Source organism: Phyllobates terribilis, unplaced genomic scaffold (assembly GCF_046119375.1).
Source record: "Phyllobates terribilis strain yellow unplaced genomic scaffold, ASM4611937v1 Scaffold_69__1_contigs__length_7402412, whole genome shotgun sequence".
NCBI classification, from domain to species: Eukaryota; Metazoa; Chordata; class Amphibia; order Anura; family Dendrobatidae; genus Phyllobates; species Phyllobates terribilis.
Window position 1 is genome coordinate 4,357,153 of NW_027362829.1, and position 72,089 is coordinate 4,429,241.

Consider the following 72,089-nt stretch of genomic DNA (forward strand, 5'->3'; position numbering starts at 1 on the left):
ACTAATAGATCATAGACTGAACATGAGTCAACAGTGTGATGCAGCAGCAAAAAAGGCAAATACAATTCTGGGATGTATTAACAGAAGCATACAGTCTAGATCACGTGAAGTCATTATCGGTCTTTACTCCTCTTTGGTCAGACCTCATCTGGAATACTGTGTACAGTTTTGGGCACCACATTTTAAAAAAGACATAGACAAACTGGAGCAAGTTCAGAGAAGAGCGACCAGAATGGTGACTGGTCTGCAAACCATGTCCTATGAGGAACGGTTGCAGGATTTGGGAATGTTTAGCTTGCAAAAAAGACTGAGAGGAGACTTAATAGCTGTCTACAAATATGTCAAGGGCTGTCACATTGTAGAAGGATCATCTTTATTCTCATTTGCACAAGGAAAGACTAGAAGCAATGGGATGAAACTAAATGGGAGGAGACACAGATTAGATATTAGAAAAAACTTTTTGACAGTTAGGGTGATCAATGAGTGGAACAGGCTGCCACGAGAGGTGGTGAGTTCCCCTTCAATGGACGTCTTCAAACAGAGGCTGGACAGACATCTGTCTGAGATGATCTAGTGAATCCTGCTTTGAGCAGGGGGTTGGACCAGATGACCCAGGAGGTCCCTTCCAACTCTACCATTCTATGATTCTATGATTCTATGAAAAGGAAAGTGAGTGGATTTCCAGACTGGATTCACTAGGCCCTAAGGGACTGAATGAGCAAATTTCCTATGCCTGTTTTGTATGAATACAGACCCATTCCAGATTACATTTTAGGATTTTATACTCTACCCATTGCTACTCAGTTCCCTGTGAACGAGGTTCACATATTGTTTTACTTCATCAAGATATCTGAGCTTCTATATCAGAATTATTTCTTATATCCCAATTATACTATTTAGTAACTAACGAGTGTGGTGTTCCTTGTGTATCTCTAATTATGCAATAGGGGTCAAATATGACAATTTAGGAGTATACTGTGGGCCACCATCCCATATATTTTGTGATAAAGTAGATCCACATGCCGATTGCATGATGGGAGGATGTGCAATACTTGTTTTTAGTCTCCCATGATGCTGATCTCAGAGAGAGGATTTTTCTGTTCTTGGAATGCAATCCAATACCATATGCACTCGGTGTGGAACGCAGACATCTGGGCATGCACATTTGTGGACAATGATCCTAGATGGAATGATAACTGCGGGCATGAGCAGTCACAGGTACGAGTTTCACGGCGGCAATCAGTTTTTCTGGTGTTTCAGCATAAAGCACGTCACTTCCGGACATGCACACTAGGGGATGGACATTATCGAACCTATAGCTCATGAGAAGTAGCATAGGCGCAGTATATTATTGTAGACAGACTCTATTCTGTATATCCTGTGACAATTCACCTCTAGGAATGGGAATGAGCCTTGGAGGGGTTTTGGATGAAGTGGGATATTTAAACATGGACACCTGGCTATTAGGCACACTATGCTGAACATCATGAATTATCATCCCTCTATCAAGCCTCCTAATGAACCTGTTGGGAAAATACGTTGAGGCGGATTATTGAAACATTCTCTGAGTACCATACCCTTTCCTTTGTACATATTGTAGGGGTTTTACTCACTGGGGCACAAAGGGAGGAGAACAGGAAGCATGTTCCTTTAAAATTTCATGTGGGTTTATTACTTCATAAACCCAGAAGCCAAACAGAAAAGCAAATAGCCTTTAGATCAGGCAAACAAAGTAAATGTCCTTAGCGGGTCTCTGCTCAGCCAGGCCTGTGTGGCACACAAGCTGGGGTAGAGTCCAGTGTCCTGGCTTGGTCTGAAGACAAACATACACAGGAGGCCTTCTACCTCCAAACACACAGACCATGTGCCAAACAACAGCCTTCATTTTATAGGCTGTTAACCACACCCAGAGGTGAGGTATGTGGGTAGCTGGACCCGCCCATTCTCTCCTAGCTACCCGTAACCCGGCTCCCAGGTGCACCAAACGATCCTCTTAGTGCTTATGTGCCCTAGAGAAACACTCCGGGTTACTTCACAGAGACCAGCCATCTCTGTGACACATACCTCCCATCGACTACGCGACCATTAGCCACTTTACATACCTCTCCCCCCTCTGCCTAAAGCCGTGGGCTTGACACCTTTTACTACCAGACAGGGGATTCTCGAGAGAGCATGGGCATTATCATGTAGCTTCTCTGCTCTATGGTCTACAGGGAAGTAGGAGTCCTGTAGGGCTAAAAACCCGAGGGTAACTCTGTCATTTTTTCACTTTTTTCCCTCATCCATCTGAGTGGAGCATAGTCGGATAATAATCTAAATTTTCGACCTAACAGTACGGTAAGGTGTCCACTGCACACTTTATAGCCGAGCGTTCCTTCTCTATGACCGAATAATTTTTCTCGCAGGAGGACAGCTTTCTACTCAGGTAGAGGACTGAGTGCTCTTCCCCGTGTATCTCCTGGGAAAGGACTGCTGCTAACCCGACATCTGAGGCATCTGTCTGGAGTATAAACTCTTTCTTGAAGTCCGGGGCAACCAGGACCGGTTGCCTACACAGTTTTTGAAAGGACGTCTCCGCCTCTGCAGTCCACTTGGCCTTGGCTGATTTTGTCCCTTTAAGGAGGTCAGTCAGGGGTGCGGCCATCATGGCGAAGTTTGGGATGAATTTCCTGTAGTATCCCACGATTCCCAGGAAGGCTCTGACTTACTTTTTCGACACCGATCTCAGCCAATTTTGGATTGCTTCTACTTTAGTATTTTGGGGTTTTATCTCGACTCTACCCACTACATATCCAAAGTACTTGGCTTCTTATTTCCCCATGCCACATTTCTTCAAGTTTATTGAAAACCTCACCTTCCTCAGAGCATCAAACACAGCCTGAATCTTTTCCAGATGACTCTCCCAGTCTGGACTGAAGATAATAATATTGTCCAGGTATGTTACGACATATTTCTTATGGGATGCAAGGATGCAATCCATAGCTGTCTGGAATTTTTCAGGGGCCTCCTGCAGTCCAAACGGCATCCGGGCATACTGGAAGCATCCGTCTAGCGTAGAAAACGCAGTCTTCTCTTTGGCTACCTGTGCCATGGGGATCTGGCAATATCCCTTCGTCAGATCCAAGGTGGTTATGTGCCCTGCTTCCCCAAGCCTCTTGATCAGCTCGACAACGTGTGGCATGGGATATGCATCAAATTTGGAGACCTCATTCAACTTCCAATAGTAGAATCTCCAATCACCATTGGGATTTGGGACCAAGACGATCAGGCTCGACCAACTGCTCTTGGATTCTTCAATGACACTGAGCTTCAGCATACAAGCTACCTCTTTGGATATCAACTCTTGTCTTGCCTCAGGTATCAGATAGGGCTTCAAGTTCACCCGCACATGTAGCTCCGTCAGAACCTTGTGTTCTATGACCCTTGTGCAGCCCGACAATTCCAAGAACAGATCCCTGTTCTTCTGCATCAACTCCCGACACTGCTGTTTCTTGGCCTTCGTTAGCATTTCCGCTATTGCGACTCCTCCAACGTCACCTTCTAGCTTGCCCAGCAAGCATGGAGCTTCCACAGCCTCTCTGTCTTGCCACGGCTTGATAAGGTTGATGTGGTATATCTGGTACGGCATACGTCGTCCCGGTTGATGAACCTTGTAGTTCACTTCACCCACTTTTTCCACCATCTTATACGGCCCTTGCCACTTGGCCAAGAACTTACTTTCCACCGCAGGAATTAGCATGAGGACTCCAGTCTCCCGGATTGAATTGCCTCACTCTGGCTGACCGGTTGTAGACTCTGGCATGAGCTTCTTGTGCCTGGAGGAGATGTTCTTTTACGATGGGCATCACCTTCACAATCCTCTCCTGCATCAGAGCAACGTGCTCGATGATGCTCCTGTGGGGCGTGAATTCGGCTTCCCAGATTTCCTTTGTGACATCCAGAAGACCCTGCGAATGTCAGCCATACAGAAGTTCAAATGGCGAGAATCCTGTAGAGGCCTGTGAAACCTTTCGGTTGGAGAACAACAGATACGGTAGGAGACAGTCCCTGTCTCTACTGTCCCTTTCTATGTCCTTCCTCAGTATACTCTTCAGAGTCTTGTTAAACCTTTCGACTAGGCTGTCTGAGGATGGTATACTGAAGTCCTCAGTTGGGAGATTTGGAGGGTTTTGCATAACTCCCTCATCACCTTACTCATATAGGGAGTTCCCTGGTCGGCGAGTATCTCCCTTTGGTAAGCCTGTTGGGGAAAAACGTGGACCAACTCACGGGATATATTCTTTGTGGAGGAGTTTCTCAGTGGAATCACTTCAGGATAGTGTTTGGCGTAGTCCAGGATAACCAATATAAATTGATGCCCACGAGCAGATTCAACCAGGGGACTGACCAAGTCCATAGCAATTCTCTCGAACGGCACTTCAATAATGGGCAATGGCACGAGGGGACTTCAAAAGTGAGAGGTGGGGTCGGTTAACTGGCACGTAGTGCAAGACCTGCAATACTTAAATATTTCCCGGTGACATCTGGGCCAATAGAACCTTTGTAAAAGATAATGCCTTACCAACACCAGATGCAGCAAGCCTCCATGATAAAGGCGGGGCCAGCACATGTGCAAAATACTGATGCAGACAGCCACTCACTAACCTACCAATTCATGGAGGGAGGTGGCTGTCTAGTATTATACATGCCCACCGATGGAGTGTGCATAGGGCGCCAGTCACACAGATATGTGCGGTGCACAGTTTCTGGCTTGTAGCTTGTTGATGACACCCATACTATTAGATCAGGCGGGCTGGCCAGCACTATATACGTGTACCCCCACAAGACAGATGCCCCAATTCACCCAGCCAACACTAAAGAGACCTGGCCGCATCCTGCAAAAAAAATGTGCAAAAAAGATGAAAAATAGTGTAGAAGATAAATACACCACATGAGGTATTGGTCGATATTTTGGCCAAAATACACAAGCTCGCAACCCAAACGTCAAGGGTCCTCATACTTGCGAGTCCTAACACTAAACATTAAAAATGGTGAACATTGGACATAATTTCAAAAAACATCACAGTAAGGCTGTATGCCCACTATCCATTTTTTAAGCAATTCCGCTGCAGAAACGCTTAAAAAACGCTTGGTAGAAGGTCTGCCATGTTCCCCAATAATAATCCCATGTGCTGTGCATATGCTGTGGAAATTTCCGCTGCGGATTATCATTGCGGAAAAATCCGCATCACTACCAATTATTTTGCGTTAGCGCGGCGTTTTCACCGCCATTGACTTGCATTGGAATGCATGTAATCCGCATCATTGCATCTGTAGATGCGGAATCCATGCGTTTCAGTGTGCGGATGGTACCCGGGTTTGGAGAAGAGGAGACTCGTCTCCGGACCCGGGTACCATAGAACCTGTAAAAAAAGAATAAAATAAAAAATATACATTATACTTACCTTCTGATGGCCCCCGGTGTCCTTAGCGATGCGTCTCGGCTTGCTGGCAGCTCGCGATGGTCTGAAAAGGACCTGCCATGACGTCAATTAGTCATGTGACAGGTCACGAGACCGCTGACGTTGGCAAGTCCTTTAGTCTACCGCAAGCTGCCAGCAAGCCAGGACGCATCGGATAAAGACACCGGGGGCCATCAGAAGGTAAGTATATATTTATTTTTTACCATACTTTCGGTCACAGTATATAAATCCATGCCGGTTGCATGGATTTATATAGTGTGACCAAGTTGTCAAGCACTTTCCAAGTGATGCTAAAATCGCTTGGAAACGCTTGACAACCCGCATGCGGAAATGCATGTGAAGAACGCTTCACTTCCGTACAATCCGCATGCGTTTTTTGTGCCAGGGAGATGCAGAAATGCTCAGGAAAAAATCCAGAGCATTTCTGCATCGTGGGCACATAGCCTAAAAGATAATGCCTTACCAACACCAGGTCAGATTACCAATGCACTGCAGGATGCAGCAAGCCTCAATGATAAAGGCGGGGCCTGCACATGTGCGAAATACTGATGCAGACAGCCACTCACTAAACTACCATTTCATGGAGTGAGTGGCTGTGTAGTTTTATACATACACACCGATGGAGTCTGCATAGGGCGCCAGTCATACAGATATGTGTAATGCACATTGTCTGGCTTGCAGCCTATTGATGACACCCATACTATTAGATCAGACGGGCTGCCAAGCACTATATACATGCAAGACCACAAGACATATGCCCAATTCACCCAGCCAACACTAAAGAGGCCTGGTGGGGTATTTATCTTGTACACTATTTTTCATATTTTTTGCACATTTTTTTGCACTGTGCATCACACATATCTGTGTGACTGGCGCCCGCCCTATGCAGACTCCATCGGTGTGCATGTATAATACTACACAGCCACCCCCTCCATGAATTTGGTAGGTTAGTGAGTGGCTGTCTGCTTCAGTATTTTGCACATGTGCTGGCACCGCCTTTATCATGGAGGCTTGCTGCATCCTGCAGTGCATTGGCAATCTGACCTGGTGTTGGTAAGGCATTGTCTTTTATTGTGATGTTTTTTGAAATTATGTCCAATGTTCACCAATAGAACCTTTGCACGATCCGTTCCTGCGTTTTTTCCACTCCCAGATGTCCCCCCAAGACATGTGAATGGGCCATGTCCAACACCTTCCGTCTTAAGGGGCCCGGCACTATTAACTGCTCCACACTCTCCTCCCTCACATTCTTGACCCGATACAACAACTCCTTACTCATCATAAAATGGGGAAACCTTGTGTGAGCCCCCGACTTCTGTGCAACCCCATTTATAATAGTGACATTATTAAAGGCTTCCTTCAGAGTTAGGTCCCTATGTTGGGCAGACCCAAAATTCTCGCTGGTCACCCCTAACTCTGGAATGGCAGACTCAGGGGGCACTACCTCCTCATCCCCCACAAGGACACAAAAAGGAAACCTGTCTGACTCTGGGTGTGGTGATACCTCATTAGGGTTAATTTTTTTCTTATCTGAACCAGCGAACCCAGAACCCTTCCCCCATAGATCCCAAAACAAGCAAAAGTCCCAGCCTATAATAATAGGGTGCAACAAGTCCTGAACGATGCCGACCTCGTGGGACTCTGTACCGTGGGCGATTTCAATGTCCACTCTGGCCCATAGTGTAGTCTTTAGCATCGCCATGAATGCACTGAATGCCGACTTTTTTCCCCGGGATAATTTGGAGAGGAAGGGTGGCCCTCATAAGGGTCACCAGGCTCCCGAAGTCTAGCAGTGCCGGTACTTCCCATCTATTCACCTTCACGTGACATGCTTGTGGCCCCTCTCTGGGTGGACAGTTCACACTGCAGGCCGGATAAGCATAATATGAACAATGTTGTCCTATGCTGCAGTCCATCGACTCAAGGGTCAGGGGACAACGGGCGGCTATATGGCCTGGGCCATGGCACCTCCAGCAAACAACATCACCTGTATGAACCTTGGGCACCACCTCCCTCGTCCATTTGGACCTTGGAAGTCCTACCACCTTTTGGGCCTCCACCCCCTGTTGGGAACTCAAACATGTAGTGGGCTGCCTTCCCAAGGAACCTTCAACCCCCTGGTATCTCTCGATCAGTCCAACCAGTTCATCAGCATACCTGGGATCACCCTGGGCAACCCAAGGCTGTATGGGCCTCGGCAGGGAGTGCACAAACCGGTCCATCACCACCCACTCTACCATCTGCGCAGGCATTGAGGACTCTGGCTGCAGCCACTTCTGGACCAGGTGCAGCAGGTCAAACATTTGGGACGGAGGTGGTTTGTTCTGGTGATACAAACCCGCTGTGCCCTGATAGTCATTGTCAACCTCAAGCGTGCGAGAATCTCACTTTTTAGCTTGCCATACTCTTTGGCATCCTGCAAAGCTAAATCATAGTACGCCTACTAGGCGTACTTCTGGGGCTCTCCAAGTCAAGTATGGCGACAGTGCCTCTGCCCACTGCTCTTGTGGAAATTTCTCCCTCTCGGCCACCCTTTGAAACAGCATCAGGAAGGTCTCCACGTCATCCCCCGGGGTCATTTTCTGCAAAGCCCGTCATACCGCCTTCCGGACATGGGAGTCATCAGCCGGACCTGGGGTTGGAGTGCTCGTCCTGTCCTGGATAGCGGTTGCCAAAAGCTGCATCTGCTGATGTTGTTCCTGCTAGTGCTGCTGGATCTGCTGTAACTGCAGCCTGTTGGTCTCCTGTTGATGCTGCTGCAACCGGACCAGGTGTTTCAGCAGGTCCTCCATTTTGTCTGGCGATGCTTGCTGGCTTGCGACAGACTTCACCCAGGGCATGCAGTCCATCCTGTAGCACTCACACGTCTCTGCTGGGAACGCTGCCCGCAAGTCTAACACTAATTGTGGAGGTTTTACTCACTTGGGTATGACAGGAGGAAAACAGGAGGCATGTTCCTTTAAAAGTTCATGTGGGTTTATTGCTTCATAAACCCAGAAGCCAAACAGAAAAGAAAATAGCCTTTATATCAGGCAAACAAAGTAAATGTCCTTAGCAGGTCTCTGCTCAGCCAGGCTTGTGTGGCACACAAGCTGGGGTAGCGTCCAGTGTCCTGTCTTGGTCTGAAGACATACATACACAGGAGGCCTTCTCCCTCCAAACACACAGACCATGTGCCAAACAACAGGCTCCATTTAATAGGCTGTTAACCACACAAAGAGGTGAGGTATGTGGGTAGCTGGACCCACCCTTTCTCTCTTAGCTACCCGTAACCCGGCTCCCAGGTGCACCAACCGATCCTCTTATTGCTTATGTGCCCTAGAGAAACACTCCGGGTTACATCACAGAGACCAGCCATCTCTGTGACACATGCCTCCCATTGACTATGCAACCATTAACCACCTTAGAATACCATGATACATATCTGGTTTTATGATCACCCCACGGCTGATGAAAGGGAATCTGTCACCCTCTGGGACTTATCTGACCTCTAATATTGGCATACAGGTGATAGAAATGTGAATCTATACATACCTGTATGCCTCATATTAGAGGTCTGTTTGCTGTGAAATGGCTTTTTATTCAGTGAAGATTCTGATGCTTGCTGGCCGTGGGGTAGTCGGTGGAGTGGATTCCCTTTAATAAATACTCACTTAGCTCCATTCTTCGTGCAGATACTAATAAATACAGGACCTATGAGATTTTTATCATTATGATAGTTGGATAGTTAGGAGTGTATCATCCATAGCAGCAGCCCACAGGGCCACTATGGTGCCCGTGAAAAAACACAGAATTTGAGCTTGGTTTAAGTTGGTATCCATGCAGCACATAGACGCATGTTTACTATGGCCATAGATCAGAAAAAAAACTATAAGAAGAAAAATTATCATAAACCCTGCTGTAAATAAATAAATAAAAAGCAAAAGTGCATTTAAATAAAATAGGGTTCTTAGTAACACTGTTTTTGATCAAAAATAGCATGAAAGCTATCCCACCATGGCAAGATGAACCCATTCGGGATAGTCCTACTCTGTTTAATATTAAAAACCTTACCATGTATCAAAGCCTCAAACTTCTGTGTGTGAATCAGACATGAGAACTAACGTGATAGAAGATTACAGTCCGGGGAAGACGGGAAACATTCATATAGACGACCGGTGGAGATGTAGTCAGTGAAGAACTCTGGCCAAATATGTTTGTAGAGCCTTAGTAGAAGATGAAGATGTCTTCGTTCTCCTCATGAAGTAGTTATTTCTCATGTCACGTGTAATGAATATCCCCTGCAGTATTGCTAATGCCGATTCCAGTGTCCGTAAATGAGACGAGAATTAGCTTTATGGAAGATGAGTCTTTGAGAAACGTGTTCAGCTACAGACTCCGAGGAAGAAACTGCTTGTTGTCTGTGGCCTAAAATATATAGGTTTTATTACTAGATGTAAAGCAGAAAACTAAATACTGTAAAATAATATATCTCATATGTTTCCCCTTATTATCTCCAGTAATTGTATTATTACACAATATCAGATCCTCTCAGTGAAGATCTTCTATTTAAGAGAATTTTCCTTATGGACCCATCAAAGACGGATATGGATAGAGACAAGATGGCAGAGAGGATATTACACCTCACCCTAGAGATCCTCTTCCGGCTTACTGGAGAGGTGAGAGATTCTGATGACGTCACATTACACCATTCTTATCTATGGGAATAAAAGATGAACAGAACTGGAGAGGTGAGGACTTTGGAAATGTCTGGAGGGAGATTTATTAATGTGTCTCTCCATAACCAGGATTACACAGTAGTGAAGAAGACCTCTAGTGAGCGCTGTCAGGACCATGTGTCTGAGGGATGGGAAAGACTCCTGAGCTCAATCACAGGGCCTCCATCTCACCCCCTGATACATGAGGACATCAATGACCAGAAGATCCTAGAACTCACCTACAAAATGATTGAGCTGCTGACTGGAGAGGTGACACTGCTGGGAATGCTGGGACATTATACAGTAACGCTATGAAGGGATCGGGGGGATGACTGTATCATTGTATGTGTCAGGTTCCTATAAGGTGTCAGGATGTTGCTGTCTATTTCTCCATGGAGGAGTGGGAGTATTTAGAAGGACACAAAGATCTGTACAAGGACGTCATGATGGAGGTTCCCCAGCCCCTCACATCACCAGGTAATAGACAGGACTAAATACACACTGCCTATAATTATCTGTATGTAAAGAATGAATTCAGTCCCTATATGTGTTTCTTCCAGATCTATCCAGTAAGAGGACCACACCAGAGAGATGTCCCCATCCTCTTCTTCCACAGGACTGTAAACAAGAAGATCCCAATGTTCCTCAGGATCATCAGGTAGATGGAGAGAAGGTGTCATGAGATCTCCCCTATGATGTGTAGACGGCTGTGAAGGTCTTGTGCTCAGTCTTGTTTTATCCACCAGTATTATATGTTTTATACTAGTGTAATGAGAACGGTGGAGATGGCAGGATTAGAGCTGATCATAGATGGGACTTCTCCATCTGTCTGTGACTTTTACAATATTTGTTTCAGGGTGAAGATCTGACCCATATTAATACTATAGAGGCATATGTAAGGGGTGATGAGCGGTGTAAAGAGGAGATTCCTACATATGACTACCCAGGTGAGTAGTGACCACTAAATGCAGAGAAGTCAGAGATTCTTCTCAGTCACCGGCTGTGGCTGCTTTATCGCTGGTGTAGTCCGGCCGTATCACAATCGTGTGATCACCATTTTGCCTCTAGACCACAACATTCTCTTCCACCCAAAACTGTTCAAATGATTTTGGGCATTGAAACCCTTTTCCATAGAAGTTACAACCTGGATTTTCCACATATTCCCTGTGATTAGGAGACGTTACCTGCCCAGATCTGTAAACCACAAAGCCAGAAAATCACTTGAAGAAAAATATTATGATGGTCCTGTAAGAGAAAGCGGAGGGTAATGATGCTGTTGGCTTCCTAGAACCCTGATATCTTATTGGATGAATCTACCTTCTCTCCCTTCTCTGCTGCTGAATGTGCTCATATGGTCCCTACAAGACCAGGTCCAGTCTTTCTGGCCAAACTTCACCTTTATGATCTACAGCATTAAATGTTGAGGGCCAAGTGTGAATTTCTGTACAATAACAGCAGAGTTTCCCTTTATCCTGAGTTTTAAATTTCTTTTAAAACCAACTAAATTCAAACCAGATTGTGATAAACTAAACAAAAAAACAAACATTACACCTGTGCCACGATATATATCTCTCAGCTAAATTTAAGACACCTCATCTCTGCACTATTATAAAAAGTTGTCTTTGAATGTGTAATATTTTTTCTTGAAACTCATCTGACAGAAAATATTGTCCCTTATGATAGTTCAGATTGCCAAGAGTAGTGTTGAGTGAATTTGTTCGGCGAATGTTCGAAAGTTTCAAATTCGGCATGAATATGGCACATTCAGATTCAAGATCGCAAAGGTGAGCAAATTTTCTTAAAATCAAAAAAGTTAGATGAATTTGCGCTGGACCGCGAATACAGGGCTACCACGGCGCTTTGTTAGCATAGTGCAAGTGTATGATGGGCGATGACATGTGCCAGGTGAGTGTGGGGGCTGTGGAGAGCTTAGAACAGGTCAGATCAGCAGCGCACTGTTTTTTGTTTTTTCCTGTGGGCGGTAACTTTAACTGAGGAAAGCGCGGCCAGCCAATCATAGCGCAGGAAGCATCTACACTGTCCAGACATAAGGGCTTCTGCAATTGGCTGCAGAAATCACATGTCCTCTCAATATAAAAAGCGGCCATGTTCCCTCAGCGCCATTATATCCATGTCACTGCTGGAGACAGACGCAGCTCCGTGTTCTCCTGTGTAATGAGAGGTATTAGCTAGATAGATGGGCGCTTGTATCGTAGTCAGATAGTGTAGATAATTCCTGGCCTGTGTACCTCTGCAACCGCTGGTGCAGCACATTTTTGGTGTTCTTGTGCAAGTACTGAGATTCTGACAGAAACAAAGGGCCCATGCCATACAATAGTGCTGTGCACCGCTGGTATAGAGCTCCATAGCTCAGTATACCTTGAATCTTTTTTTGCAATTGCTAATGTGATCAAGCAAGCGCAGTGCACCTTTTCATTTAGTGGGGTTGAAATTGTGCTCTGCAGAGTCTGCGATTCTTCTTATTGCAGAGCACAAAATCTGTTTTTTTCTGTTGCTATTGTGATATTGAAAGCTGTGTGCACTAAAGTTTTTTTTTAGTGTCTGAAACCAACTCAAGTTCAACTCCACTAAAATAGTATCTGAGTAAAAAAATAAATTTTTCCTCTTGCTGCGCCCAGTCAAAAAAATATTTTTTCCGTGCCAAAAGTCATACAGTGCTATAAGTCAGCTACTACGTCAGTGGCTTTCAAAGTCAGCTGGACGCAGAGCTTATGCAGTGTAACCCAAAAATATTTTTTGCTCTGAGTAAAGTGATACAGCTGGCTAGATCTGAGTTTTAAATATTTTGGAGCATATATTCTATGTCATACTGGCCTCATCCACATTCAAAAAAATAATTCTTCTGTTCCTAAAGTAATACAGTAGGGGACATCTCAGTTTGAAATTGTTTGGAGAATATCTTGTAGGTTTTATCGGCCTTATGCACACTAACAAATTTCTTTTGTCTGTTAGTAACCTTATACGGCAGGCCATATCTTACCTTGTCATTTAGTGTCGCTGAAATTCAGGTGGGTGCTGTGTTATTGCACAGGAAAAAACGTATTTTTCTTTAGTTAATTGCGTGCTTCTACCATTGAATCTGATCAACATGAGTGGGAAAAAGAGAGGGCGTGGTGGAAGGGAGAATAGGCTTGGTATTAAAGGTGTACGTGGGGTATGTGGTAATGTTAGTGAAAGCACCACGTCACAACTGCCCAACTGACTGTAGCAAACGACAGATGGGCGAGTCTGTAGAACTCTTCACCCATTCTACACCATGGACATAAGAAGTGTACTCCAAACAGTCACAGAGTAAAGAGGAGGAAAGCATCTGCAGCGATGCCCAAAATTTTTTTAGCTTGAATTCGGGGCAGGATGAAGTAGGGTCCGAGCAGATTCCTGACCCTCGTCACCAGACGTTAACCGCAGGGGAGGGAGGTGATCCCGATGAGACTTGGATACCTGAGGCTCATGCGGACTGTACTGTGCTGTCAGGGCAACAAGACGAGAGGGGTCACTCTGAGGGCGAGGAATGGGATAACACATTGGATGATGACGAGGTTGAAGATCCTACTTGGTGTGAACCCATAGTCACGCAGCCGAGTAGCTCATCTGAGGAGGTGGAGTAGGATGACGAGGAGGTTATATTTCGCCCTACGGCGCAGACATGGAGTGATGCAAGCACGAGGAGCACTGCATCCTTAGCCACAACCGTGGCTGTGGCCAGCAGCTGTCATGGGTCTGCAGCTCGCAGTGGCAGCAAGGGTTGCCTAGTATGGGCCTTTTTGGTCACTGCAAAAGGATGAGCCAACTCACGTTTTTTGCAAACTTTGCGATAAAAAACTCAGTAAATTTGACTACTACATGCATGAACGTTCACATGCTCAAACAACATTCTTTACCCTGCGAATCTTACTGCGTTGAAATGCGGAACAGCGCACCTCAACAACCATCATCTGCCCCAGCAAACGCATCCGCTGCTTCTTGCTCCTTCTCTGTTACCGTGCCAAGTATTGTCACGCAGGTCTCCCATCGCAGAAACTCTGGTTCTTTACCCGCTTCAGTCAGGCTGAGTGACAGCCCTTCAGCTGTAATGGAAGCGGACACACCTGCTGTGTTCGTTTCAACGAACACACCGCATGTTTCTAAATCCACCGTAACATCTGCACCTCACTCACACTCCACCAGTTTTTCTGGTTCACCATACTCCGCTCTCTCAGCACCTTAGCCAGCCCTCGGTCCCGCAGTTGTGGTCACGTAAAAGATTGTTTCATTCTACGCATGACAAAGCTAAGAGGTTGAACACCACCATCTCCAATCTGTTGACCACGTAAATGCTGCCTTTCCGCCTGGTAGATACAGACTGTTTCCGAAAAATGATGGCCGTCGCAGTCCCCCAGTACCAGTTGCCCAGTCGCCATTACTTCTCTAAGAAAGCTGTGCCTGCGCTATACCAGCATGTCGCAGACAACATCACCCGTTCCTTGTCTAAATCTATGTGTGCCAGGGTGCATTTCACCTCAGACACCTGGATGAGTAAGCAAGGCCAAGGGCTTTACATCTCGCTGACTAGGCACTGGGTGACTCTGGTGGCTGTGGGGGCAGGCGGGGAAGGAGCTGCTCCACAAATCTTGGAATCCCCAAGGCTTGCAGGAGAAACCTCTGTATTTCCCACTTCCTCCACTGCTTTTGCATCCTCCACCTCCTCTAGGGCCTCCACCTGCGCACTCAACCTCTGCCTTAACAAGACACCGCGTTCCAAGGTGCGGAGCGAATACACACCACCTCCGTACTGCGCAGTCAGGGCTCTCCATAATCAGGCAGCCTTCAAATTAATATGCTTTGGAGATCTCAATCATACAGGTGAAGAGTTGTGGGCAGCTCTCCAGGCTCAGTTTGAGCAATGGCTGTCTCCGCTGAACCTAGAACCAGGGAAGGCCGTGTGCGATAACGGTGCGAACCTGTTATTGGCCCTAGGCCTAGGCAAGATCGGCTCACGTCCTCAACCTGGTGGTACAGCGATTTCTCCGCCACTATCCTGGCCTGGATGAGCTGCTTCACAAAGTACGGAAGCTGTGTGCTCACTTCCGACGTTCGCACCCCTCATGTCATCGACTTGCATCGATACAGAGGTCTTTGTCCGTGCCAGTTAACAGGTTGATCTTCGATGGCCGACGCGGTGGAATTCCACTCTGCACATGTTGCAGCAACTGTGCCAGCAGCAACGAGCTCTGGCGCAGTATGTCATGACGTATAGCTTGGGGCAACACAGTACGGACTTGGAGCATATCACGTTTGTGAAGTGGGAACAGATTAGGGACCTCTGCACATTCTGCACGGTTTTGAAATGGCTACTAAACTGGTTAGCACTGACGATGCCATCATCAACATCACTATTCCGGACATATACATGATGGAGCAAACTTTGAATAACCTGCAGCAGGAGGTGCTGGCCCCATAACAAGAGGAGGATGCGGAAGGGATACCAATGTCTCAAATTTCCAGACTGTCGTCACACAGGCTTATGCCAAGTGACGCTGGATTACATCGATCGAGGGGGTTTGGTGATACCAGGCAAACTGTTAGTGAAGGTGCAAGAGCCGAAGAACTAATGGAGGAGGAAGAGGTGATGGGCGAGCAACTGTCAGAGGATGAAGAGGATAATCATCCCCTCTTGTTTGAACGTGGTTGGCTGGAGGGGACTTAGGAAACAAGCATCAGTGTTACGCAGCCCACAATACAGCCTGGCTTTGGACCTCCTGGAAGAGCCCGACATATAAGTGCCTTCTTGATGCACTATCTGCAACATGATCCCTGTATAGCTAGGATTCGAAATAATGCTGACTACTGGGTTGCCACTCTGTTATAACGTGGATCTGAGTCAATTTTGCCAGATGCTTCCCGCCCTGAAAAGGGACCCGCTTATGTTGGAGTATCGAAACAAGCTTTTAAGCAACCTTTAATAGAGGTTTTCCCCAAGATAACAGTGAGGCACACAGTGTGCGTCGCAGCTGTAGTCTTTCAACCTCCGGCACGTCAGCTCGTCAACGCCAAAACATTAGCAACAGCAGCAGAGTAAGTGGCAGAAGCAATTTCTGGGAGTCCTTTCACACATTTTTTGCACAAGCTCGTGATGACATTGATGCCACTTCGGTGATGTTAGGCCCTCATTTAGGGCAATGTGAACACTCCTGGTTATGTCTCCATCTCCTGGGTTGGCTGTACTGGAAGAGGTGTGGGTTTTATTTACACTATTTCTACTGTAGTGAAATTGATTAGACGTTGCTAGTGTCTGCCACAAATTTTTTTTGAAATATGGAGAATCATGATTGGGTCTCCATCTATTGGGTTGGCTGTAGAGGAACTAGTTTTGGCCTCCTTTGCAATACTTATACTCTAGTGAAATTGATGCCACTTCGGTGGTGTTAGGCCCTCATTTAGGGCAATGTGAACACTCCTGGTTAAGTCTCCATCTCTTGGGTTGTTTGTACTGGATGAGATGTGGGCCGCTAATTTTTGGAAATATGGGGAATCCTGAATGGTTCTCCATTCATTGGGTTGACTGTAGTGGAAGAGGTTTTGGTCTCCATGCATTTCTATAGTTATGGAGTGAATGTAGTGAAATTGAGCATTTGGTGCAGATATTGTTCTCCCCAAACGGGTACGCAAACATAATAAACTCAAAATTGATTTTCAAAAAGCAACCATCAGCCGCCCCATCAAACACCTCTGCTGCTTCTTCCTCCTCCTCTGTTACCGTGCCAAGTTGTCACGCAGGTGTCCGACAGAACAAGCTGTATACCCACTGCAGTTAGGCTGAGTGACAGCCTGTCAGCTGTAAGTGAAGCGGACATGCCTGCTGTGTTTGTTTCTCTGAGCACACCACACGTTTCTTAATCCACCGTAACATATCCACATGCACCTCACTCACGGTCTATCGGTTTGTCCGTTTCACCATACTCTGCCCTTTCTCAGTACTGCAGCCAGCCCTCAATCCCGCTGTTGTAGTCACGTAAAAGACTGTTTCATCCCACACACGACAAAGCTAAGAGGTTGAACTCCACATTCTCCAATCTGTTGGCCACGGAAAGGGTGATCTTAGGCCCTATTTTTTTTAAATGTAAACACTTCCGATTGAATCTGCATCTCTTGCGTTGGCTGTAGTGGGACAGGTATGGGTCTGCGTTAAACTACTTGTAGTCTGATGACATTGGTGCCACTTCGGTGGTGTTAGGCCCTCATTTAAGGCAATGTGAACACTCCTGCTTAGGTCCCCATCTTCTGGGTTGGCTGTACTGGAAGAGGTGTGGGTCTTATTTACACTATTTCTACTGTAGTGAAATTGATGCCACTTTGCTGACGTCTGCCACTAATTTTTTTAAATGTGGGGAATCCTAATTGGGTCTCCATCTATTGGGTTGGCTGTAGTGGAACCTTCCTGTTCTGCAGTCTAAGTTGTGTAAGGTTGTGTACCAGTCCTTGCTGCACTCCTGATACAGACTCTGCCTGCTGCACTCCTGATACAGACTCTGCCTGCTGCACTCCTGATACAGACTCTGCCTGCTGCTCTCCTGATACAGACTCTGCCTGCTGCACTCCCGCTACAGACTCTGCCTGCTGCACTCCCGATACAGACTCTGCCTGCAGCACTCCCGATACAGACTCTGCCTGCAGCACTCCCGATACAGACTCTGCCTGCTGCACTCCCGATACAGACTCTGCCTGCTGCACTCCCGATACAGACTCTGCCTGCTGCACTCCCGATACAGACTCTGCCTGCTGCACTCCCGATACAGACTCTGCCTGCTGCACTCCCGATACAGACTCTGCCTGCTGCACTCCCGATACAGACTCTGCCTGCTGCACTCCCGATACAGACTCTGCCTGCTGCACTCCCGATACAGACTCTGCCTGCTGCACTCCCGATACAGACTCTGCCTGCAGCACTCCCGATACAGACTCTGCCTGCAGCACTCCCGATACAGACTCTGCCTGCAGCACTCCCGATACAGACTCTGCCTGCAGCACTCCCGATACAGACTCTGCCTGCTGCACTCCCGATACAGACTCTGCCTGCTGCTGCACTCCCGATACAGACTCTGCCTGCTGCACTCCCGATACAGACTCTGCCTGCTGCACTCCCGCTACAGACTCTGCCTGCTGCACTCCCGCTACAGACTCTGCCTGCTGCTCTCCCGCTACAGACTCTGCCTGCTGCACTCCCGCTACAGACTCTGCCTGCTGCACTCCCGCTACAGACTCTGCCTGCTGCACTCCCGCTACAGACTCTGCCTGCTGCACTTTGATGCGGACTCTGCCTGCACCGCCATCTAGTCTGTTCTACTGGGTCCAGCTGCTGAGCGTCCGTTGGTCTGTCCTGGAGTGGCACCTGGCGTTCACCGGGAGCCAAGTCTAACCTCACCATCAGAGGCTCTAGTGAACAGTCCGGTGCTCGCTTAGTCACGCCCCTCCAGGCTCTCCGGGGTCCCTGGCACAGTGGATCCACAAACCATGTCCGTGACTGTGCGCCCTCGCAGGCATGGTCCTCTCTCCTGTTGTACCAGTCAGTGACCCCTTTTGACATGTAAAGCGCAACTGAATAAATTTCGCTGCCACAGTAATAATAATTACAGTACTTGTACTCTGGGTCAATTGATGGCACTTCCCTAATTTGATGTGTTTTGGCAGCTTTTGGTCCCGTTTCTAGGCGTTCCCTATGCATTTTTTTGGTCCCCCCATTGACTCCTATGGGATTCGGAAATGTTTGACGAATATTCGACTAATAAATTCTGCGAATATCAATTTGTTCTGCTAACTTTTCAGAACCGAACATTGAAATGTTCGCTCATGCCAAGCCAAGAGCCACCGAGCACCATACTCCAATTACCACAGAGAGGTTTCACCACTAGTTACTCACTACTTACTGATGGAGACTGTTGAGATTGATCATTTCAGTAGATGTTATTGTCTATACTCATAGTTTTGACTATAGTAGTTAGTGCCCAAAATACTCTGATTTAACCTCTTCCTGCAGCCAGTTTTGTGTTCCTATCTGGGCCCATTTTTCAAATCTGACGCGTGTCACTTTATATGGTGATAACTTTGAGATTCTTCACAAAGGATAATAGGAAACAAATGGACCTTACAAATTATATTCCAACTTCTCTTGAATCCGACAATACCCGATATACGGTTGTACACTACTGTGTGGGCACATGGCAGGTTAAGAAGGGAAGGAGCGACATTTAGCTATTTGAATGCAGATTTTGCTGGGATAGTTTGCAGACACAATGTATTGGGGACACTGTCACCTGGCAGCTCAACATATGGCTACCACAAACAGGCTTGGCACTATCTACTCCATTTTCCAGATCCCAGGGTTTGCCTTGCTCATCACCCTTTAACCCCTCTACATGGATCTGGACTTACACAGAGATCCCTAGGCTTGGGCCACAGTGTTACCTAATGTTCTGTGGTGTGAGATGGCAAGAAGAATAGTCAGATAGCCGGGTCAGAACATGGAGGTCAGAGAAAATACAAAATCACACAAAAGTAGTCAGAAAACGGGCCGAGGTCACAACAGGAAACAAATACACAAGCAGGGAGCTGAGCACAGAGGACTGAACCAGAGGAGAACAAGGCTGTATCTGGCAGCTTCCGGCAATATGCTTTCAGCTTTAGGAGGGTGCGGTGCTTTCCAAATGGCTGAAGTAGGGAGCAGATTACTCCAGCTGGACAGCACACACCCATACTGCCAGACTGGATAGTACTACAGGTACCAGGCACCCTAATCTTAGTGGCTGGACAGAGCCTGCGCCGTCCAGAGCTTCTGGTTCTGACGTCTCCTCCATCACCAGCGCCACCTGCAGGATGAATAAGGCGGCACCTGGTGACAGAAGCAGACGTCGCAGGAGCAGATCCCAGAGGAGATGGGACCCACCATTTGCAGAAGCCCTAATGTGACCAAATTGCAGAAAACCAGAGCAGTAGAAATCCCCATAAAGTGACTCCATTTTGGAAATTATAACCCTCAGTGAATTAATCTATAGGAGTAGTGACTATTTTGACTCCACAGGCACTTTCCGGAAATTAGCACGCGGTGGATGATGGAAAATTACAAATATATAATTTCATTACCCAACCCATAGTGCCCAGATTGTGCTCCAGGAGACACACACCATAAATTAAGTGGGTTGTTCTCACTATAGTAATGCCAAATACATGGAGGCTATGTGGTTTGGGCGCACTGCAAGGCTCAGAAGTGAGGGGGGGATCTGACTTTGGGAGAGCGGATATTGCTGGATTGGTTTATGGAAACCATGTTGCTTTTCAAAAGCCTTTGAGAATCTAATAATGTGGAAACCTCTGTTTTTCCACTGACAGATGATGGACCTGAGTGGGGACTTGTTTTTTTGTGAGATGAGTAGAAGTTTTTATTGATATTATTTTTGCCTATATAACATTGTTTGGTGGCTTTTTATTCCATATTTGGGAGACAGAATTAACAAACAATTGAACACCACGCTCTACTGCTCCATCCTATGAGGTTTTCTATTAGACTGTGAACTGTTATTGTCTTGGTGAATAATGACGGCTAACATAAGGCAAAATGTAAAAAAAATCACAGAAAAAGATACAGCCTTACTAACACCAAATCATATAACAAATGCACTAGCAGGATGCCGCAGACCCCCATGATAAAGGTGGGGGCAGCGCAGGTGCAAAATACTGATGGAGCAACCACTCACAATCATACCAATTCATGGAGGGGGTGGTTGCCTAGTATTAAAGATGCACACAGATGAAGCTTGCATAGGACACCAGTCACACAGGTAGGTGTGATGCACAGTGTCTGGCTTAGAATAGTGATGATGCCCATACTATTACATCAGGAAGGCTGCCCAGCACTATATAAGTGCACCCCACATGGACAGACACCCCAGTACACCCAACCAACACTAAAATGCTAATGCATTTGTTATCTGATTTGGTGTTGGTAAGGCAGATTTTTTTTCTGTGATATGTTTTCTTGGTAAATAATGATACTTTTATATAAAGTACATTTTTGCAGAGAGTTTAAGTAGAAATATTCAACAATATAAATTTTAAGGATATGTTATTCATAAATAATAATTGGTTTTATTCTTGGCAGATGACTGTACCAGGAGATCAGAGGGACAGCTGACATCTTCAATTTTTAAATCAGATGATCTTGAGATCAAACAAGATACAATTGAAGTGAATGCCATTACTCCAGATATACCATCATCCCTTCACAGCAAAGATCTGTCATCTGATCCTTTGAAACAGGTCCTGTCTTCTGATTCATTGCTGATTACCAAGGAAAATCAAAGTCACAAAATAAGCATTAAAAAACAAATTGCTCCTAAAGCAAAGAAGCCATTTTCACTTTCAGAATATGGAAATAGTTTTTCCCTCGAAAAGTCTTTTCTTAAACATCAAAGCATTCACACAGCAGAGAATAGATTTTTTTGTTTCAAGTGTGGGAAATTGTTTAACCAGAAATCAGATCTTTTTAATCACCAGCGAAGTCACACAGGAGAGAAGCCATTTTCTTGTTCAGAAAGTGGAAATTGTTTTACAGAGAAATCAAGTTTAATCAAATATCAGAGAACTCACACAGGGGAGAAGCCTTATTCATGTTCAGAATGTGGGAAGTGTTTTAACGATAAATCAAATTTTGTTAAGCACCAAAGAACTCACACAGGGGAGAAGCCTTTTTCCTGTTCAGAATGTGGAAAATGTTTTAGCCGGAAATCATATTTGGTTGAGCATAACAGTACTCACACAGGGGAGAAGCCTTTTTCCTGTTCAGAATGTGGAAAATGTTTTAGCCGGAAATCATATTTGGTTGAGCATAACAGTACTCACACAGGGGAGAAGCCTTTTTTCTGTTCAGAATGTGGAAAATGTTTTAGCCGGAAATCAAATTTGGTTGAGCATAACAGTACTCACACAGGGGAGAAGCCTTTTTCCTGTTCAGAATGTGGAAAATGTTTTAGCCGGAAATCAGATTTGGTTAATCACCAGAGAACTCACACAGGGGAGAAGCCTTTTTCCTGTTCAGAATGTGGGAAATGTTTTAGATTGAAATCAAGTTTTATCAAACATCAGAGATCTCACACAGGGGAGAAGCCTTTTTCATGTTCAGAATGTGGGAAATGTTTTACAGCGAAATCATGTTGTATCAGACATCAGAGAACTCACACAGGGGAGAAGCCTTTTTCCTGTTCAGAGTGTGGAAAATGTTTTAGCCGGAAATCAGATTTGGTTAAGCACCAGAGAATTCACACAGGGGAGATGCCTTTTTCCTGTTCAGAATGTGGAAAATGTTTAAGCCGGAAAATAGATTTGGTTGAGCACCAGAGAACTCACACAGGGGAGAAGCCTTTTTTCTGTTCAGAATGTGGAAAATGTTTTGGCTGGAAATCAGGTTTTCTTAAGCACCAGAGAACTCACACAGGGGAGAAACCTTTTTCCTGTTCAGAATGTGGGAAATGTTTTATCGAGAAATCAGTTTTGGTTGAGCACCAGAGAACTCACACAGGGTAAAAGCCTTTTTGCTGTTCAGAATGTGGGAAATGTTTTAGCCGGAAATCAGATTTGGTTATACACCAGAGAAATCACACAGGGGAGAAGCCTTTTTCCTGTTCAGAATGTGGGAAATGTTTTGTGAAGAAATCATCACTTCTTAGTCACCAAAGTACTCACACAGACGAGAATCCATTTTCATGTTCTTAATGTGGGAAATGTTTTACACGGAAATAAACTCTTAACAAACTTCAGAGAAGTCACACAGGGGAGAAGCCTTTTTCATTTTTAACCGAAAATTGTATCTTCATAAAGGGGTTGTCCACTACTAGGACAACTCCTTCTCATTCCTCATGTTTGGCCTTGTTAAAATAAAAACACTCATACGCACTTCCTGTTCTGGTGCCGTTCCATTGGTGTCACAACTCGTGTTTCCGTAAGGATGTTACATCACACAAGATTGTTACATCACACAATCCTGCTGCCAATCAACGCCACCTTCAGACGTATTGTACATCAACAGGAAGGACATGGCCTGGACATAGCACCAAGAGAACACACACACTGAAAGCACTCTCTTCATACCGTGCTACTGGGTGAATTATAAGCAATTTACAGCCTCAAACATGACTTTCGATATGGGAAAGAAATAAGAAATCAGAGGTTAATCTGAGGTCCTCCACCTCCGTCAGCATGTCTGGTATGCAGCGTTTCTTATGGAAGGTCTTATCTTCCTGCTCTGGAGCCATTACTGCCTCACTTCAACGTGGTAAAAGAAGCAGTCTTAACCCTCATGATGCCAGACAGCTCCAGCCTGTAAGTCCTGCACTAACTTCTTTCTTAATGTAGGCCTCACAAGAAAACAGCTCCACAAATCTCCCTGTACTCTCACCAAAGTCCACATACTGAGCAGTGCTTGCTTCACAGGGACATTTACCTCCCAGCCACAGGTTATTCTGATATGGGGAACAACATAACTTATTTGTATATCAGATTGCGTCTATCCCTACTAAAGAAGATATGGAGCAATATATTCAGAGGCTGGAGACCACATACAATACTGAAATACGTCCCCTCACTTCTATCCTGTCACAGCTTACTGACAAGGTACAGAGATTAGAGGATGACGACGTTCAAGTTAGAGGCCATCATAATGCTCAGAAACTAACACTGGATCTTCACAGCCAGTAAATAAACCATCTGTTTAATATGAGATGATGATCAAGAAAATGGCAATGATATCTGGATAAGGGGTATACCTAAAAGCATCAATGCACAAGTGATTATGCCAACACTGCGATCATTATTCACTAATATCCTTGGTGATCCTATTGATAAGGAGGTGGAGATTTAAAAGGCGCACCGTACAATAGGCAATCATGGCCCAGATCCTGAGTGTCCGAGGGACATTATCTGTCGCATATTTTTTTCAATGTAAAAGAGGCCATTGTGAGGAAAGCAGAGGAGTTGGGTCCTGGTGATTTCAATGGAAAACGCATATAGTTGCTCACATATCTATCCTGAATGACACTTGCTAAAAGAAGGGTATTGCAACCACTACTTAATGCCATCCGGGAAAATGGCCTGATGTACTCCTGGGGGTACCCATTCCAGCTGTATATTTTCAAAGATCCAAGCAACATGAGACCTATTTGTGATGCCCTGGACATTCCATATATCTGACTGGCCACCTGCTCCACCATTGCCACAGAGAGTTCCAGCACGTCACAGAAGGCGTTCAATGGATCAGGAACTTGATGGTGATGCAGCCAGATGGGAAAGGAACCTGCCAATCATATGAGCTCCTGAAATGAATCTTGCCTTCCCTGATGAGAGACAGTTTGCAGATGCTTACTTATTTCTTTAAGCATATAATTAGATATATCTAAATAGAGCGTTAGGTGCCACTCTTCCACTATATAGAATGTCTAAGTTCATATAAGATCTTAGACCACCATATAAGTTGAGTTCACATGATACTACTGTAATATCAGGCTGTATTACATTACTTGCTTTATATTCCATGGTTCCCCCTAATAGGAATCCTAGAACTGAAAGTTTGACTTGCGCCTGTAAAGACAACCCCCAGTTAGGGACTTGCATTGGGATCTGCTTGTTTCGCAATTTCCTACTGTTTTGATATATTCATAATCTATACTTCTTAGACACTGAGAGGTAGACGTTACTATCTACCGTCTATACTTCCTCTTTTCTTTTAATCTTTCTCTCTTCCATTCCTCCTTTTTTTCATATAATTTGGCACAACTCAAAACTTGTTCATTGAATGTCAGAGGACTTAATGTTCCTGAGAAAGGAGCTCAAGTGTTTTATCGTAGGCATAAACAGCACGTACATTTTCTCTTTCTTCAGGAGTCACACTTTAGAGGCGATCATATACTGTACCTCAGATTACTAATAGATAGCATTTTTCTGGGATGCCAAGATGATTAATGTTTTGAAGTCTAGGGTGCTGAGTATAGGCCGCCACAGATCACTGCTGCATACTATTGTAGAAACACTGTCTGACGCGAAGAGGAGGTATGTGTTTCTTAAGATCTCCGTCTACTCCAAAATTTTGACTTTGGAAAACTTCTATCTCCCTAATTGTGACCAAATTAAGACATGCCGTCATTACTTAAACAAACTAAAATATTTTGCGGAGGACCTTATCATCATTGGAGGTGACTTTAATTTTGTCTTGGATCCTTCTTTAGATGCGTCCCTGGGCTGGTGTCACCAATCTAAAAAACAAACAAAAGCTTTGCTAAACGTGCTCCGGTCTCAACCAGTCGATATATGGAGAATACTACATCCAGACGTAAAGGATACCTATTATTCTCCTTTACACAATATGCATAGCCATATAGTCCTTTTCTTAATTAGCCGTCACTTGCCTACATGGCAACCTACCTGTCAGGTAGGAACTGCTGTATGGTCAGATCATGCTCCTGTATATTGTAATCTGACTATACCAGACTCCACCAAGGCTTCAGATGTTGGAACCTAAATGATAATCTGCTGAAAGACTCACTCTGTGTCTCAGACCTTCTTGAAACTATAGACTCTTTCAAATATATGAGCATGATGAAACTGCCTTACCATTTAAATGGGAAGCACTCACATGCGTCCTCAGAGGGATAATAATAAAACATGGATAAATGCTAAAAAAAGGAGAGAACAGCTAAAGTCTCCCATTTGCTTGAGCAGATTGATCTACTTGACAAACAACATAAATGATCTGCTTCCTTCCAGGTATATATAGACCTGCTTAACGCTAGAAGGGAGCTAAGTAGTTTCATGGATGGGGTACTTGCAAATATTGTGTAATTTCAGGGCACCTACTTATGGAAGGAACCAAGTGGAAGCTTCCATTCTCGGTACTAGATATGGGGCCTCCTCAAGAAAATTACTTAAAATGTCGTACACTAAAGTTAATATATAAGGCGTGGGATAGGGGTAAAAATATTCTGGGAATTGGAAAGTACACAAATTATACTCCTTTATGGCACAACTATAACTTACCAGAGCTACAGAAACTAAAAAATGTTAGTGAGTGGAAGGATAGTGGGTATATGTTTGGTGTCATAACTCTTGAGGGATGGATTATTCAAGATGTTTGAACAAATAAAGGCAGATTTTAACCTTCCGCATAGGGTGTTTTATCAATATCTGCAAATACATCTTGCATATAGTACACAACTAAAATAAACGCCATACTGATTGACATCACCCAATAGATACCATTACTACATCGTTGGATACAAAAGGTCTAATATCCCTTATTTATAGGCAGTTTCTGGCCCTACATTTGGATAAATATTGATTTGATAGTTAAGACAAAATGGGAGGGGGATGAGGGTCCCTTATCTGAGGAGCAATGGGGGAGATACTGGATTTGACACTGAAACTTTCATTGTCAGAGTCACAAAGATTGTCCCGAATTCTTCTCATTCATAGGGTATATAGATCCCCAAGTATTTTATTTAAAATTGAAATACAAATGGATGACACATGTCCTAGATGTGGTCAAAAGGACGCCCACCTGATGCATATGACGTGGGAATGTGTAAATATTGGCGACTAATGGAACGTGGTGATCGCTCTTGTACTATCTGTATTTGGGATACAACTTCAGTTGGAACCTAAAATCTGTATCCTAGGACTCCTGGGAGAGGACGTAGATCCAGACTCCCATATGGCAGTAGATAGCTCAGGAATATTATTCCAAGCCAGAAAGTTGTTGGCACTACATTGGATAGACAATTCTCCCCCAACGACAACAGAACTAAAACCCAGGATAAATAACACTCTATGCTTGGAAAGTGGATCTTATATTAAAGGAACGCTCTCAAGAAATCCATACACATATAGGAACAATGGTTAATTACCCCAGGTATTGCTTCAGAAATGCTATACTGGACCATTTGTACATATCCCTGCAGTAAACCAGGAATTTATATCCTTATACCTAAGGTGTCAGCAAATAATAATTGTCTCAGTCCACACAATTGTCCCTTCTTAGAGATATTCTTTTTCTTTTGATGTCCCAATAGGGAAAAAAAAGCCGTCAGGAAGTATTCAGATATTTATGTGCAAATGTAAAATTACTATTCCAAAACCTTGTACTATAGAGTAATATTGGGTTTTATATCATTGTAAACCAGTTGTTGTATTCTTTACTGGTTTTTCTTTCTTTTTATTTTTGTCACAAAGTTTGTATGACAAACACAAAATGCTGGTCTTTCTTTTGTTAAATAAAAATGATCTGATTGAAAAAAAAGAAAGGAACGAAGGTCTTTAATAGATCAAACGTATACAAAATATCAAGATCGCATGTGAAGGTACTCGTATGAATTCACAGATAAATGTGGTCTCTCATTGACAAGGAAGTTACATCCACGGATGCAAAGGACATACAGCTCTGGCAAAAATTAAGAGACCACTGAACAGTTTTCTATTGGAAAGCATGGAAAGACTGGTGGACAGCATAGCAAGAGGAATGAAAGCTGTGATTAAAAATCATGGTTAGTCCACCAAATATTGATTTCACATTTAAAACATGAGTAATTTGAGGTCTGAAAGCACTGTTTCTTTTTTAGTATTTTGACGCTCTATCATTTGCTGCAAATAAATACAAAATTTTTCGCTTTCAATTTCGGAGACATGTCAGTAGTTTATAGACTAAAACAACGATGTATATTTTACTCTATAATATACCTATAAAGAGAAAAATCAGAGAAACTGAAAATTTTGCAGTGGTCTCTTAATTTTTGCCAGAGCTGTATGTATCCAAAACAAAAGGAGCACGACTGCTATAAATTCATAACCCCACTGACATAGCTGACGCATTTCATTGCTGTTATAGCTCACTTCATAATATTCATGGAAAATACCACGACATGCCACCTAATTTTCTTGAAACAAAAATTGACAAATATATTATGGACACTGCCGTTCCTTCCTTACAGACCCCTGAGCAGGAGGTACTAGACAAAGCTTTCACTAAACAACAGGTAGGGAATGATTTAATGGCCTGTCCTATCGGGAAGAGCCCTGGGCCAGATGGATTCAATAATAGATTTTATAACATGTTTGCACCTCTGTTGTTACCATTAGTGTTCAATAATATCTCAGAAGACTCCACTTTGCCCCCCAATCACTTGATGCTCACATAACAGTTTTACCAAAGCCTGGAAAAGAACTAAATGCCTGCCCTAATGTTCATCCAATTTCATTAATTAGTGTAGATGTCACCATATTCTCTAATATAATTGTATCATGGCTCTCCCACTACTTACCCTCAATTGTTAGCAACGTTCAGGTTGGCTTCGTTAAGGGTAGAGAAGTGCGTGATAATACAAATAAAACATTGTTAGTTTCACGTGCAAAAAAAACGGGATCCCAATGTGCCTTGTTTCTGTGGACGCTGAAAAAGGGTTTGACAGAATGCACTGGACTTTCTTGAAGAGCACCTTACGAAAAATTGGGTTAGGCTCTTTTTTATTATCTAAAATTCTATCCTTTTACACTGACCCTAAAGCGATAGGGTAAACGGCCTTCTATGACACATTTTCTGTTAAAAATGAGACAAAGCAAGAGTGTCCCTTATCGCCTCTCCTATACACATTGGTGATGGAACATTTCTCGGTAGCATTACAAAAAAATCCAGATATTAGTGGAGTTACTATAGGCTCACATCACTGTAAACTAGCTCTATACGCAGATGACCTATTGTTCTATTTTCAAACCCAATTATCTAATTCCCTTCTATACTAAAGGAATTTGAAGAATTTGGCCAAGTAAGCGATTTTAAAGTCAACTACTCTAAATCAGAAGCAATAACATAAGACAACAGCTAATTTTTAACTTTCCCTTTAAGTGGCAGAAAGACACATCTAAGTACCTCAGTACACAAATTCCAGGCAACATGGATGATCTGTATAGTTTAAATTATATCCCTGTCCTTGAACAAACTCTTCAAAATTTAATGAATTATAAATTCAGACCCTTGTCCTGGTTTGGTTGTATTTATGTGATAAAATGGACATTTTGCCAAAACTTCTTTATATATTCCAGATCGTTCCTGTCTGCGTTCCTCAGACCTTTTTCTCCCATTTCGACAACGCTATTAGGTAGTATGGGGAACGTCGAGGTCTAGGATACGTTTTAAAATATTGTGATGTTCCAAAAATAAAGGGGGTACTAGTATGCCTGATCTAAAAAAATTACCATCAATCTTTGATTCTTATTAGAGCAGTGGACTGGTTCACGTCTGTGGAACATAAGCAATGGGTGAAACTGGAAGGGGACGTCTATCCGTTGATACTCACATCTCTACCTTGGATTGACTAAATACATGTACAAACTAAACAATTACCAATACCCATTCAACACATTTTGAAAACATGGGATCAAGTCTTAATCTCTTCATCTATACCACGTAGGTTGGGTCCATTAATGCCCTTGTTTGGCAACCCAGATTTTCCCTCTGCTTCAGGTACGGGCTCATTTCTAATCTGGGACTGATCTGATGGGGTTAGATTGAGACATGTTCTCATGGGATCAGGCTCTTTTCCTTCCTTTATAGAACTTCGTGGCTCCTTTCCAATTAGGAGTCTATCCTGCCTGACTTTTTTTCAGCTCAGGTCATTTATAAATTCTCACATGTTACTAGTATAAAGGATGAACTCACTCCGTTTGAACCCATAATCACTCAAGTAGGTCCTTGTTCTAAACTATCTTGCATACACAGAGCAACACAAATGGACACCAGCAATGACCCTCTACCCTTTACTGGGGTTGGGAGAAGGAATTGGGTCGTCAAATTTCAGAGAAGGATAGGCAAAAAACATTCACACTCTCCCACAAATTATCTATTACTTGCCGTGCCCAGGAGAAAAACGATAAGGTTTTATCTAGATGGCACCATTGTCGCACTATGCTATGTAGCATCTTCGAACTTGTGCTGGCGGTGTGGTGGTGCAGACGGGTCTGTGTTACATATATGATGGGAATGCCCATCATCGTCGGATTCGGTGGACTACGTTGGACCTGCATGCTTCTTTTTTTGGGAGGGGGTTTAATAAAATAGTGAACCAGGAAAAGTGTTGAGGAGTGTTTATTCAAATTAAGTATTTTTTCGTGGGTGTTTTTATTTTTGATTACTGGGTCAGTAATGGGTTTGTCTGATAGACACCTCTCCATTACTATCACCAGAGTTTGATGCCAGCTGTGATTTTTGACAAACCACAGCTGCCATTAACCCCAAGATACTTTACACCAATTGTCAATGCATCTGGGCAATTGGGAAGAGCAAAGGCAAAAAGCCATAATTGGAGCATTTCATGTGATGCACCACTTCTGGGGCAGCTATGAGCTGGTATTTTTAGGCTGGGGAGGGCCCAATAACCAAGGACCTTCCCAACTTGATAATATCAGCTCTCAGCTGTCTGCTTTACCTTTGCTGGTTACAAAAAAATAGAGGGACCCCATGTTGTTGTTTTTTAATTATTTATTAGGTTAAACAAGGCTCAACTCCCTTTAGTTCCACATGAAAGGCTCTAAAGGGCGCAAATTTATAACATATAGGGGATTGTGAAATGATATATCTGCAGGACATCTATCTATTATCTATCATATCTCTAACATCTTTCTATCGATAACTGTATATAAGATTGTTTTCTTAGTTTTGTAATCAGCTTTTCGTTACATAGAGGATTATAGTCAGTAAAAGACGATGTTAATAACGCATTGTATATGGATGTAGGCGAGAAAAACATTGCGCACTCGCATGACACTCGTCTAACTATTCGAGATGAACATTGGAGCGATTTATAATCCGCTGATGTGAACGAACCCTCAGCCGGACTCTTCTGAATATAGTCTTTCAAAGCCGCCCTCCCTGGAAGGGGTTAAACATACGAGATTTCTGCCTTATAGCTCCTGGTATGAAGTGGATAGCACAATCATATGCCGCCATATAGTAGACGTCCGGTAACTGGTAATAATCACCTCATGTGTCGTCTATTTGTCTCCAAGCAGGAAAATCCCACATTACATTCACACATAAAACTGTAGAAAAGGTGGCGCGGGGTAATTGTGCCAGTAGTGAGGGGCAAATAATGCCGGAAATGTCACTGACTGCGGAGACGTCTCCATGTAGCGTCTTCACTCCAGATATCACTGTACAGGAGCCGCACAGTTCACACTGTGCATCCACTGAGGCCCCTGATCATGTGACCCCTGACTCCTCCCCTCCTGTGACCTCATCACAGCTCCTGTGCGCACAGAGCAGCCATATATGTGGTGGCGGATCTGCAGGTGGAGGTAAGTGGAGATCCCCCATTACTGGGCGCAGGGGGCATTAACCCCTTCAGCACGAAGACTCTTTTGGGGTCTTCTGTTGCCCCTTTATAAGAATCATAAGGTTTTTGTTCTGTTTCCTGTAATAGATACATACGACCCAACTATGGAGACAGGAAGGGAGGAAACGTATTGTTCTCATAGTACAGGACCCCTCTACTGCCCCACAGTGTAATGCCCCCATTATGCCCCTTATGCAGTATGTATGATGCCCCCACACAGTGTAATGCCCCCATTATGCCCCTTATGCAGGATGTATGATGCCCCCACACAGTGTAATGCCCCCATTATGCCCCTTATGCAGGATGTATGATGCCCCCACACAGTGTAATGCCCCCATTATGCCCCTTATGCAGGATGTATGATGCCCCTATTATGCCACTTATGCAGTATGTATGATGCCCCCCACAGTGTAATGCCCCCATTATGCCCCTTATGCAGTATGTATGATGCCCCCACACAGTGTAATGGCCCCATTATGCCCCTTATGCAGGATGTATGATGCCCTCGTACACACGCGGCTCCGCTCCGTACACCTCGTACACACGCGGCTCTGCTCCGTACAACTCGTACATGCGCGGCTCCGCTCCGTACACCTCGTACACACACGGCTCTGCTACAGCCACACTGTAAACCCCTCCTGACCCCACACATAAACTTCAGCTCATCCAGCACCATGACAACCAGCACAGCAGAGTCCTGCATCCACTGAGGCCCCTGATCATGTGACCCCTGACTCCTCCCCTCCTGTGACCTCATCACAGCTCCTGTGCGCACAGAGCAGCCATATATGTGGTGGCGGCTCTGCATGTGGAGGTATGTGGAGACCCCATTACTGGGCGCAGGGGGCATTAACCCCTTCAGCACGGAGGCTCTTTTGGGGTCTCTTTGTGGTGTGAACAGTGAGGTAACAGCTGTGGACAGAATGCAGCTTAGCTGGTTCCCGTCCACATTAGATCCATTCAGACGACTGCAGGATGAAGGACAGAAGCCCAGAGAAGTCCTCACACAACGCCATTATTCCTCTCCTAGCTCCAGCACAGTAATGTAGATAGTAGTGATAACCGTTCACACATAGAGGACGATCCAGGACCTCAAATAACATAAAACTTTTATTCCTTCATTTTATAACCTTATGTCACAATAATGATGGGACGTCATCAGAACATTGGAGGAAAGAATCCAGAGAGAATTAAGGTGGAGGTGACGCGTTTCGGAGTGATACTTCTTACCCAGAACCGAAGGTAAGAATGAAACCCGAGCAGGATATAAATGTCTCCGGAGCAGCCGCTCCTGTGCACAGGATGAATGGCGGCATTAATAGATGTAATAGATGTGATACAAAGAAAGACAATGAAGAAACACAATCATCTTACAGTCATCACAATATGGCCCCTTCACCGGTCTGGTAATGTAAGATCAGATCCCTCCTTCTCTTTATACCCTCCGGTACGATGGATTTGGCCTCAGTGGCCAGGAAGCTTCACGGTTCAGCAATGCTCCTCTGCCATCTCCCCGACACCTGAACGATTTACCCTTTCACTGCCACAAAACTGAAAGTTCTTGAAGTCACCATTGTGTTCTCTTAGGCTGAGTTCACACGATGCGTTTTTCGTGCGTTTCCGCGGCGTTTTTGCAGTTGCGTAAACGCCGCGGAAAAGCATGAAAAACGCATGGTAGAAGGGCAGCAATGTTCCCCAATGGAAATCCGCATGTACTGTGCCCATGATGCGGATTTTTCCGCAGCGTAAACGCTGCGGTCAAAAATCCGCAGCATGTCACTTAATTTTGCGGAAACGCTGCTCTTTTGCCGCCATTGACTTGCATTAGACCGCATGGAATCCGCATCACTGTATATGTTGATGCGCTTTTCATGCGGTCTAATGTGCGGATGGTACCCGGGTGTGGATGAGAGGACTCTCATCCAGACCCAGGTACCATTAAAAAAAAAAGAATAAAATAAAAAATACATATTATTCTCACCTTCTGACGGCCCGCGCTGCGTCCTGCCGGCTTCCCGCGCACTTCGCGGTTGAATGAAGGACCTTCGCTGACGTCAGAGTCATGTGACGGGTCACGTGACGCTGACGTCGGAAGGTCCTACAGTCTTCACTGCCGGCAGCCGGGACCGATGAAGCAGGACACCGGGGGCCATCAGAGGGTAACGTATAGATTTATTTTTTATTTTTTGACATCACACACTATATAAATCCATGCCGGTTGCATGGATTTATATAGTGTGACCAAGTTGTCAAGCACTTTTCCAAGTGATGCTAAAATCGCTTGGGAAGCGCTTGTCAACCCGCATGCGGAAATGAAAGTGAATCATAGAATGGTAGAGTTGGAAGGGACCTCCTGGGTCATCTGGTCCAACCCCCTGCTCAAAGCAGGATTCACTAGATCATCTCAGACAGATGTCTGTCCAGCCTCTGTTTGAAGACGTCCATTGAAGGGGAACTCACCACCTCTCGTGGCAGCCTGTTCCACTCATTAATCACCCTAACTGTCAAAAAGTTTTTTCTAATATCTAATCTGTGTCTCCTCCCATTTAGTTTCATCCCATTGCTTCTAGTCTTTCCTTGTGCAAATGAGAATAAAGATGATCCTTCTACAATGTGACAGCCCTTGACATATTTGTAGACAGCTATTAAGTCTCCTCTCAGTCTTCTTTTTTGCTAGCTAAACATTCCCAAATCCTGCAACCGTTCCTCATAGGACATGGTTTGCAGACCAGTCACCATTCTGGTCGCTCTTCTCTGAACTTGCTCCAGTTTGTCTATGTCTTTTTTAAAATGTGGTGCCCAAAACTGTACACAGTATTCCAGATGAGGTCTGACCAAAGAGGAGTAAAGACCGATAATGACTTCACGTGATCTAGACTGTATGCTTCTGTTAATACATCCCAGAATTGTATTTGCCTTTTTTGCTGCTGCATCACACTGTTGACTCATGTTCAGTCTATGATCTATTAGTATACCTAAGTCTTTTTCACATGTACTGTTGCTTAGCTCTATTCCTCCCATTCTGTATATGCTTTTTTCATTTTTATTGCCCAGATGTAGTACTTTGCATTTTTCCCTGTTAAAAACCATTCTGTTGGTTGCTGCCCACTGCTCCAGTTTATTTAGGTCTTTTTGAATCCTCTCTCTCTCTTCTCTAGTATTAGCTATCCCTCCTAGCTTCATTTCCGCATGTCCCTGGCAGGAAACCGCATGTACAATCCGCATGCGTTTTTTCCTGCCAGAGAGATGCAGAAACGCTCAGGAAAAAATCCTGAGCATTTCTGCATCGTGTGCACATACCCTTAGGAAATGTGTGGAAACGTTGGAAGGGTTAATGGCCGCGGGATTAGTGGGGTCTCCTATGTGCTCATTAATTCTCTGCCTTATTTACAGGAGGAGCAGCCGACATATCTGACCTTACATCCCAGACACTGAATACAATATACTACAAATTCTCTGCGGCAGGTGATACATTGTGTAATGAAATGTTTTATTTAATGTGATTAAATCTATTTCTTGTGTTCGGCATATTTACATGGTGGACATTTATCAATGCCGCATTTGTGAAAACCCAGAGGTGTAAGCCAGGTTCTCATTATGTGTTTCTCTTGAGATTAAACTAGGAGACAGGAGTTGTGAAAGGGTCGGGGCTGAGAACAAACAACCATCTTGTAAAACCATCAGATAACCATCTTGTGAGAAAGGTATTCAACTACAGACTCCAAGGAAGAAACTGCTTGTTGTCTGTGGCCGAAAATATATAGGTTTTATTACTAGATGTAAAGAAAAAACTAAATACTGTAAAATAATAAATCTCATATCTTTCCACTTATTATCTCCAGTAATTGTATTATTACACAGGATTTTTATGATGTTACATCGGCTCATCTTCTTCTCATTCAGATCTCTACAATATCGGATCCTCTCAGTGAAGATCTTCTATAGAAGAGAATTTTCCTGATTTACCAATCAAAGATGGATATGGACAGAGACAAGATGGCGGAGAGGATATTACACCTCACCCTAGAGATCCTCTTCCGGCTTACTGGAGAGGTGAGAGATTCTGATGACGTCACATTACATCATTCTTATCTATGGGAATAACAGATGGACAGAACTGGAGAGGTGAGGACTCTGGAAATGTCTGGAGTGAGATTTATGAATGTGTCTCTCCATAACCAGGATTACACAGTAGTGAAGAAGACCTCTAATAAGCGCTGTCAGGCCCCTGTGTCTGAGGGATGGGGAAGACCCCTGAGCCCAATCACAGAGCCTCCACCTCACCCCCTCATACATGAGGACATCAATGACCACAAGATCCTAGAACTCGCCTACAAGATGATTGAGCTGCTGACTGGAGAGGTGACACTGCTGGGAATGCTGGGACATTATACAGTAATGCTATGAAGGGATTGGGGGATGACGGTATCATTGTATGTGTCAGGTTCCTATAAGGTGTCAGGATGTCACAGTCTATTTCTCCATGGAGGAGTGGGAGTATTTAGAAGGACACAAAGATCTGTACAAGGACATCATGATGGAGGTTCCCCAGCCCCTCACATCACCAGGTAATAGACAGGACTAAATACACACGGCCTATAATTATCTGTATGTAAAGAATGAATCCAGTCCCTGTATGTGTTTCCTCCAGTTTTATCCAGTAAGAGGACAACACCAGAGAGATGTCCCCGTCCTCTTCTTCCACAGGACTGTAAACAAGAAGATCTCAGTGTTCCTCAGGATCATCAGGTAGATGGAGAGAAGGTGTCATGAGATCTCCCCTATGATGTGTAGACGGCTGTGAAGGTCTTGTGTTCAGTCTTGTTTTATCCACCAGTATTATATGGTTTATACTTGTGTAATGAGAACGGTGGAGATGGCAGGATTAGAGTTGATCATAGATGGGACTTCTCCATCTGTTTGTGACTTTTACAATATTTGTTTCAGGGTGAAGATCTGTCCCATATTAATACCACAGAGACATATGTGAGGGGTGATGAGCGGTGTAAAGAGGAGATTCCTACATATGACTACCCAGGTGAGTAGTAACCACTAAATGCAGAGTAGTCACAGATTCTTCTCAGTCACCGGCTGTGGCTGCTTTATCGGTGGTGTAGTCCGGCCGTATCACAATCGTGTGATCACCATTTTGCCTCTAGATCAAAACGTTCTCCTCCACCCAAAACAAAACTGTTCAAATGACTTTGGGCATTGAAAGTCCTTTCTGTGCTGCTGAATGTCCTCATATGGTCCCTACAAGACCAGGTCCAGTCTTTCTGACCAAACTTTGCTTTTATAATCGACAACATCAAATGTGCAGTGAGGGACAAGTGTGAATTTCTGTACAATAACAACAGAGTTTCCCTTTATCCTGACTTTTCAATTTATTTTAAAAGCATCTAACTTCAAATAGTATTGCGATAAACTACATAAAAACATTTCACCTGTGCGATGATATATCTCTAAGCTAAATTTAAGACACCTCAGCTCTGCAGTATTATAAAAAGTTCTCTTTGAATGTCTAATATTTCTTCTTGACACTCATCTGACAGAAAATATTGGCCCTTACAATAGTTTAGATTGCCAAGAGCCACCGAGCCCCATACTCCAATTACCCCAGAGAGGTTTCACCACTAGTTACTCATTTATTACTGATGAAAACTGTTGAGTTTGATCATTTCAGAAAATGTGTAATTATCTATACTCACAGTTTTTGACTACAGCAGTTAGTTCCCAAAATACTCTGATTAATCCACTTCCCGCTGACGGTTTTGTGTTCCTATCAGTGCCCATTTTTTATATCTGACGTGTGTCACATTATATGGTGATATCTTTGGAATTCTTCACAAAGGATAATAAGAAACAGATACACCTTACAAATTATTTTACGGTTGTATCCTACTATCTGGGCACATGGCAGGTTAAGAAGGGAAGGAGCGCCATTTAGCTATTTGAATGCAGATCTTGCTGGAATAGTGTGCAGACACAATGTATTGGGGGCACTGTTCATGGTCACCTGGCAGCTCAAAAGATGGTCACCATGAACAGGCTTGGCGCTATCTACTCTGTTTTCTCCGTATCTGGACTTACACAGAGGCCCCTAGGCTTGGGCCATGGTGTTACCTGCTGTTCTGCGGTGTGAGATGGGACGAGGAATAGTCAGGTAGCCGGATCAGAACCAGGAGAGCAGAGAAAATGCAAAATCAGAAGACACAAGAGTAGTCAGTAAACGGGCCGAGGTCACAACAGGAAACAAATACACAAGCCGTGAGCTGAGCACACAGGACTGAACCAGAGGAGAACAAGGCTGTATTTGGCAGCTTCCGGCAATATGCTTCCAGCTTTAGTAGGGTGTGGTGCTTTCCAGTTGGCTGAAGTAGGGAGCAGATTACTTCAGCTGGACAGCATACACACCCATACTGCCAGACTGGATGGTACTACAGGTCCCAGGCTACCTAATCTTAGTGGCTGGACAGGGCCTGTGCCGCCCAGAGCTTCTGGTTCTGACGTCTCCTCCATCACCAGCGCTGCCTGCAGAATGAATAAGGTGGCGCTTGGTGACAGAAGCAGACGTCGCAGGAGCAGGTCCCAGTGGAGATGGGTCACACCATTTGCAGAAGCCCTAATATGACATAATAACAGAAAACTAGAGCAGTAGAAATCCCCATAAAGTGACCCCATTTTGGAAATTATAACCGTGAATTAATTAATCTTTAGAAGTAGGGAATATTTGGACTCTACAGGTACTTTATCGGAAATTAGCACTCAGTGGATGTTGCAGAGTGAAAATTGTGCATTTGCCATTTTGTTACCCAACACATAGTGCCCAGATTGTGCTCCAGGAGACACATGACTTGCCCAGGGGGATATGGGGGAAGCTCGGTACCCGGGCCTTGACCTTCTGTGGGATGTCACGGCAGTCGGCTCCCGGCCCGTACCCTGGGGTCACTCTTTAAAAGGGGGTTTGTTAACAGTTTTGTCTTGTGACGCCACCTGTGGTTCCCAGTAATGAGTACCGGCACTGCTGCAGACCTCCGGGGGTGATGGGATGGCAGCTGGAATGTTTCTGCTCCCCACAGGCGGAGCGGGCCCCCAGGGCAGAGTTGATGGAAGGGATGCAAGTGAGAGGTGGCCCGGTTGGGTCAGGGGGAATGATGGTCACGCACACAGGGGATTCGCTTCAGTACCTTTACTGGTGTAACGGCAGGTATGGTCCAGGGTACCTAGTAGGAAGGGTGCACTTCTGGACTCTCCCCAGTGAGCAGGTAGTAGGCCTCCTGGTCCGTTTCTTCCTTTCTCTAAAGCTTCTGGCCAGCCTGGAACTAGGCCTAGCTTCTATGCTGTTTCACTCTCTCACCTGTCTGCTTGGTAATAGAACTTTTCTCCGGCTACCACTATCCCTGGACGCTGGGGCCTTCGTGGTTCCTAGTTCTGTAAAATGATGGTAGCTTCAGGTTGACCAGGGATCTGGAATCCTCCTGGTATGCCGGTTGTCCCTACTGGGTGTAGAGGACCCTGTAGGCGCGGACCCGGTGTCCGGCTTGTGTCCTGGGGTGAGCTTCAGATGCTCCTCTGCCCCCTTAACTCCTCTCTCCTCTCCTTGCCTCGGCCACACTCGGGGCCCTCAACACAGCCGCAGACGTGCTGCTCCTTCACTGATCTAAAGTGTCAGCACACTCCGACTACCTAACTCCACCCTCCAATATATATATTCCTAAGATGGGCCTGAGTGGGGACTTGTTCTTTGTGGGATGAGTGGAAGTTTTTATTGGTATTATTTTCCCCAACATAACAGGTTCATCCTATGAGGTTTTCTATTAGACTGTGAACTGTCATTGTCTTGCTGAATAATTCATATTTTTACAGAGAGTTTAAGTAGAAATGTTAAAAAATATAAAATTCAAGGATATTTTATTGAAAAATAATAATTGATTTTTATCATAGCAGATGACTGTACCAGGAGATCAGACGGACAGCTGACATCTTCAATTTTTAAATCAGATGATCTTGAGATCCCACAGGATACAATTGAAGTGAATACCATTACTCCAGATATCCCATCATCCCCTCACAGCAAAGATCTGTCATCTGATCCTTTGAAACAGGTCCGGTCTTCTGATACATTACCGACTACTAAGGAAAATCAAAGTCACAAAATAAGCATTAAAAAACAAACTGCTCATATAGCAAAGACGCCATGCACAGGTCCTCAGTGCTATCCGTACCAACCTCATCGCGAGACATCACGTGACCTGACGTCACGCAGGTCCTAGCCCGGACGAAAAGGTACTGCCACATCTGGGTGCCCGCCTCCACTGGAGCCTCCGGCCGGGACTCCGTGTGCGGCGAGACACCCACACTGCAGAGCGTCATACGCTCCCACCCGCAGGTCAGTAAAGTGACAGGCGCCTGGAACGACCACCGACTACTGCCAGCTAATACCGCTACCACAAGGTACGTGATCGATAAGCTGGCGTCTGTCACGCACGACCTCAACCACATTGCGTGCCACCTTTTACTATCAGTAAACCAACGTTAGTCTAAAGTACTGGCTGCCCATCCCTGTCAGCCATCTACTGACAGACCACCTTGGAGCAGAAAGAACACAATCATTTCATGCTCGTCCTGCATACAAGTGATTAGCAACTCTCAATTTTATCCGCCAATCTGCCAATCCAGGACCTCACAGGATTGCGCTTTCCAGGAGAGAAACGCCACTTACCAACTCAGGGTAATTCACCACATCACCACCCAGTTACCATTCTGAATTTAGTATAATTCCTATTTATAATCTTTTAACCCTTACCCAGATACAGTGTAAAGCCAGCAGTGACCTAATGACCTTGGAGCCAATTACACCTGTGCCTTCACTCCTTCTATAAATCCAGGTAAAACCCTGTTATACCGCTATTAACATATCAACCCTGAGTATGCTCCTCCTTACTTTCTCCTCTGTCCCTACAGACAGCTGACCTACAGCATCCCTACGGATCTGAAGCCACCACTAGAACCGCCCTCTCACACCAAGCTCTAATACTCCACATTAATATTATAACCTATGTAAAAATCAAATAGTGATTAGGGCATCCTCTAACTGCCATTCCCTTTCCTTTCAGGTGATCCTCACCCAACATCAAGCCTCCTACCCACTAACCCCATCTAGCACGTTCCAATCAGGAATTTGTCTACTATGTGGTTTTAAAACGAACTTGGTCAGCCATCTCTAGTCTGACAATTTTATTCTACATGTGCTTTTAGACAAACTACTATTTGAGCCTTTTTAACCATTGAATAAAATAATATAAGTTTTACCTCACCTGCTCATAGCCTGTTTATAAGTCCCTAAAGCTGACCAGGACCAGCGCAGGTACTCTATACACTTACTACTTAAACCCTTGCAGTCTTTTTTGGTTTACTGCGCATATCAGCAGCAGGTCACGGTTGTGAGTCCACCAGCGCCCCCTAAATATTATTTATATAATAAAACATCACATTTACAGGATTTAAAAAAACACCCCCAACCCTCCCCACCAGAACCCCCCTTTTCATCCCTTACCCATCTGATTTTGCATAAGACTGTCGTCCCTCCTTGACGTACAAATACCAAATGTATCATGAATTGCACAACATTCTATCCATCCTAATATGTTGCTATTAAAGAACTAGCATATCAAATATTATGTCTCTGACCAACTCATCCAACACCACACTTGAGCATTTAACCCAATTACCCCGCTGTTTCCCCAGCTGAAAACTGCTGTTCATAAACGCCCTCCATCCAACCTCACTGAGCTTGAGCTGTTTTGCAAGGAAGAATGGGCAAGAATTTCAGCCTCTCAATGTGCAAAACTGATAGAGACATACCCCAAGCGACTTGCAGCTGTAATCGCAGCAAAATGTGGCGCTACAAAGTATTAACTCAAGGGGGCCGAATAATATTGCACGCCCCACTTTTCAGTTTTAAATTTGTTAAAAAAGTTTAAAATATCCAATAGATTTCGTTCCACTTCACGATTGTGTCCCACTTGTTGATTCTTCCCCAAAAAATTAGAATTTTATATCTTTATGTTTGAAGCCAGAAATGTGGCAAAAGGTAGAAAAGTTCAAGGGGGCCAAATACTTTCACAAGGCACTGTAAGATGCATAATTGTTATATGGGCACTGCGGCTATTGTGACTGTCAAGTTTTATTATATATATTTTATATTATTTTCTATGGGAAAAATGTGGGCACTGTTTTCGGGGGCACAGTTTTACCATCTAAGGGTACAAAGGAGGCATTTTACTTTGTAAGAGGCACATTGGTGGGCATTCTTATGTGAGCAATAAGAGGATCAGGAATAGGGACACAGCAGTGGTTCAGCATTGGGGTGACAGCGGGATGAGGAGTTTGTGCAGGTTGGGAATAGATGGGGACGGTGCTGGAGGTGTGAGAAGTCAAATGTTTCTTTGTTGTAATCTCTGCAGATGTTGCTGGAGAAGTTGTGATTTCGGCCCGGCCCAGATGGAAAAGACGGGAAAAGTGAACGACTCCATCAGAAAGAAAACGTCAGCTGTGAGTTAATTTAATATAACATATATGTAGCATCGGCGTCCCTGCCCTCTGCTAGGCAGGGACGCCGTCCCTCTCACCTCCGCGCTCCTCACGTGGGTCCCTCCAGCGCTTCTCTCTCTCGCCCCCCGGCTCCTGGCGCGGCTTCTCCCTGCGCTCCGTTCCCTGCTGTGGCCGGCGCGCGTCCCTCCTCCAGCAGAGTGCTTAGGGCGCGCACTCCCCCCCTCTTAAAGGGACTGCGCGCGTCTTCCTAAAAAGTCCACGGCCAATGGCCAGAGGACTTCCCACATTTAAGGCACCTCCTCCAAAATGGATGTGCCTGAGCAACAGTTGTCGCACTGTGTCTTCACCTCTGCTTCAGCCCTCTGGTCCCTCCGCTAGCCTGACTAGTCCAGCCTGATTCCTGCCTGACACTTGTCTGCTACCTGGAAGCACCTGCCAGCACCCGCTGAGTCTATCTTCCTGCTTACCTGGGAGCACCTGCCAGCACCCGCTGAGTTTATCCACCTGCTTATCCGGAAGTGCCCGCCAGCACCTGCCGCGGCTATCCACCAGCTTACCCCGAAGCACCTGCCAGTACCTGCCGTGTCGATCTGCCCGCTGGGTTGAAGGTACCTGTCGTCTACCCAGAGACTGTCCCCGTCACTTGCCGTGACCACCTGCCTGTCTACCCGGAGACTGTCCCCGTCACTTGCCGTGACCACCTGCCTGTCCACCCAGAGACTGTCCCCGTCACTTGCTGTGACCACCTGCCAGTCTACCCAGAGACTGTCCCCATCACTTGCCGTGACCACCTGCCGGTCTACCCAGAGACTGTCCCCGTCACTTGCCGTGACCACCTGCCTGCTTACCCAGAGACTGTCCCCGTCACTTGCTGTGACTACCTGCTTGCCTTCCCTGGGAGTCACCCGCTTCCTTACAAGGACTTCCCCTTTGTATTGCAGCTCAGAGGTTCCACCTCCCGGTCCTGTTACAGGTTGCTCGGGCCATGGAACCCGGTGGCACCCAAGCTCCCTCGCTCTCGGACCTATGCCATGAACTTTCCCGTCAGAGGTCCCAACAGGAGTCCATCCTGAGCCACCTGCGTAATGTTAACTCCCGCCTGGACACACTAACTGCCTCATCGGGACCTGCTTCCAGTCACACGACTCCTACCCCGGCAGCGTCGCTGCCCATCAATACCATGGCATCCCTTCCCGGTCCCCGCCTATCCGCCCCGCCTCGTTTTGGTGGAGACCCCGGTCTGGCACGAGGCTTCATTAACCAGTGCACCCTGCACTTCGAACTTTTGGCACACCAATTCACCACCGACCGGGCCAAAGTGGCCTTCATCATGTCCCATCTCACTGGGGAGGCACTGGCTTGGCTAAATCCCCTATGGGAAAGAGGAGACCCCCTGGTGTCCAACCTGCCAGCCTTTCTCACGGCTTTCTGGAAAGTCTTCGACGAACCAGGACGAAAGACCTCATCCGCCTCCTCTCTGCTACGCCTCCGCCAAGGGAGTCTCACCGTGGGCCAATATGCCATACGGTTCCGTACCCTTGCTTCTGAGCTTACCTGGGATAACGAGGCCCTGGTGTCTGTCTTCTGGGAAGGCCTATCCGGCCAGATTAAAGATGAACTCGCCGGTCGGGACATTCCAACCTCCCTGGATGACTCAGTAACACTTGCCACCCGGATTGACATCCGGTCCCAAGAGTGTACCAAAGAGGTCATCCGTGAGAGGAGGTTTTCCCGCCTTGCTCCCACTTTCCAGAGACCCGTCTCTTCCTCTGTAACTCCCCAGGCGCACTCGCCAGAGTCCATGCAGGTCGACCAGACCAAGATGGTCAAAACCCGTCAAGAGTCACGCCCTGCTAAGGGGAGCTGTTTCTACTGTGGCAGTAAGGAGCACCAGATCCGTTCCTGCCCAGAGAGGCCGGGAAACGCCAGTGTCTAGGATCGCTCGGAGAGGTCATCCTAGACAAGAGTAAACCCTCTCCATCTCTGATGCTGTCGGTCTCTATCATCTGCGGGGAGAACCGCTACTTTGAACTAGCTCAACTCGATTCTGGAGCTGTCGGAAACCTTATTTCCCAGTGCCTGGTAGAGAAATACCGCATTCCCACTAAACCTTTTGCTGAACCCTTATCTGTCGCCTCCGTGGATGGAGGGCTCTTACCGCTAACCATCCAACTCATCACCGAACCCATAACTCTGCAGGTGGGAATGCTGCACTCTGAGAGGATCTTCTTCCATGTTCTACCTGGACTCTCTCACGCCCTCTTGTTAGGCCTTCCTTGGCTCCAGAGACATGCACCCGTGCTGAATTGGCAGACCGGAGAAGTCCTTCTCTGGGGGCAGGACTGTCATAAGACTTGTTTAGTTCCTGTTCGTCCTGCTCGTCCTTCTCCTACTCCAGCCAATCTACCCGGTCTACCGGTTCCTTATTGGTCTTATGCTGATGTTTTCAACATGAAAGAAGCAGAGACATTACCCCCCCATAGACCATACTGTTGCCCAATCGACCTGGTACCCGGCGCTACTCCACCCCGTGGGCGTATTTACCCTTTGTCCGCTGCCGAGACCCGGGCCATGTCTGAATATATCGAGGAAAATCTGGCCCGGGGATTTATCCGGAAATCTACCTCCCCGGCAGGAGCAGGCTTCTTCTTCGTTAAAAAGAAGGATGGCTCACTTCGTCCTTGTATAGACTATAGAGGTCTTAACCAGATCATGGTGAAGAATAAATACCCCCTTCCACTCATTCCTGAATTATTTGACCGTCTGAGGGGTGCCAGAATCTTCACCAAGCTGGATCTCCGTGGGGCATATAACCTGGTCTGTATCCGCCAGGGGGATGAATGGAAGACGGCATTCAACACCCAGGATGGCCACTATGAATACCTCGTAATGCCCTTTGGCCTCTGTAATGCTCCCGCCGTCTTTCAAGAGTTGGTCAATGACATCTTCCATGACCTTCTCTACTCCTGCGTGGTGGTGTGCCTGGACGACATCTTGATCTTCTCTCCGGATCTTCCCACACACCGGAGGGACATTCGTCAGGTCCTGCTCAGGCTCAGGCAGAACCATCTCTACGCAAAATTTGAGAAGTGCCTCTTTGAGCAGACCTCGCTTCCATTTCTGGGCTACGTCATCTCCCAGACCGGCCTACGAATGGATCCTGAGAAACTTTCTGCCATCCTGAAGTGGCCCCGACCGGAGGGGTTGAAGGCTATTCAGTGGTTCCTGGGCTTCGCCAATTACTACCGCCTCTTCATTCCGCACTTCTCTTCCCGGACTGCCCCTATCTCTGCGCTCACCCGTAAAGGCGCTAGTCCCAAAGAATAGCCGCCCGACGCTGAAGAGGCCTTCCTTTCTTTGAAACAAGCTTTCTCCTCCGCTTCTGTGCTGCACCATCCGGACTACAACAAACAATTCTTCTTAGAAGTAGATGCTTCCTCCTCCGGAGCCGGAGCGGTGCTCACCCAAAAGTCGCCATCCGGGAGAATGGTAACCTGCGGCTTCTTCTCCAAGCTCTTATCTTCGTCTGAGCGCAATTATTCTATAGGAGACCGAGAATTGTTAGCCGTTAAATTGGCACTGGAGGAGTGGCGTTACCTGCTCGAGGGGGCTCTTCACCCGGTAATAATTTATACGGACCACAAAAACTTGGCTTACCTCCAGAGTGCCCAAAGACTTAACCCGCGCCAGGTGGTCCTTGTTCTTCGCCCACTTTGATTTCATTCTTCATTTCCGCCCGGCAGACAAGAATATCAAAGCCGATGCCTTGTCCCAATCCTTTCAGTTCTCCGATCTAGAGGAGGAGCCTAAGCACATCATCGACCCCGCCAAGGTAATGCAGGTGGCTCCCTTGGATCTGAATCGTCTTCCACCCGGTAAGACGTTCGTGACCGTACCTGATCGTGAGAAGGTTCTGCACTGGGGACATTCATCTAAGCTAGCTGGCCATGCTGGCCAAAAGAAGACCCTCCAGCTTATTGCCCGGCATTACTGGTGGCCTACCCTGCGCAAGGAGGTAATAGACTTTGTCTCGGCCTGTGCGTCCTGCGCCCATAACAAGGTTCCTAGACATCTGCCAGCCGGCCGCCTTCTGCCTCTTCCCGTACCTGCTTTCCCATGGCAGCATATAGCCATGGACTTTATAACGGATCTCCCTGTCTCTGCTGGTTGTACGGTCATTTGGATGGTCGCTGATCGCTTCTCTAAAATGGCTCACTTAATTTCCCTGCCGGGTCTTCCGTCTGCATCGGAATTGGCTAAGGACTTTATTCATCATATTTTCTGTCTCCATGGTCTTCCTCTCCACATCATATCCGATCGAGGGGTTCAGTTCACCTCTTGCTTCTGGAGAGCCACGTGTAAACTGCTGGGGGTCACCTTGGACTTCTCTTCTGCTTATCACCCACAGTCCAATGGTCAAGTAGAGCAGATCAACCAAATCTTAACCAGTTACCTCCGGCACTTTGTTAATGCCCACCATTCCGATTGGGTGGATTTTTTACCGTGGGCCGAATTCTCCTACAATAATCACGAGAGCGAATCCTCTTCCAAATCCCCGTTTTTTACAGTCTACGGCCAACATCCCCGAATCCCGTTTCCCATCTCCGCCTCGGTGGACAACCCATCCGCGGAATCTCTTGTTAGCGAATTCTCCACCATTTGGGAGAGTACCAGATCCGCACTTCTTCAATCCTCCGAGCGGATGAAGAGACAGGCTGACAAGAGACGTCTGGATCCGCCCCAATTCCGTCCTGGAGATAAGGTCTGTCTCTCGTCCAAATATGTCCGGCTCAAGATTCCTTCCTACAAGTTAGGGCCCCAGTTCATCGGCCCACTGGAAATTATCAAGCAAATCAACCCGGTGGCCTATAAATTGAAACTCCCGGCCAACTTGCGGATCCCCAACTCCTTCCATGTATCTCTGCTCAAACCCGTGGTACTTAACTCTTTTTCCAAGACTACAGGTACGCCTCCTGCTCCGGTTTCTGCTGAAAACGAATTTGAGGTAGAGAGCATTCTGGCCACCAAGAGGGTAAGAGGAAAGACCTTTTTTCTAGTGGATTAGAAGGGGTTTGGTCCTGAGGAAAGAACGTGGGAGCCCCGGGAGAACATCCATGCCCCGCTCCTCCTTGATAAATTTCTTTCTGGCCTAAAGAAGAGGGGGCATAAAGGGGGGGGTACTGTAGCATCGGCGTCCCTGCCCTCTGCTAGGCAGGGACGCCGTCCCTCTCACCTCCACGCTCCTCACGTGGGTCCCTCCAGCGCTTCTCTCTCTCGCCCCCCGGCTCCTGGCGCGGCTTCTCCCTGCGCTCTGTTCCCTGCTGTGTCCCTCCTCCAGCAGAGTGCTTAGGGCGCGCGCACTCCCCCCCTCTTAAAGGGACTGCGCGCGTCTTCCTAAAAAGTCCCCGGCCAATGGCCAGAGGACTTCCCACATTTAAGGCACCTCCTCCAAAATGGAGGTGCCCGAGCAACAGTTGCCGCACTGTGTCTTCACCTCTGCTTCAGCCCTCTGGTCCCTCCGCTAGCCTGACTAGTCCAGCCTGATTCCTGCCTGTCACACCAGTCTGCTACCTGGAAGCACCTGCCAGCACCCGCTGAGTCTATCTTCCTGCTTACCTGGGAGCACCTGCCAGCACCCGCTGAGTTTATCTACCTGCTTATCCGGAAGCGCCCGCCAGCACCTGCCGCGGCTATCCACCAGCTTACCCGGAAGCACCTGCCAGTACCTGCCGTGTCGATCTGCCCGCTGGGTTGAAGGTACATGCCGTCTACCCAGAGACTATCCCCGTCACTTGCCGTGACCACCTGCCTGTCTACCCGGAGACTTTCCTCGTCACTTGCCGTGACCACCTGCCTGTCTACCCAGAGACTGTCCCCGTCACTTGCCGTGACCACCTGCCAGTCTACCCAGAGACTGTCCCCGTCACTTGCCGTGACCACCTGCCGGTCTACCCAGAGACTGTCCCCGTCACTTGCCGTGATCACCTGCCTGCTTACCCAGAGACTGTCCCCGTCACTTGCTGTGACTACCTGCTTGCCTTCCCTGGGAGTCACCCGCTTCCTTACAAGGACTTCCCCTTTGTATTGCAGCTCAGAGGTTCCACCTCCCGGTCCCGTTACAATATATATACAGTTGAAACCAGAAGTTTACATACACTGTATAAAAAGACACATCTGCATGTTTTTCTCAATATCTGAAATTAAATCAAAATAAACCTTTCCCATTTCAGGTTAATTAGGATTACCATAATTTTCAATATTTGCCAAATGCCAGAATAATGAGAGAGAGAATGTTTAAGGCTTTTTTATTACTTACTGCAAAGTAAAAAGTTTACATACATTTCATTAGTATTTGGTACCATTGCCCTTAAACTGAATGACTTGGGTCAAACGTTTGGGATATCCTTCCACAAGCTTCTCACAATAGTTGGTCGGAATTTGGGCCCATTCCTCCAGACAAAACTGGTGTAACTGATCCAGGGTTGTAGGTTACCTTGCTCGCAGCCTTTTCAGCTTTGCCCATACATTTTCAATAGGATTGAGATCAGGGCTTTTGTGATGACCACTCCAAAACATTGATTTTGTTATCCTTAAGCCACTTTTTTAACATTTTGGCAGTATGCTTTGGGTCATTGTTCATGTGGAAGACCCATCTCCGCCCAAACTTTAACTTCCTGGCTGATGTGTTGAGATGTTGCTTCAGTATTGCCACATAATCTTTTTTTCTCATGATGTCATTGAGACAACACAGCTTTTCTTCTTAATTATGCCAGACATACTTTCTGATGGCAAGAGCAATATACCTTTATTTTTATGTTGACTTTTTAACCTGTGATCTTCTGTGGTTGATTAACACAGACTATTGTTTGAATAATCCTGATTGTTGACACTTGAGTTAAGATGATCTACAACTTATTGTCTGCAAATCTTGCAAGATAGGGTGAGCAATACTGTTTGATAATATGCTGATTACATATTATACCAGCTAAAGGGAGTTGTTAATTTGCCGAGCAATAGAGGACAAACTATTCAAGTTGATTAAATGCACAAACATGAGCTCTTTCCACCTTCATCCCTGACCCTTGACTTGTGAATGATGGCTGCAAGGAAAATTGTGATCTATAAAAAGGGGGTCTCTGTCTCTATTCGGTGAGCATGTCAGCTTAGGGGACTTCGGCCCCAGCTGGAGAAATACAGATTGGCTCCATTGACCATTGCTGAACCCTCAGAGACGTCTTAAAGAATCCAGGTTGGGACAAACAGGTCACCTGGCCCCAGACCTCACTGCCCTCGGCTAGTTTCCTAAGCTTGTCATTACCTCCTCTCTTTGGGGGCCCGCAAAAAGCGGCGTGCCACTGGTGGGGGTAGTCAGCCCTGGAAGCCCCAAAATCGCGACTGTTCTATCCTAGATGGGCCAGCGGAAGGGTGAGGACTCTGTAACTTGCACCATCTTGGGTACTTGCTGGGACTGTTCTATGTGTTTATTGTCCTGTTTTGTGGTTCAATAAAGTATTGCCACACTGTTTAACCCTCACCCTGTGTTGTCTGAGTAGTGTTACGCCCACGGAAAACCCCTGGTCTTCACGGCCATCTATTTTGTGAATTGCACCAGTCCCTCCTGCAGCAAAACAACACCACAACATGATGCTTCCACCCCCGTGTTTCACAGTTAGGATGGTGTTTTTAGGCTTACAAGCTTCTCCCTTTTTCCCCCAAACGTACCTATAGTCATTATGCACAAAAAGTTAAATTTTAGTTTCATCAGACCACAGGACATGTCTCCAAAAATTAAGGTCTATGTTCCTGTGTGCATTTGCAAACATTAATCTGGCTTTTTTATATTTCTTTTGGAGCAATGACTTATTCCTGGCAGAGTGGCCTTTCAGCCCATGTTGATACACTACTCATTTCACTGTGGATATTGACACACTCTTAACAGCTTCCGCCATCATCTTCACAATGTCTTTTGCTTTTGTCCTTGTGTTGATATGCAATTATCGGAAAAAAGCATGTTCATATCTGGGACACAGAACCCATCTCCTTCCTCAGCGGTATAATGGCTGGACATTCCCATCTTTTTTGTACTTGCATATAATTGTTTGTACAGATGAACGAGGCACCTTCAGGTATCTTGAAATTGTACCCAAGGATGAGCCAGACTTGTGCAAGTCCACAATTCTCTTCCTGATATCTTGGCTGATTTCTTTACACTTTCCCATGATGCTACACAAAGAAGCAGTGTGTTTCAGGTGTGCATTTAAAAACATCAATAGGTGTGTCTCTAATTAACTCAGATGTTGCCAAAAAAAAAGAAGCTTCCAAACGCTTGACATCATCATATGGGCAGTACAGAATTGTTTAAAGGCATAATGATCTTAGTGTATGTAAACTTTTGACTTTGCAGTAATAAAAATGCCTTAAAACATTCTCTCTCTCCCTTTCTTTCTCTCTCATTATTCTGGCATTTGGCAAATATTAAAAATTATGGTAATCCTAATTGACCTAAAATGGGAAAGGTTTATTCTGATTTCATGTCAGATATTGAGTAAAACATGCAGATGTGTCTTTTTATATAGTGTATGTAAATTTCTGGTTTCAAATGTATATATCCCGGGGTGGGTTAAGGATAGCCAGACCCTGGGCAGTTCAGACTGTGGACCCCCGACGGGTCACGTGACGGGTCATCATATACCTGAAACAGATTATTTCTGAAAAAAATAGGTGCTGAGTGAAACTATGACCAAAAAAACCCCATCAATTTATATAAAATTTACCTACAGTTAAAAGATTGTTTAAGCCATAGTATTGAACAGACCAATTGTAATATGTAACAAGTCTTTTTCCAATTGTCACAAGCTTTTCATATCGATAGTGCAGCACAAACACAGAATACTGTAGAAAACATTTACACTATCACATTTCCATCACAATAGAAACATCAGTCATTATATCAATAAAAAAATGTCAAATGTATAATGTAAAATAAATATATATACAGTACAGACCAAAAGTTTGGACACACCTTCTCATTTAAAGATTTTTCTGTATTTTCATAACTATGAAAATTGTACATTCACACTGAAGGCATCAAAACTATGAATTAACACATGTGGAATTATATACTTAACAAAAAAGTGTGAAACGACTGAAAATATGTCTTATATTCTAGGTTCTTCAAAGTAGCCACCTTTTGCTTTGATGACTGCTTTGCACACTCTTGGCATTCTTTTGATGAGCTTCAAATGGTAGTCACCAGAAATGGTTTTCACTTCACAGGTGTGCCCTGTCAGGTTTAATAAGTGGGATTTCTTGCCTTATGAATGGGGTTGGGACCATCAGTTGTGTTGTGCAGAAGTCTGGTGGATACACAGCTGATAGTCCTACTGAATAGACTGTTAGAATTTGTATTATGGCAAGAAAAAAGCAGCTAAGTAGAGAAAAACGAGTGGCCATCATTACTTTAAGAAATGAAGGTCAGTCAGTGCGAAAAATTGGGAAAACTTTGAAAGTGTCCCCAGGGGCAGTTGCAAAAACCAGCTACAAAGAAACTGGCTCACATGAGGACCGCCCCAGGAAAGGAAGACCAAGAGTCACCTCTGCTTCTGAGGATAAGTTTATCCGAGTCACCAGCCTCATAAATCACAGGTTAACAGCAGCTCAGATTAGAGACCAGGTCAATGTCACACAGAGTTCTAGCAGCAGACACATCTCTTCAACAACTGTTAAGAGGAGACTTTGTGCAGCAGGCCTTCATGGTAAAATAGCTGCTAGGAAACCACTGCTAAGGACAGGCAACAAGCAGAAGAGACTTGTTTGGGCTAAAGTACACAAGGAATGGACATTAGACCAGTGGAAATCTATGCTTTTGTCTGATGAGTCTAAATTTGAGATCTTTGGTTCCAACCACCGTGTCTTTGTGCGACGCAGAAAAGGTGAACGGATGGACTCTACATGCCTGGTTCCCACCGTGAAGCATGGAGGAGAAGGTGTGATGGTGTGGGGGTGCTTTGCTGGTGACACTGTTGGGGATTTATTCAAAATTGAAGGCATACTGAACCAGCATGGCTACCACAGCATCTTGCAGCGGCATGCTATTCCATCTGGTTTGCGTTTAGTTGGACTATCATTTATTTTTCAACAGGACAATGACCCCAAACACACCTCCAGGCTGTGTAAGGGCTATTTGACCAAGAAGGAGAGTGATGGGGTGCTACGCCAGATGACCTGGCCTCCACAGTCATCAGACCTGAACCCAATCGAGATGGTTTGGGGTGAGCTGGACCGCAGAGTGAAGGCAAAAGGGCCAACAAGTGCTAAGCATCTCTGGGAACTCCTTCAAGATTGTTGGAAGACCATTTCCGGTGACTACCACTTGAAGCTCATCAAGATAATGCAAAGAGTGTGCAAAGCAGTCATCAAAGCAAAAGGTGGCTACTTTGAAGAACCTAGAATATAAGACATATTTTCAGTTGTTTCACACTTTTTTGTTAAGTATATAATTCCACATGTGTTAATTCATAGTTTTGATGCCTTCAAATGTACAATTTTCATAGTCATGAAAATACAGAAAAATCTTTAAATGAGAAGGTGTGTCCAAACTTTTGGTCTGTACTGTATATATTTCATAAAGCCACCAGAACCATAAACTGTAGAAAGTATCCTCTCACTAAGCCTAAGCTCAAGCACAGCAGATAGTTTGGGGTTTGTTACTTGTTACATTTTATAAGTTAATTTGACCTTCAACTAAGGGGACTTAGTAGAGATTTGTCTCTGGAAGCGTTACCCTTTTCCCCTGTATGATGCTGACCAATCATAAACTGGAGGCAACATGGAGGGAATAAAAGAAAACACCCCCAGATTAGGTAAAACCTGACCTTTTCTGTGTAATAGAAGACTTGTGTTTGAAGCACTACTCCAGGAACTTCGTTTAGTTGCACCATTCCAGCACTGAAATAAAAAACAAAACACTAGACCGTAGCTTTAACCAGGTCACAAAACTCTCACTAGCGGTGATTACTGTGCAGGGGAGGAGAGCGGAGGTGTGTGATTCCATGTACTGCTCTGTATCTATCCCAGGCTGTGTGGAGTAATGTCCTGGGACCTGGGGTAAACGCTGAGCGCTGTATGTGACACGTGCTGATCGGACACTGCAGCTCTCATCTCAGTCCTGTCCTGCTGCTGTGAGACTAGAGCTGTAGTGTGCGATCAGCATTTATCCCAGGTACCGGGAAGTTATTCCCCAAAGCCTGGGACGGATGCAGAGCAGTATATGGAATCTCACATCTCAGCATAGTAATCGCTGGAAGTGAGATTTTTTTAACTAGTTAGACGTGTATTATATCAGATACAGAGAAAGCCAGTTCTGATATTCTCTGGGGGTGTGCTCTTTATCCTCTGCATGACACCTCTTGCATATTATTGGACAACGTCATACAGGGGAAAAGTAAACGCCCCCTTAGTTGAATGGAAAATTGGCATAAAGTTTACAAGTTGATATCTCTGCAATGGAGATGAGAAATAAAAGAAACCATGTTTTATTCATATCTTCAGTCACTTGAATGTAAAGTAACTAGTTCCTCTTTAAAGGGAATCGTTTAATAATATGAACCTGGCCCAAACCACATATATAGGCATGCAGGTCCTTGAAACCTAAATCCAATGACAACTTTATATATTTTATCTGCTGCTGCATACCCAAGAAATCAGTTTTGTAACTGGACTTGAAATATGATGACTAATGGGTGACTGGTCTGGTGGGCGTTGTTTTCCTTAGACTAATTGTTCCACAGTCCCACTAATCATGTTATCATGCCCTGTGGGTTTAAGTGATATTATTTGCAAGAGCGGTGCCATCAACAGCTCTTTGTAAATTTCAGCATCCCTGATAATGCACAGTAAGCCAGGTGTCTACCTTGGCTTCATTGGAACACTGAGCATGCCAGGTATGCAGCACGGACGCAGGACACAGCCAGCTGCGGAATTTGCAGAGAACCGTCTGTGAAGGCTGGCTGTGTCCTGTCATCATTGCCTGCAGTTAATACACTGTGCCCTGATAAAGTTGGGGTGCATACGCCTGGCTGACTGCGCAATGTCAAAGAGCCAGTGGTAACAATGCTCTTGTAAATAATCTGACTCATGCTCACAGGGGTATAACGTGACTAGTGGGACAATTAGTCTGGGAAAACAACACCCCCACAACTAGTCCCCCACTACTTAGCAAATTTCAAGCCATGTTATAAAACTGATTTTATGCATAGGCAGCAATTAATAAGCCCAAAAAAAGCCTTGTAAGAAGGGTATAAAGGGATCAATAAATACGTGGTTACAGATTGGAGATCCTGACCAGTTCCCTTTAACCCCTTTACAACCCAAGGTGGTTTGCACGTTAATGACCAGGCCAATTTTTACAATTCTGACCACTGTCACTTTATGAGGTAATTACTCTGGAACTCTTTAAAGGATCCCCCTGATTCTGAGAGACTGTTTTTTCGGGACATATTGTACTTCATGATTGTGGTAAAATTTCTTCGATATCACTTGCCTTTATTTGTGAAAAAAAACTAAAATTTGGCGAAAATTTTGAAAATTTTGCAATTTTCAAACTTTGAATTCTTATGCCCTCAAATCAGAGAGATGTGATTCGCCCCGTGGGGCACTCGCAGTCGGGCAATAGGGAGATGATGGGGGTAGTAGTGGCAACCCCGTCCGTGGCTCAGGGTGGTCAGACCAGTGGCAGTCCTTTATAAGTTTTAAGTGATGTCCGACTACGCCACCCGTGGATTGCGGTCAGTGCTTACCGCCGCTGCAGCGCAGACCTCTGGGGCAGATGTGAATGTGCAGCTCAGAATAGTACAACTCCCCACGGGAAGAGTAGGGCCCCAGGGCAGTGTATGATGGATGATGGAGGGGATGATTCCGACCGCGATAGCCAGGAGACGGAGGCCTCTTCAACAGTTCAGGGTCTTTATTATAACAGGTAAAACGACCCAGAAACAGGCCCGGCTAGGAGGGGGCCTGGATGTCTGAGAACAAGTGGGAAGCTGGCCCTGGTCAGGGTGAGGGTGTAGGCCTACCGTGCTCTCTGTGCTCCTTCTGGCTATTTCCCTTCTGGTAATGTACAGCCCACGTTCCTGAGCTCACCGTGTCCTCTCGCCCGTATGGCTTGCAACTTGGGTCCCTTTCTACTCCCGGCCTGGTACGGCTTTGCTGGTCCCTTCTGCTGTGGCGGAGCCTCCGGGCTTCTTAGGCCAAGGTACAGTCCCCTGTGGACTGGTTATCTGCTGTAGGACGTGGAATCCTAACAGCCTCAGACACCAAAGTCTGGTAGATTAGTCTCTTTATCTGCCAGGACAGGCTCACTTCGCCTTTGTTCCTGGCTCGTGGCTCTCCTACTGCCACACGTCCTCTTAGGCTGCAACACAACTGTCTCTCCCTGCTCTGGGACACTTCTCTATCCAGAGACAGGTCGTCCAGTTCTCTCTAACCCTGCCCCCAGTTCCAGCTTTTATAGGGGCAGCCTGCTCCCCCTACTGGCCTGAGACAGGAGGTATTGCATGCTAATGTTCCCCTGACTAAAGAACCTCCCCCTTGCTCTCAGACACAGCTTTATTATATTTGTGGCATCCAGGCCAGGGTGACACAGATGACATGTGGGAAATAACATTTCCCACATGTATACTTTACATTAGCACAATTTTGGAACCAACATTTTTTTTTATTAGGGAGCTATAAGGGTTAAAAGTTGACCAGTGATTTCTCATTTTTCCAACAAAATTTACAAAACCATTTTTTTAGGGGCCACATCTCATTTGAAGTCACTTTGAGGGGTCTTTATGACAGAAAATACCCAAAAGTGACACCATTCTAAAAACTGCACCCCTCAAGATGCTCAAAACCACATTCAAGAACTTTATTACCCCTTCAGGTGCTTCATAGAAATTTTGGGAATATGGAAGAAAAAAATTAACATTTAACTTTTTTCACAAAAATATTACTTTAGACCCAATTTTTTTGATTTTCGCAGGGGTAACAGGAAGAAATGGACCCCAAAATTTGTGGTGAAATTTCCTCTGAGCACGCAGATACCCCATATGTGGGGAAAAAACACAGTTTAGGCGCACGGCAGGGTTCGGAAGTGAAGGAGCTCCATTTGACTTTTTGAATGTAAAATTTGCTTGAATAATTAGCGGACGCCATGTTGCATTTTTTGGAGCCCCTGATTTGCCTAAACAGTGGAAACCCCCCATAAGTGACACTATTTTGGAAACAAAACCCCTCAGGGAACTTATCTAGATGTGTGGTGAGCACCTTGAACCCCCAAGTGCTTCACAGAAGTTTATAACATTGAGCTGTAAAAATAAAATTTTCACATTTTTCCCACAAAAATGTTTTTCAGCCCCCAATTTTGCATTTTCATAAGGGTAACAGGAGAAAAATTGCTCCATGCAGATTGTTGTGCAATTTCCCCTGAGTAAGCAGATACCCCATATGTGGGGGAAAACCACTATTTGGGCGTAAGGCAGGGTTCGGAAGGGAAGGAGCGCCATTTAACTTTTTGATTGTAAAATTTGATTGAATAATTAGCGGACGCCATGTTGCATTTGGAGAGCCCCTGATGTGCCTAAACAGTGGAAACCCCCCACAAGTGACAATATTTTGGAAACTAGACCCCTCAGGGCACTTATCTAGATGTGTGGTGAGCACTTTGAACCCTCAGGTGCTTCACAGAAGTTTAGAACATTGAGCCGTAAAAATAAAATGTTCACATTTTTGCAACAAAAATATTTTTCAGCCTCCAATTTTGCATTTTCATGAGGGTAACAGGAGAAATTGCACCATGCTATTTGTTGTGCAATCCCCCCTGAGCATGCCAATACACAATATGTTTGGGAAAACCACTGTTTGGGCGCACTGCAGGGTTCGGAAGGGAAGGAGCGCCATTTGACTTTTTCAATGTAAAATTTGTTTGAATAATTAGCGGTCGCCATGTTGAGTTTGGAGAGCCCCTGATGTGACTAAACAGTGGAAACCCCCCACAAGTGACACCATTTTGGAAACTAGACCCCTCAGGGAACTTGGCTAGATGTGTGGTGAGCACCTTGAACCCTCAGGTGCTTCACAGAAGTTTATAACATGCAGCCATGAAAATAACATTTTCACATTTTTCCCACAAAAATGTTTTTCAGCCCCCAGTTTTGCATTTTCATAAGGGTAACAGGAGACATTGCACCATGCAACTTGTTGTGCAATCTCTCCTGAGTAAGCCGATACCCCATATGTAGAGGAAAACCACTGCTTGGGCATACGGCAGGGTTCGGAAGGGAAGGAGCACCATTTGACTTTTTGAATGTAAAATTTGCTTGAATAATTAGCAGATGTGCCCCTGATGTGCCTAAACAGTGGAAAACCCCAACAAGTGACACCATTTTGGAAACTAGACCCCTAGGGAACTTATCTAGATGTGTGGTGAGCACCCTGAACCACCAAGTGCTTTACAGAAGTTTATAACATGGAGCCATGAAAATAAAAAAATCTAACTTTTTCCACAAAAATGATGTTTTAGCCCCAATTTTTTTATTTTCACAAGGATAAGAGGAGAAAATGGACCCCAAAAACTTTTGTGCAATGTCTCCTGAGTACGCCAATACCCTATATGTGGGGAAAATATAGTGTTTGGGCGCACGGCAGAGTTCAGAAGGGAAGGAGCACTGTGTGACTTTTTGAACACAAAATTGGCTGGAATTGAGAGCGAACGCCATGTCGCGTTTAGAGAGCCCCTGATGTGCCTAAATAGTGGAAACCCCCCACAAGTAACCGCATTTTGGATTCTACACCCCTCAAGGATTTTATCAAGGGGTATAGTGAACATTTTGAACCCAGAGGTATGACACAGAATTTGATAACATTAGATCATCATATTGAATAAGTTGTCAATAGTCTTGAGTGCAAGTGCTCGCTACTTGAGTTTGCATCGGGTACTCAGGTATGCACCATGTATTGCGTGTGCTCGAGTGACATGCTGGAATCCCTGCCTGCATGTTTCACGGTTATTAGACACCCTAAAAAAACCATGCGGGGATCGCTCGTGCATGGCAGACAATCCCCGCAAGGTTTTTGGCCGCAAAGCATATGGGGCGGAGACTCGAGCATGTCACTCTAGCACTCGCAATACTCAGTGAATACCCGAGCACCTGATGCAAACTTAAGTAGCGAGCATTTGCGCTCAACACTAGTTGCCATATCGTCATCTCTTTTTTTTTTTACTTTTGAAAAAAATCCCAACCCTAACCCCAACCCTTCTACAACCCCAACAATAACCCTAGCCCAACCCTAACCCCAATCCTAACCCTAACCCTAGCACAACCCTAACCCTAGAGTTTATCTTTTACGCCGTTCCTCGTGTGGTATAAGTGATTAGATGACTTTATTCTTCGGGTCGGTGCGACTACAGCGATACCAGAATCATATAGTTTTTTTATGATTGACAGCTGTCACACACTAAAAGACGCATTTTTTGGTAAAATCTAGTTTTTGCATCACCATATTTTGAGAGCTATAATTTTTCCATATTTTGGCCAACAGAGTTATGTGACGCTTGTTTTTTGGGGGATGATTTGACGTTTTTATTGGTATCATTTTCAGGCACGTGACATTTTTTGATCGCTTTTTATTCTGATTTATGGGAGGCAGAATAAACAAAAACCAACAATTCAGGAATTGCTTTTTTAAAAAAAAAATGTTATGCTGTTCCGCGTGTGGTAAAATTCATAATGCAGTGTTATTCTTCGGGTCAGTACGTTTACAGCGATACTACATTTATATTGTTTTTTAATGTTTTGACGCTTTTACACAATAAAAACTATTTTATAGAAAAAATAATTTTTTTGCATCACTTTATTCTGAGAGCTATAACTTTTTTCATTTTCAGATGATGAAGCTGTATGGCAGCTTGTTTTTTTGCGGAACAAGATGACGTTTTCAGCGGTATCATTTTTATTTACTGTATATTCGTCTTTTTGATCGCGTGTTATTCCATTTTTTGTTTGGCGGTATGATGATAAAGCATTGTTTTTTGCTTCGTTTTTTATTTTTATTTTTTACCGTGTTCACTAAAGGGGTTAACTAGTGGGACAGTTTTATAGATCAGTTCGTTCCGGATGCTGCGATACCAAATATGTGTACTTTTATTGGTTTTTTTTTCATAATAATATTTATTGATGGGTACATTATATTTTTATTTTTGGTGGATTATTTTTTTGATTTTTTTCTTTTTTTTTTAAAATATTTTCTACAATTTTTTTTTCCCATTTTTTAACACTTTTTTTTACTTTTATACTTTGTCCCACTATGGGACTTTCACTTTTTTTACTCTGATTGCCTGTATAGCATAGGGATGGAGCACCATCCCTGTGATATACAGGCTGTCAGCGCTGCAGATGCAAAAGATACTTTGGTCATGCACTGCGCATGCCCAAAGTATCTTTCTGCTGTCTGGTGACCCGGATGTTGTCATGACGACATCGGGTCATCATGGTAACATCCGGGAAGCTGCGGCAGACAGAGTTGAACGCCGACAGGAGAGGTGAGTATCGCGATCACCTCCCCTTGCCCCCGCAATGCTGCGATCGACTTCGATCGCAGCATTGCGGGGGTTAATGTGCCGGGAGTGGTGCGGGACCGCTCCCTGCACATAGCACCGGGTGTCAGCTATGACAATCAGCTAACACCCGGCGGCTATCTCGCCCGCACAGCCTGTGTGCGGGCGAAATCAACAGGGCGTACTAATACGTACCTGGCTCTTAAAGCCCAGGGTGCAGGTACGTATTAGTACACCTTGGGCTTTTAAGGGATTAAAGTTAAAATTTCTTGGAAATTAATAGACCTGAAAATTAGTGATGGGCGAGCACTAAAATGCTCGGGTACTCGTTGCTCGGGTTGAGCAAATTGAGATGCTCGGGTGTTCGACCCGAGAAACGAGCCCAATGAAAGTCTATGGGAAACTCGAGCATTTTTCAGGCTGCTTCCCTTGGTGGTCTGCAAAGGGCCTAAAAATTGCCCAAATCGATGGGAACAGTGCTCAAATGGCATGGGAACAGCATGGGGAAGACCCCTGGAAGCATTTCTGACTCCCCGGTCACTGCTGTGAACAACGTTGTCAGATGTATTACGCCACTTTTATGGACTTACAATAAAACATACAAAAACGAAACCAAAATGGATTTTCCTGGGAAATATGTTAAGGAACATCCTTTCCAGGGTAATGACTTGTATATAAGGCAAAATAAATAACCAAAACCAAAAATACTCCTCCACACCTTGGGCTATGTTCACACGTAGTGTTTTTGATGCGTTTTTGCACTTTTGGACTGCTTTCAACCGTGAGAAATGCATTCACTGGGAAATGTCATTTTAACATTTTACAACGTTATCTGGCCATGTGGTGTGCGAGACATGATCAGACACATCCTGTTTCATTTATGAAGGAGGGACTCTGAAGGTCACAAAGCCTATTTTTATAGGGTCATCAGGCAGCCTTTACTATTCTTAGAGAGCCATCAGCTGGCTATGCTTTGTTGTTCCCATTACTAAAGAGTGGGTTTCCTATACTGTTATTGCATATGCAGTGAGTGGCAGGGCTGCCCAAAATTTGGACGCACCCCAATACCCCATTGAAGAGACGTAGAGGAGGGCCTCCTGAAAAAAAATGTTCCCATTATTAGAAAGTGGGTCTCCCATTGTGTTTGCCTATGCAGTGAATGCAAGGGTTGCCAAAAAATTGGAGGCACTCCAATGCCCCTTGGAAGAGACGTGGAGGTCAGAGGGACTCCTGAAAACAATGTTCCCATTATTAGGAAGTGAACCTCCCATTGTGTTTGCCTATGCAGTGAATGCAAGGGCTGCCAAAAATTGGGAGGCACTCCAATGCCCCATGGAAGAGATGTAGAGGGCCTCATGAAAAAATATTCCCATTATTAGGAAATGGGTCTCCCATAGTGTTGGCCTATGCAGTGAATGCAAGGGCTGCCAAAAATTGTGAGGCACTCCAATGCCCCTTGGAAGAGACGTAGAGGGCCTCATGAAAAAATGTTCCCATTATTAGGAAGTGGGTCTCCCATAGTGTTGGCCTATGCAGTGAATGCAAGGGCTGCCAAAAATTGGGAAGCACTCCAATGCACCTTGGAAAAGGCGTGGAGGAGGGCCTCATAAATTTTTTTTCCCATTAGAAAAGAGCGGGACTCCTATACTTGTAACGCCCATGCACTAAATGTATGGGCTGACAAACATTTACCTTTGGGTGGTATACATGAACATACTGTATAATTTTTTTTTTTTACAGGCATCATAAACACCCTTTAAAAATTTTACGGGCATCATAAACACCCTTTAAAAAAAGTATGTGGGTGTTGCATCACGGACCACGGTCACCCTGGTGATATGGTGGTGGAGGATGAGGAGAAGGAGGGGGACAAGAGCAAATAGCCAAAATCAGGAAGAGTATACCCATATGTGGGTCTGAAAAGATGCATGGGAATACATCTCCCAAAAAAAGACACTGGATTTGAGTTTAGGTTACGCTTCTATCATTCAGTGGTGTTGAGAAGTCTGGCCCAATCCAGCCCTTGTTCATTATTATAAGAGTCAGCCTGTCAGCATTTTCAGTTGACAGGCGGATGTGCTTATCAATTATAATTCCACCAGAGATAAAAAAACCCCGCTCTGATAAAACGCTGGCGGCAGGACAGCCAGGACCACCAAGGCGTAGATAGCCAGTTCATTCCACATGTCCAGCTTGGATACCCAGTAATTATAAGGCCCAGAGGAATCATGGAGGACGTCGGTATGGTCGGCAAGGTACTCCTTCAGCATCTTCCCAAACTTTGCACTCCTTGTGAGAGTAACCCGCACCTCAGGGCCTGTGCGATGGGAGGGGCTGAGAAAACGCTCCCAGAACTTTGACAGTGTTCCCCTGCCTCTGCTGGATTGGAGTTGTCTCTCTCTCGCCTGTACTCCTTGGTTGTCCAACGAACTGTGGCCTCTGCCGTCAGTGTTTTCAGATGGGAATTTTTTTAATAGTTCCGCAACAAGGGCCTTCTGGTACTGCCCCATTTTTGTAGACCTGTCCACCTTAGGAATAAGAGATATAAAGTTCTCCTTGTAGCGTGGGTGTAGAAGTGTCACCAACCAGTAATGACTGTCACCCAAAATTTTGAGAACGCGAGGGTCATGGGAAAGGCAGCGTAACATAAACTCAGCCATGCGTGTCAGACTGCTAACAGTCAAGACTTCCGTGTCCTCACGAAGAGGACGACTGAGCATGCTCTCCTCCTCCTCTCTGTCCTCATGCCATCCACGCTGAACAGACGGTATGACAGTTGTGCAGGTAGTACCATCTATAGCGTGTGAAACTAGCTCCTGTTCTTCCTCCTCCTCCTCCTCTTCCTCATTGTCACCCAATCCACGTTGGGAGACGAAATGAGGCTGGGCTGTGTGTAATCACCCTGTATGGTTCCTTGCTCCATCTCAACGTGCTGCACCTACAATGCATTCTCTTTGATTGTGAGCAGATAGCGTTTCAGAATACAGAGAAGTGGGATGGTGTTGCTAATTATGGCATCATCGCTGCTCACCATCTTGGTGGAGTCCTCAAAGTTTTGGAGGATGGTACAGATGTCTGACATCCATGTCCACTTCTGAGGTCTTATGTGTGGAGTCTGAACTCCGACAGCCTTGTTGATGCTGGTAGTCAACAACTGCCCTCTTCTGCTCACAAATCCTTCCCAACATCTGCAGTGTAGAGTTCCAACGTGTTGGGACATCACACACCAGTCAGTGAGCTGGAAGCTGCAAATGCTGCTGAAGCATGGCAAGGGCGGCGGAAGCTGTAGCTGACTTTCTAAAATGGGCACACAGGCGGCGTACTTTGACAAGCAGATCTGGCAGCTCCGGGTAGCTTTTGAGAAACCGCTGAACCATGAGATTAAAACACATGGGCCAGGCATGGTACATTTGTGAGGTCGCCTTGCCTCAGAGCCACCACCAGGTTCTGGCCATTGTCACACACGACCATGCCTGGCTGTAGGTTCAGCAGTGTCAGCCACAGATCAACCTGCTCTTTCAGAGCTGTCCACAACTCTTCACCATTGTGCGGTTTGTCACCTAAGCATATTAGCTTCAGCACAGCCTGTTGCCATTTGGCCGAGGCAGTGCTTCCAGCTTTTGACTGATGTGGTCATTTCGGAGATGGAGGCTGAGGAGGATGAGGTGAAGGAGCTGTAGACTGTGGGGGACAACCCTGACTGACCTAGGACCCGCAATCCTCGGCGTCGGGAGGATGTGTTCCATCCCAAGGTCCGACTGGGTCCCTGCTTCCACTATGTTAACCCAGTGTGCAGTCAGCGAGATGTACCGTCCTTGCCCTCAAGCACTTGTCCACGTGTCCATGGTTAGGTGGACTTTCCCTGTAACTGCATTGTTGAGGGCATGGCTAATGTTGTGAGACACGTGCTTGTGTAATGCGGACAGCACACCGGAAGAAATAGTTTCGACTGGGGACCGAGTACAGAGGGACGGCCACAGCCATCAGGTTGTGGAAAGCTTCTGTCTCCACGAGCCTAAAAGGCAACATTTCGAGTGAAAGCAGTCGCGAAATGTGGGAATTTAGTAGTGTGGCCTGTTGGGCGTTGGCTGCGTATTTGCGCTTGCGTTCCAAGGACAGGAGTATGAACAACTGAATGCTGCGCTGGGACAAGGAGGTGCTTGATGATGGTGCTAGTTGAGAGTGTGCAATGACAGGTGCAGGGCAGGAGGCATCTTCACATACACTATGGACAGAGGATTGGCTTGCACTCACAACAGCAGAAGAAGCAGTGGTGTCACCCGCAGACAATGTTCCTGGACCCTGGGGTTCGGCCCACAAAGTCGGGTGCTTTGCTGCCATGTGCCTGATCTTGCTGGTGGTGGTCAGGCTGGTAGTTTTGCTACCCCTGCGGATGCTGGCCTGGCAGGTGGTGCAAATGGCTTTTTTGGTGTTATCGGCAGAGTCTTTAAAAAATAACCAGACTCGGGAAGACCTAACAGTTGTACTGGCATCTTCTGTCATGTCGGTGTTACGGGGAACAATCGCCCGCCTTCTGTCTGTGGCCAGCACACTGCTTCTTCCTGCCTGTTGGGAGGCTCTGCCCCCATCCCCCTGTGTGCTTCTGTCCTTGCTCTGCATGTCCTCCTGCCAGGTTGGGTCAGTTACTATATCATGCACCACCTTGCCTTCCACTTCCGCACCCTGGTCCTCCTCCTGACTTTCTGGCAATTGTGTCTCATCATCGTCCACCTCTTGTGACACTTACCTACTGTCGCCTTTGTATGACCGTGGCTGCTCAAATATTTGGGCATTCCTACATGCGATCTCCTCTTGCCCCGCTTCAAGTGGACCAGGTGAGGCGCCCGAATCTACAAATGGAAAAGTGAACAGCTCTTCGGCATGTCCAAATGTGCAATTAGTTGTCTCTGGGCACTCGGCATGGTGGGAGGAAGGAGGATCAGGGTGAAAAATATGCGCTCCAGATTCTTGGCTACTGACACTTCACCATGTGGAAGACAGGGTGGTGGTGGTGGTGGTGGCTAAGTGACTGAAAGCATTATCTGTTATCGAACCAATAACCTTTTCACACTGCTCTGTGTTCAATAGTCGTAAACTGCGGTCCCCTATTAATTGGGATAGGAAGGTCGAGCAAGAAGATGTGGGTGATTGTTGTGGCACAATTTCAGCTTGCCCAAGGCCTTGGCCTCTGCATGCACCATCACGATCACCATCATGTCCAGTTCCTCATCCATTGCCACGTGCCTTGCCCATTTTAAAGGGAGGACAATATCTTCCATGCTCACTACAAATGGCTGAATTTGGAGCAAACTTATATGTGATCTGTGTGACGGACAAAACAGTTTTAAATAGCTGGCCTGTAGGTAACTATTTTTAACAGCGCTGACGTCCTGTCAATAAGTTCACTGACACACTGAAACAAAATTTCAATGGAGGCCAGAAATGGCAATATTTTCAATGCAATTATATGTGATCCCTGTGACGGACAAACGACAGTTTTAAATAGCTGGATTTTTAGCGCTGTAATATGGAAATAACCTGGCAGTATTCTGCAGTGCCAACAAGCAAATGGCCAAGATAAACGATGTTCTCTGGATTGCTTTTTAAGCAAATAATCAGGATTAAGATAAAAAATAAATTATTCCTGGCCCCTGATACCTGGGCCTATTTCTACAAATATTTGTAAAAGCACCAGCAGACAGAACTGGAATGGACCCTCTTGCTATGTGCACTGCAGTCTGCTATATACCCTGCCAGCCTGCCTAGCATGGCGGCGCCAGGTCTGATATAGACCTGATGACGCTGTGCGGCCAGCCAATCACTGTAATGCCACAAACAACATGGCTGCGGCATTACAGTGTGTGGCAGACAATCACTGCATGTTGATTGGTGCTCTAATGATTGCCAAACATGCAGGGAAGGGACCCGAGCTCCCGCCGAGCAACTCCGGAAATACTCGGTGAGCGCCGAGCATCTCAAGCAGTGAGATGCTCGGGTGAGCACTGAGCAGTAGCGAGCATGCTCACTCATCACTAGTTAAGGTTCATTACAACATTCCACTCTAAAGCGACAGAATTACGTGACTGTCTTATCAAATCATGGCCCATCTTAATGGCTGACCCCATATTGGCAAAATATCTACCAGAGAGACAGAAAATCACTTTCAGATAGGCAAAAAATCTCTGTGATCACCTTATGAGAAGCCACTATTATCCTACCACTCTCCCTAATTTTCTGAAAAGTCCACCTCCAGTAAATGTATGTGTACCATGTGGTAGATGTGTGGCGTGTCCTAATGTTGAACATGCTAACTCTTTCACAGATTCCCAGGGCTCTAGGACCTATTACATCACCAAACTGATAACTTGTACCTCTAAAGCGGTGGTCTATTATGCGACATGCCTGTGTCCTAAAATCTATGTAAGGTTCACAACTAGACAACTTAAGACAAGAATACGTGAACACGTCCTAGGTATTGAAGCGGCGGTAAATGAAACTGATATTTCTACGTTAAAAACTATTCCCAAGCATTTTAGAATACACCATAAGTGTGACGCATCTAAACTTAAAGTTCGGGGTATTAACATGATCACCACTAATATTAGGGAAGGTAGAGTGAGCCAACTATTAGCCCAGAAAGAGAGCAGATGGATGTGGACTTTAAAAACACTCCATCCATTGGGCTTGAACGAAAATACTAGTTATGCCCCATTTCTCTGATCACCTATATCCACATTGTTTTAGCTATTTTGTCTTACCTTTTTATCTAGTATGGTTGGGTAGTTTTTTGTTATTTTAACTTTTTCCTATTTTTTTAGTGTTCCCCTATGAGAGGTCGTCGTCTTTTTCTACCAAATTTTCATAAAGGCATTACATGGTGATTGGCATGTTTGTATACGTGATATCTCCATTTCTACCAGTCAATGACGTTGAGGACTTCCATTCTGCTATTGGATAACATAGACATAATTGCTGGCATTATTTGGCTCTCAAGATCTGTAACTTTTTTTCTGTGTGCACATTTTTCATCCATATAGTTAATATTGTATATCTTTCGCATTTATAGATCGATATTTTGAGAGATATTTTCTTAGATCTTATTATGCATTTATACTATGATCTCATATAATCATGTTATACTTCAAGCTTTTCTTAAAGATATACTTTGTTTCGTCATTGCCAATTAACTTCTCTTACTTATATATAATTGGCTATCGCCTATACCCCATATATATATATATATATGTATATGGTACAGACCAAAAGTTTGGACACACCTTCTCATTTAAAGATTTTTCTGTATTTTCATGACTATGAAAATAGTGCATTCACACTGAAGGCATCAAAACTATGAATTAACACATGTGGAATTATATACTTAACAAAAAAGTGTGAAACAACTGAAAATATGTCTTATATTCTAGGTTCTTCAAAGCAGCCACCTTTTGCTTTGATGACTGCTTTGCACACTCTCGGCATTCTCTTGATGAGCTTCAAGAGGTAGTCACCGGAAATGGTCTTCCAACAATCTTGAAGGAGTTCCCAGAGATGCTTAGCACTTGTTGGCCCTTTTGCCTTCTGGCGTAGCACCCCATCGCTCTCCTTCTTGGTCAAATAGCCCTTACACAGCCTGGAGGTGTGTTTGGGGTCATTGTCCTGTTGAAAAATAAATGATGGTCCAACTAAACGCAAACCGTATGGAATAGCATGCCGCTGCAAGATGCTGTGGTAGCCATGCTGGTTCAGTATGCCTTCAATTTTGAATAAATCCCCAACAGTGTCACCAGCAAAGCACCCCCACACCATCACACCTCCTACTCCATGCTTCACGGTGGGAACCAGGCATGTAGAGTCCATCCGTTCACCTTTTCTGCGTCGCACAAAGACACGGTGGTTGGAACCAAAGATCTCAAATTTGGACTCATCAGACCAAAGCACAGATTTCCCCTGGTCTAATGTCCATTCCTTGTGTTCTTTAGCCCAAACAAGTCTCTTCTGCTTGTTGCCTGTCCTTAGCAGTGGTTTCCTAGCAGCTATTTTACCATGAAGGCCTGCTGCACAAAGTCTCCTCTTAACAGTTGTTGAAGAGATGTGTCTGCTGCTAGAACTCTGTGTGGCATTGACCTGGTCTCTAATCTGAGCTGCTGTTAACCTGCGATTTCTGAGGCTGGTGACTCGGATAAACTTATCCTCAGAAGCAGAGGTGACTCTTGGTCTTCCTTTCCTGGGGCGGTCCTCATGTGAGCCAGTTTCTTTGTAGCGGTTGATAATTTTTGCAACTGCACTTGGGGACACTTTCAAAGTTTTCCCAATTTTTCAGACTGACTGACCTTCATTTCTTAAAGTAATGATGGCCACTCGTTTTTCTTTACTTAGCTGCTTTTTCTTGCCATAATACAAATTCTAACAGTCTATTCAGTAGGACTATCAGCTGTCTATCCACCAGACTTCTGCACAACTGATGGTCCCAACCCCATTTATAAGGCAAGAAATCCCACTTATTAAACCTGACAGGGCACACCTGTGAAGTGAAAACCATTTCCGGTGACTACCTCTTGAAGCTCATCAAGAGAATGCCAAGAGTGTGCAAAGCAGTCATTAAAGCAAAAGGTGGCTACTTTGAAGAACCTAGAATATAAGACATATTTTCAGTTGTTTCACACTTTTTTGTTAAGTATATAATTCCACATGTGTTAATTCATAGTTTTGATGCCTTCAGTGTGAATGTACAATTTCCATAGTCAAGAAAATACAGAAAAATCTTTAAATGAAAAGGTGTGTCCAAACTTTTGGTCTGTACTGTATATACATTTGGGTTATGCTATTATTGACAGTTTACCCCATTATGCTAGTTTCCTTTTCTCTCCGGTTGTATTTGACTATATATGTCTGTGGACTGGGCAGTACGCATGGCTTCACTGTTCTCTGTGGTGTCCTCACTGGCCGTATCAATATTTGCTCCATGATGCGCGGTCACGTGGTTCCCCACGTGCTTGCGGCATCATGGATGATGTTGCCGAGGATGCGGCGGTGATTGCCATGTGTCATGCCACTCCCTCCCCACACCCATTGGCAGAGAGACTACACACCCCCTTTTCTATTGGCTCAAGGGTTTCTAAACCCTACCCACCTTCATTGACGCCACCTCCTGACGAAGGCAGCCGTGCCAAAACGCGCATTAGGGTGAGTGCCATTGAGGAGCGTGTTCACATCCACTGTGGCTGTAAGTATTCTATAGGAATCATGCTACACTCTTTTTGGTGCCGTTCTTTAATCTTTTTTCCTACTTAGGTGCATTTTCTAGTCTTTAATATGTATTAGGATATACTTTTACTCTGCAGCCTGTAACGGGTCTGGGAGGTGGAACCTCTGAGCTATTATACAAAGGGGCAGTCTTTGTAAGGAGGCAGGTGGCTCCCAGGGAAGGCGGGAAGGTAGACACGGCAGGTGACAAGAACAGTCTCAGGGTAGAAGGACAGAACGGACACGGCAAGTGACGGGAGCAGTCTCTTGACAGGCGGGTGGTCACGGCAAGTGACAGCAGAGCCTCCAGGTAGGCTAGCAGGCAGGTAACAGGTGAGCGCTCCCAGGTGAGCGGGCAAGAGTCTCTGGACAGGCAGGTGGTCACAGCAAGTGACGGCAGAGCCTCCAGGTAGGCTAGCAGGCAGGTAGCAGGTGGGCGCTCCCAGGTGAACGGGCAAGAGTCTCTGGACAGGCAGGTGGTCACAGCAAGTGACGGCAGAGCCTCCAGGTAGGCTAGCAGGCAGGTAGCAGGTGGGCGCTCCCAGGTGAGCGGGCAAGAGTCTCTGGACAGGCAGGTGGTCACAGCAAGTGACGGCTAAGCCTCCAGGTAGGCTAGCAGGCGAGTAGCAGGTGAGCGGGTAAGAGTCTCACGGCTGGCTGGCAGGTGGTCACGGCAAGTGACGGCAGAGCCTCCAGGGAGGCTAGCAGGCAGGTAGCAGGTGGGCGCTCCCAGGTGAGCGGGCAGACTGATCCATAGACAGACTGGCAGGTGCTGGTAGGCAGACTGTCGGACCGCAGGAATGCCAGCAGATAGACAGGAATCAGGCAGGTATCAAGCAGGAATCTGGTAACGGGACCTGAGGGCTGAAGCAGAGTAGATAGGCTTTGCAACAACATTGCTCGGGCACTTCCATTTTGGAGGAGGTGCCTTATATATGGTGAGATCCTCCGGCCATTGGCCGGGGACTCCTTAGGACGGCGCGCGTGGCCCCTTTAAGAGAGGGGGAGCGCGCGCGCCCTAAGCACAGTGGCCGGGAAGCAGCGCGCGCTGCCAGCAGAGCGGGAGGAAGATGCGGGGCACGGAGCGGAGAGGTGAGGGGAACGGCGTCCCTGCCTAGCAGGAGGCAGGGACGCCGACGCTACATAGCCTAAGGGGTCAGGGCAATGATACCACTTGTAAAGATCTGCTTCCCCCGGTATGAGCTATCTAGATTAGTACCTATATATAGACAGCGGTATGACTAACCTCTTATATAGCAACTACTTCTAACCTGCCTCATAAGCACCTGCACTTTTATTGAATGCTTCACTGCATTTTAACAATATATTCTTATTTTTTTGGCAGCCCAATTATGTACTTACATCAGAAAAGAATCATGTTAATTTGTCTCATGCTCCTCATTAGTGCTCCTCCATTGTTTTACTATTAACTGTCTGTTTCTGCAATTCATATTTTTTTCCTGTATAAATTATAATTAATACAATTTTGTAATTTTTTTCAGTATTATATGGGACTCTGACTTGAAGTTTTTTCCTCGTTTCTTATGTATGGAGGACTATGTGGGGCCCATTATACTGTATAGAGGACTATGTGGGGCCCATTATACTGTATGGAGGACTATGTGGGGCCCATTATACTGTATGGAGGACTATGTGGGGCCATTATTCTGTATGGAGGACTATGTGGGGCCATTATTCTGTATGGAGGACTATGTGGGGCTCATTATACTGTATACTGGTCGGCCCACGACTTTGTCAGAGTTTTTCATTTTGGCCCTCTGCATGTTTTGAGTTTTACATCCCTGATGTAAAATCAGTATGGGTAATGTACATGGAAATGGCAATAATGGAAAGCTGCTAATTGGTCTTTGCTACAAGCCTCCTAATATAGCTGAACACGTAGAGGATGATATGCTGCAACAAATTAAAAAGGCGACAAAAACAAGTCATGGTCAAAAGTGCTGGCTCCCTTGAAATTGTTCCAGAAAATGAAGTAATTCTCCCAGAAAATTATTGAAATGACACGTTTTGTTATACACGTTTATTTCCTTTGCATGTATTGGAACAACACAAGAAAACAGAGGAAAAAAGGCAAATTGAACATAATTTCACACAAAATAGGCCGGACAAAATTGTTGGCACCTTGCCAAAATTGTGGGTAAACAACTTTGTTTCAAGCATGTGAAGCTTGTTCAAACGCAATTGAGGCAAGTAACAGGTGTGGGCAATATGAAAATCACAACTAAAACCAGATAAAAATGGGAGAAATGGATTCAAATCTTTGCATTGTGTGCATATGTGGGCCACACTAAGCATGGAGAAAACAGAAAAAGGAGAAAAGAACTGCATAATCAATAAATTTACAACCCATACAGTCAAATATGGTGGAGGTTCAAAGGTGTTTTGCTGCCTCTGACTGTGTGCAAGGCATCATGAAATCTGAAGATTAGCAAAGGATTTTGGGTCACAATGTAGTGCCTAGTGTCAGAAAGCTGGGTTGAGTCCTAGGTCATGGGTCATCCAGCAGGACAATGACCCCATACTTCAAGAAGCACCCAGAAAATGGATGGAAACAAAGTGCTGGAGAGTTCTGACCAGCAATGAGTCTGGATTTAAATCCCATTGAACACCTGTGGAGATATCTTAAAATTGCTGTATGGAGAAAAATATTAAAATTTCAGAGTCTTCAGTGGTTGATACCATCTTTTCAGTTAGCCATTAGTCAGTAAGCTTTCGAGACTACTCAGGTCTCATCATCAGACATAGTATAACACAAAATCTGAACAGTCACATATTTATACATAATAGGGCTCAGGAATAATGCAATAGATAAGACAAGTGACGTGAAGCAGAACTATCAGTTTCGGAAAGGGATAAGCAGTTGTGGCAGTAAATGTGTGGACACAAGTAGATCTATTCTTTTTATCTTTTTTTGTGTGGCGATGAGAATTCATCCTTGTTTTAAGTTTTTGCCCCATCTCCCCTACATACAGACCCCCAGTTGGACATTTGGTAGATATAATTAAGTACACTACATTAGATGTGATGCAGCTGAAAGTACCTGGGATCTTGTGGTCCTGATGTGAGTTGGGAATCTTTATCTTGTCCGTGGTCATTATAA

General features: G+C 45.3%; 2 protein-coding genes and 1 long non-coding RNA gene across 3 annotated transcripts; all 3 read left to right on the top strand.

Annotated features, from left to right (window-relative positions):
• The first annotated feature begins 9,446 nt into the window (after window positions 1-9,446).
• On the top strand, window positions 9,447-27,531 carry LOC141194362 (uncharacterized). Its single transcript, XM_073662273.1, has 6 exons — window positions 9,447-10,120; window positions 10,250-10,429; window positions 10,513-10,636; window positions 10,720-10,817; window positions 11,016-11,106; window positions 21,312-27,531. Exons 1-6 carry the CDS (start codon window positions 10,028-10,030, stop codon window positions 22,730-22,732), a joined length of 2,007 nt encoding a protein of 668 aa, XP_073518374.1. The 5' UTR covers window positions 9,447-10,027; the 3' UTR covers window positions 22,733-27,531.
• Window positions 27,532-32,354: 4,823 nt separating this feature from the next.
• LOC141194327 (gastrula zinc finger protein XlCGF66.1-like) lies at window positions 32,355-36,160 on the top strand. Its single transcript, XM_073662230.1, has 5 exons — window positions 32,355-32,817; window positions 34,969-35,040; window positions 35,479-35,628; window positions 35,758-35,937; window positions 36,020-36,160. Exons 3-5 carry the CDS (start codon window positions 35,551-35,553, stop codon window positions 36,158-36,160), a joined length of 399 nt encoding a protein of 132 aa, XP_073518331.1. The 5' UTR covers window positions 32,355-32,817; window positions 34,969-35,040; window positions 35,479-35,550.
• A 70-nt stretch (window positions 36,161-36,230) lies between these two features.
• LOC141194339 (uncharacterized) lies at window positions 36,231-40,244 on the top strand. The gene is made up of 3 exons (XR_012267094.1): window positions 36,231-36,324; window positions 36,523-36,613; window positions 39,520-40,244. It is a non-coding gene; the product is annotated as an uncharacterized lncRNA (long non-coding RNA).
• The last annotated feature ends 31,845 nt before the right edge of the window (window positions 40,245-72,089 follow it).

Bases quoted from the DNA above. Each gene is read 5' to 3' on its own strand.
- LOC141194327 (XM_073662230.1), top strand. From the start codon at position 35,551: ATGGATATGGACAGAGACAAGATGGCGGAGAGGATATTACACCTCACC. The intron at 35,629-35,757 runs GTGAGAGATTCT...CTCCATAACCAG, and splicing joins TCTTCCGGCTTACTGGAGAG to GATTACACAGTAGTGAAGAA. The intron at 35,938-36,019 runs GTGACACTGCTG...TGTATGTGTCAG, and splicing joins TTGAGCTGCTGACTGGAGAG to GTTCCTATAAGGTGTCAGGA.
- LOC141194362 (XM_073662273.1), top strand. From the start codon at position 10,028: ATGGACCCATCAAAGACGGATATGGATAGAGACAAGATGGCAGAGAGG. The intron at 10,637-10,719 runs GTAATAGACAGG...TGTTTCTTCCAG, and splicing joins CCAGCCCCTCACATCACCAG to ATCTATCCAGTAAGAGGACC. The intron at 11,107-21,311 runs GTGAGTAGTGAC...TATTCTTGGCAG, and splicing joins TCCTACATATGACTACCCAG to ATGACTGTACCAGGAGATCA.